Source organism: Lygodium microphyllum, chromosome 16 (assembly GCF_053477565.2).
Source record: "Lygodium microphyllum isolate KBCC chromosome 16, Lygodium_microphyllum_v1.1.10, whole genome shotgun sequence".
NCBI classification, from domain to species: domain Eukaryota; kingdom Viridiplantae; phylum Streptophyta; class Polypodiopsida; order Schizaeales; family Lygodiaceae; genus Lygodium; species Lygodium microphyllum.
In genome coordinates, this window is record NC_141150.1 from 116,686,774 (window position 1) to 116,758,862 (window position 72,089).

Genomic DNA, 72,089 nt, shown 5'->3' on the forward strand with positions numbered 1-72,089 from the left:
ATAAGTCAAGCAGGACCTCATGCTCAAAGGAATGGCACCTAGAATGGATTTCGATACATAAATTGTGTTTCAACAATTATTTGGTGCATTAGAAAGGATGATTTGTATGATTGTGTATTCCAAGCTAAGGTTATATCAATATATATTAAAATTTGGAGATGTACATTAGACCTCCCCCAAGGTTAGCATGGAGCTCTTAACCAAGAAGCTATTTATCTATGTCAAGTGCTATGACCAACATCGGACATGAGAGGTCTCTATATAAGGCCTATGTGTTAGCTAGAAGGCACCAAGGAACTAGGGGGGACTCTAGTTGTTATTCATTGGGTGTGTTAGGACTAGTATAATCCCCCAAGAGTGTGGGATATGTCTCCCAAAAGGCCCTTAGAGCTAGTTGAGAGTGAATAGCTAGTTCTTGCCTTCAAGAGGAGTCCTATAAATGGACTAGAATTGATATTTGTGTGATTTGAATCAACCTTGTTTTAATGGTTCATTAAGAAAGCTATTTGTATATGATAAAAGTAATATGGTAGGTAATTAGAAAACCAATGAAATCCAATTATGAATGGGAAGTGCAAGGATGAATCCTTGATGTGTTTGTCCTGTAGTAGGGTAGTCTTGGTTAGCAATCAAGAGGTTTCCTATAATAATACATTAGATTATAATATCACATTAGATTAGGAGCTACTAGAAAGAGCCAAAGGCTAGCTATCTCTTATCATCATCTTATACCTCAGTCTAGTGTTCTTTTAAGGGGTTGAAGTCAAACTTTACCCTATGGGTATATGGGATCGATGCATCTAGCTCCAACTAAGATTATATTGACCTTCTTTTAAGTACAAAACCTTAGACATTTTTGTGGAGTCTCCAATTCCTAGAACCATTGATGCATTTGAGTTTCATTGATAAGCCTTGTAAAATAAATCCTTACTATGATGTATCACCCTTTTGGCAATTATAAATATAAATAAAAGATGTATTTTTTCCTTCCATTTGTGTAAGAGATTAATATTTATTTCAATCTTACATTAAGGATGTGTAAAGGTTTACATGAGACCTTGAATAATTTGTGTGGAATTCATTTCATGTGTTGTAATCTAGGGTATTGCACCTACTGCTAGTCCTATTGAAACTCAAGAGAAGAAATTTCTCCTTTAGCAAGTCAAGCCACCCCAGTTGAATAGCAAGGGAAAGATGTTGAAATTGATGGAGCCAAAGTGTGGATTGGGATGATGGAGAATTACTTCCTCACAGATAAAACTAGTGCCTCAAACCAAAATATGATAGCCAAGGTTAAGTTGACAAGAGAAGTGTGGCTATGGTGGAAGTAATGGTGTTGAACCAATGGATTCTTAGAGTTAGCCACCTCTTGGGAATAGTTGAAAGAGGCTACAGGCAGAATATACCTACCACCCTCTTATTGTAGCATGAAAATGAATGAGTTTTTTACCTTATGCTAATTGATTTTGAGCTTGGAAGCCTACTATTCTTCATTCATACAACTCCAGAAGTATGCCCCATCCAAGGATTCTCAATAGGTAGGTAGCTTTTTCTAAGGAATGAATCCCCCCATTCAACACCCAATTGGAGGAAATGTGACCCTTAGATCCCCAAGAATAACTGCTATAGAAAAAATATTTTTACCATAGTATTTGATCTAGATTTAGAAGTGGAAGTTGGTGGGGGCAAGGAACTAGTGGAACTAGCTAATGGAAAAGAAGTCATATCTTCACAATACACTAGGAAGGTGGAATTTGATCTAGATGATAAATTTAGCCTAGTGCAAGGTTCCATGTCATCAAGTTGGGTGCCTATATTAGGAATAGATTAGTTAATCCCTAATAATGCCCACATCCATTTTGGGAAAGGCCAAGTTTCATTTTGAAACTTGAAAGAAAATCAAGTAACTCCACAATGTTCAAGTTGGTAAGCCAAAAATTCAAATGTCTAAAACCACATGCATCACATAGTCTAAGGAAATAATTTTCCATATATCTAATTAAGCTTAACAAGTCCAATTAAGATAACGAACTAGAAGAAAAACCTTCTTGGATAAAGGACTACAAAATGTTTTTACTACAAAGTCAAGTGAACTTGCTTCCAAGAGAGAATTTGATCACAAGATTAAGCTTATACAGAAGCTAGACCAATGGCAAAAGGCCTTATTGATTGTCAAGCTTTTCTTAAGGAACACTAAATGCCTATTACTTTTGAATATCATTTGGGTGCTTCATATAAATATGTTGATGCTTAGCATTGGTCTATGCACTCGAATATGCTATGGGATGCTCTTGAGCTTCAATCTTGAGCTTAGCAACATTAATCTTGACTCTGGTTACATGCCTTGGTTGCTCTAGTGGATTATGCAGTTATGGGATTGAAGAATATATTGGGTTTTTATGCTTTTGGATGTACACTATATGGATCTTGGATATATGGATGTCATCACTATGATGTTTTGAGCTTTGCTTGCTCATTTGGCATTCAACTTCTATTTTAGTGGGAGCTGAGCTATTTGGCTTTATGTATTGAGCTACTTACTTGACATTGGATGTTCTATTGCACATTGGATTGTAGCTGAGCTTTAGCTATTTATAGTGAGTCAGTGGGATCTTGACTTCATGTCTATGCTCTCTTTATGTTGTATGTATATAGTGGTGGAGCCCCGAGAGGAACACCAAGGAAAAGGGAATTCTCTTGCAAGAAAATCTATCTTGTAACATCTACAAGCTTGTTTATCATGTTTCATATGATCACAATGAAGAAAAGAACACCAGGCACAACAAATCTTCATGCAGCATCATGTAAATCTCCCACGGATTTTAATAGAACCAACCATATTCTTCAACATCTTCACAAAATCCATCAATAGAACAAAGAAAGAAAAGGAATACACTATCTTTGAATGGAAATACATCACATAGTATTCATCTTCAATATCTTCATAGTCTTCTCTCTCAATCTCTCATATACAATCACTCTGTTTGAGTAAAATTGGCTATCTCTGACTCTCTCTCTCTCTCTCCATCAATAATACATCATATCCTCACTACAATCTCTCAAAATTACTCTCAATAATCACTCTTAGGTCGTGGATACCCCTCCCAAGAGGTATGTCTGATATGAAGGGTCACCAGAGCCACTACAGTGTCTCTTCACATCTCACTACTGTCACTTCACTCTAGTCTTCTCTTGAGTCTTCAGCAGCTACTTCTTCCACTTCTTTCAGCTCTTTTGCACTTGTATTCACCTCTTTCCAAGGCTAGAAAACTTTCCCAAAGTCACACATACATTCCACAGAACACTTACAGAAGCATACAGAACAGTCTACAGAACAGTACCAGAACAGCTATAGTACAGAACAGAACAGAAACAGAACAGAAGCAGAACAGTCTACAGAAGACCTATAGAAGGTTACAGAAGGTTATCAAAACCTCATAACTCACTCTCAAACCATTTCAAACTCTCACAAACCATTCAATAAACTTTCTCAATATCTCATTCTTCATCAATCAATACTTCATCCCTCCTTACAGAAGACAATCAGAACAAAACAGACCAAAACAGAGGACAACAGAAGGTATACAGAACCATTCAGAACCTATCAGAACATCACAGAACCATCAACAAACATCATGATCTTCCAAAACACAATCATTATCATCCAAAACACTCTCAATCCACTTCTAAATCAACCAATCATCCCATAAAATCAACCATTCAGCTCTCAAAAACAACAAAAATCAGCCAAAAAACAAGTCATTTCAACACTCAACATATCCCCACACTTAATAAGGAAGCGTCCTCGCGACCCAGGAAAAAGGGAATACAAGTTCATTTAAAATCGCAACTTTGATCTTCAATATCTTTTCAAAAAGAATCCATCCACCACGACCCCATCTTATAACCTGTTTCTGATATAAAAATACAAAGAAAGGAAAACTCTTTATACATTAACACCTCTTGTCAAACTAAAAATCACCACAAATTTGTAAAGGATATAAGAGTTTGCTTCTTCTTCATCAGCATCAGCTTCAACTCTCCAACCACGACCCCATCTCTACAAATCTCCAAAACATAGCACGAAATCCAATAGGAAACCACCACGTTCGTTTGACATACATGAACTCACAACACAAACACTAATACACAACACAACCATCTGAATGACTTCTTCAAAAAGAAAGTTGTTCATTAAAAAGCTTCCACGATACATTGGAAAGGCATCAATGAAGATGATCCCTCTTAAAAGATTGATGTTGTCGGAATCGATCCATAGATAAGGATTCATCTACAAAGTTTTTAGGAGGATTTTGGAAAAATTGGAGACAGCACATCCTTTCCAACAGGACCAAGTATCTGCTAGGCAAACAGAGGGCATGAAAATACAGTATCTCCAGCTGTTGAGAATCAATGCTAACATTGACATTCATGCACAACTTTGGAATAGGCTTTGAATCAGTATGAGAGTGCCTATGCATATACGCCAGGTACCAAGCAAAGTGAGCAGTTAATCTCACTGAGGGATCTGCAGACTGTGAATACTGCTGGGCAAAATGAACATAGTTCTGATAAGCTTGACTCGAAGCTGTCCATTCTCCTGGAATTACTGGCCAATTAATCTGCGGTCCTGTAAGGCAATCATCCGAACTCCATCCCCTTCTTCTGGAAATCTGAGTATCAAAACCGTCACAGTCACTAACCAACTGAGGTGGTTGAGATATGGAAGTGTGAGGAGAGGGTAATGGAATAAGAGAAAGTGGATGGAGGGAAGGATAGGAAAAATCATAAAAGGAAGAAAAGGTTAAAGAAGGAGTGGCAGAAATTTGTAAGGAATCACTAAGGAACGGTGTTAACTGATAAATAGGAAATGTCGAGGGTACATTGATGAGGGGTGAAGAACAGGGTGGAGAAGGGGAAAATACCCTATCCTCAATAAAGGAACAGTAAGTGAAAATAGGAATTTGAGGGAAATTTGAAGGTTGGAAAAGAAGTGGTAAAATAATTGTGGAATTAGATTGACAAAGGGAAATATATATAGCATAGCGGTGAGCCATTTGTTGATAATAGAGGAGGGTAGGAACAGAAGGTCCTAAAAGAGATCGTCTATGATAGGCATCAAAGAAGGTAGCATCAAATGGATTATGTTTGGAAAGATAGGTTAAGAGATCCATCCTCAGTTGGTTAGTACTCTGGGCAAAGGTAGGAGCTGTGTTTTGTCTTTGATTGAGGACCACCGAATCAATCATGGGATGCCACGAACTATCATGACAATCAGCTACTTTGGAGGAATAACTTTGAAACATATCAGCTATGCGCAACTCCAAATGATTGACATATAAAACAGCCTGTAAGACCACATCCCCCACATACCATGCCATATCTACCTCATTTGGAATTAACAAATCTCCTCGGAGATACATGTATGACATCAACATGGTATCTGGCGTGACAGAATCTTCAAAGACCATTCTGACTACCTCTGTCAACAACTCAGCAGACCAAGCCCCACTCCAGCCATCCTCTGGAAAAGGTAAATCCATCGTGGAAAGCTTCATGTAGAAGACCAACTTCTGTAAGTGGTAGTGGACAAAGAAAGAATGGTCTGGTAAGACATAGTCCTGAAACTGCTCAAAGGTAGACCATAACAAGTCTATTCTGGACTGCAATCTTTCCACTTTATCTTGGAATAGAGGGCACAAAGTAGCCTGTCTCTGTAGGGCAGCCAAGTCCTGCTGTGAAAGAGAAGGAATCAATGAAATAGGAGGGCTTGGAGGAATAGAGCGGGACTTCGCCAGCTGATCTTGCAACTGCTGGATTTGGGAGGCTTGGTTGGCCACTGTGTCATTAGCAGTCTGTAAAGCTGAAAGCTTGTCATCTAAAAGAACTTGGAATTCTTTCGCTTCGCTAGACATCCTCTCCTTCTCTGCTGAAAGGCTAGTAACCTGTGACTGAGCCTCGAATAACTGGGTCTTCAATGAAGAAATCTCATCGCTTTGAGTGGCAACCAGTTGGGTTTGCTGTTCCATTTGCTTAAATAGATCTGCTAGGGTATCCTTAGCAGAAGCTAACTCAGTTGTTGCCTTATGCAACTGGTCTTTGGACTGCATGAGCTCTTCATAGAAAGATGCGTACAGCTGTTGAACACAGGCTGTCACTGACAACTCAATGGAACTTTGAATATCCTTGCAGAGGAAAGGAATGGCATCTCCTAAAACGAGACTGTTCAGGGAAGGAACTGAGATCTCCAAGGATCCTTCTCGATGTGCTCTGAACAGGTTATTGCAAGTGAGATACCCATGGAGTTCACTGCCAGAAGTAGCAGGGATAGGCACTGAGGGAAGTACAGCAGGGGCTTTATCCGCTACCCTCTTCAAGCGTTTGCGCTGTATGACCAGGGGAGGCGGAGAATCATCATCCTCAATGTCAATAGGTGCTGACTCTTTTGAAGGTGGAGGAGGAGGTACTGGATCTGATGGAGGAAGTGGAGGTACAGTCTTTTGTAAACCTGAATAGGTCAAGAAGGCAGACAAATATGATCCATAGGTAACATTGGTAACATTACCCCTCGTGACTTTAACAAAATGCTGATCCATTTTAGTAAGGAGGTATGTGCTCCAATCAATAGCAACTCCTTTCAGCACCATCCTGGAAGCTGTAAAAAGCTCTTTGGACAAATAGTGGGATGGCGTTTTGGCAGGCATGAACCTGTCCTGAAGGAACTGACACATCGTCTTCCATACGGGATCAGTAATCATAGAAAACAAAACTCCTGAAGAGTTTATCACTTTCTTAACATCAAGGACTTCCCGTGTCTGCTTCTGCAACAGCTTCAGAATCTCTTCATTAGAGAAGAGCTGACGAGTGGTCACAAAAGGTTCTCCTTTGAAGGGTAAAGATAGAGCCTTCCCTAAGCCTCGAGATGTCAAAGTCATAGACAGTCCTTGGACTACACCTGTCTTCTTGCTGTAAGAGGCTAGGAACTCATCACATAAGGACGGATCCTCTGGAAGCAATGGAAAAGGAGTGGCCACAAAAGCAGCAAGTCCCGCCTTCGTGAGGGGCTCAAAAGTAAGTAGGGACGAGTAATCCCTACTAACTAGTGGGACGTACTGGATAGGGGGAGGAGCATGAGAAGGCGCCATTCAGATGGTTACACACACACCACAAACACAGACAATCAAGGAGAATGCTTGCAAAGCAACAGACAAAAAACCAAGGATAAGAGAATTACCAATAAAACGTGACTCGACCAACTAACCCCAAGCAAACCACATCCTAAAAAAAATTTGACATGACCTTGAGACAAATGCGACCGAAAGCTTCATGCGATGCATCAGACAAACACCCTGAACCCCGTATCAGGCAACAAAAGAAAAAACTGCATACCGTACCCGTAATCGTAACAAAGACAGGAAACCAAAACAAGACCACATCCGACACATATCAAAACTATATCTGTGATAAACCAAGACTGGACCATGGAAAAGAACTCTAATGACGGCGCATACCCATCCCACGAAACGCTTCATTAAAAAGGGGAATTAAGTGCAGTGAGGGGGGAATTAATGTAATGAAGGGTTGATTTTAATCAATTATTAAAAATGGGTGAATTTTTATTAGGTGATAAACCTTAGCAAGAAAACGACGGTTCCTTATTATAAATTAAATTACCAATTATTAGGTTAAAACGGTGCAGTTATTCGATTCCCGGACTTTGATTCCCGACTGGGTCTCTAAATGCAATTCATTGATTACAAATTAAGGTGATGTGGAGCGCTTTTTTGCCAGCGCGTGCTCAAGTGACGGCTGGTTTATTTAATTAAAAAATTTAAAGTGCCTCTTTAGCGCACGTAGCGCGTGCTAAGTGAACGGCTGGTTGATTTTTAATTAAAAAGTATGTGTGTTTAGCGCAAATGCGCGTGCCATGGTGGTAGTTAGGTTTGATTTAGGTTAAATATTGGTTTGTTTGGTTGTGTGTTTGTTTCTGGTTGTTTTGTTTTTCTTTAGTTCTATATTAATCGTGGGTTTTGGGAGAGCTTGTGTGTATGTTTTATTTTGTTGTATGTTTTAAAAAAAAAAACGAATAAAAGGGAAATACCTGGTAGTGGGTGTATGAAAATGCAAAGAATGCGCTTCTCCGCTATCCAAAAATATCTGGATTTTTTCTTGAGACGGTTAGTTGGTGTGTTGAAGGAAAAAGGTTTGACTGATTATTGTATTGTATTTTTAAGGAATTTAGGGGGGAAATTAAATATTATGATAGCTAAGAAAAAGATACCAAAAATAAATAAAAATGTGAAGGGAAGTGTTAGGAATTTTTCAGAAATTAATTTGAAATTTTGTAGTATTTTAAATGAATTTTTAGCATATTTTTGGGTATTTGGAAAGATTTTGGAATTTTAAAATAGGCAAAAATATTTTTGTTGAAATTTATAGGTTGAGAAAAAGAGGGCCATGGATTGCAAAAATAAAAGGAAAGGTTTCTAGATTTTCTGTAGTGGTTTTTTAATGATTTATTTATATTTTTCAATGTTTTTGTGTGTTTTTTAGTTGTTATTTAAATGGAAAAAAAAGGAGTTACGGGTGTGGTAATGAAAAATGTGGGAAAAATACCCAGCAACAGGCTGCGTGGCAGCTGCGTGGTCAGCAACCAATGATCAAAATCTCGCACTCGCGCACGAACAAACGCACGATCAACCACAAGCGCGTACACACCCGCACGCGTGTCGACAGCTCAAGGGTGGTTGCAGGTGGGACTGGGGTTGATGGAGGGGGTTGCGGTGGTGGGGTTTCGGCGAGGGAATAGGGGTTATGGAGGGGGTACGGTGGTTTTGCGGTTCTGCGATGCTGCAAGGTAGGACAGGGGACTTACAGGGGGGTAGGGTGGTTTTGTGTGGGTAAGCTGCGGGTGTGCGGGATGGGGGGCTTATGGAGGGGTGGGTTTAGGAATGGGGGTGGGGTTATGATGGGTGGGAAGGGGGGTTAGTGGGAAGGGGTGTGGTAGGGTATGGGTTTGCTAGGGGAAAAGAAGGGCTTGTAGAGAGGTGGAGTGGGTAGATATGATGGGGGGCTTGGGTGGGGAAATGGGGGTGGGAGAGTTGGTGTGTGTATTTGGGGGGAAGGGGGGCTAGTGGGGGGGTGTAGAAGAGGGTGGTGGGGGATGTCGGGTAGGAAGGGGGACTAGTGGGGGGGGTTTGAAGTAGGGGAAAAAAGGCGGGAAGGCGGCAGGAGGGGACGTGGCCTGGGCGTGGCAGGAGGCGCGGGCGGCGGGCGCGTTCCACAGGGCGGCCACGGCGGCGGCGGGCGCTGTCGACAGGACCAGGAGGCGCGACGGCGGCGGGCACGGTCGAGGGCGAGGAGGCAAGAGAGGAGGGGAGAAAGAGGAGGAGGAGGGGAAAGAAGGGGAAGATGAGAGGGAGAGGAGCAGAGAAGGAGGAGGGGAGGGTGAAGGAAATGGAGGAGAAGGAGGAGAAGAGGACGGAAGAGGAGGACACGCAGAGGGAGGGAATGGAGGAGGAGGGGAGGGTGATACGCAGGGAGAAGAGGGAGAAGAAGGAAAAGGAAGATGGGGAGGGAGAGGAGGGAGATGGAGGTGAAGAAGGAGGAGAAGAGATGGAGGGAGGGAAAGAACGCAGAGGGAGAGGATGACGGTTGGGGGACGGGGAGAGAGAAAGGAGGGTAGGGGGGAGATAGGGGAGGGTGGACATGGGGAGAGGATGGGCAGGGACAAGGGGGGTAGGCAGGGTGGGCGGGCAGGGGTAGGGGAGGGGGGACATGGTCAAGGGGTTGGGGTGGGCAGGGTGGTTGGGCAGGGGCCAAGGGGTTGGGTAGTGTCAAGAGGGGGCGTATCCCCGTCCCGCGCACGGGCGCGGGGCGGGTTTAAAAAAATTTGCCGTGACGGGATCGAAATGGCACCAGGATGATGGTACGGGTCATCCGGACACGACGGGGGCACGTGGAGATGCGTAAAATCGAAAAAGGGCGCGTTCACGCGCAAAACGGGTGCGTGAATACACGTAAAAAGAAAGAAAAATTAATAACTCCCAATCCGGACATCAAAACGAAATAGCGTAAAAACAAAAAGTGGACAGGACGATAGGGGGAAAACAAGAAAAATATATGACGGAGGTTCCGGGAGGGGTAAAGGGCGGTCACGTGCAAAAAACACAAAAAACGAACCAAAAACGCAATTTAAAAATTAATATCAAAAGATCCGTGCATCGGAATGAGGTGCAAAAAAAAGGAAAACTGTGCAGAAAGATGTGCCCGACAATCCTATCACCTCAAAACATAATTCCGACTGAGATAAGACGCGTTCACATAGGAAAAACCCAAAAAAAACCCGAAAATGGAATCGGAAATTAATATCGGACAACCCATTCACCGGATTGACATGCAGTAAGAAGGAAAAATGTCCGTAGGAAGGGGTGGCACAGGGTTATCATGTTAAACCGCAGTTCCGGTGGAAGTAAGAGGGGTTCACATGTGAAAAACTCCAAAAATACTCCCGAAAACTCATTTAAAATTTAATAAGTAAAAATCCAGAAGTCGAAAAAGGGTGGAGGAAAAAGGAAAAAGGTCAGGGAAGGCACAAGGGACACGGCTGTCAAATCAAATTGGAATTCCGATACAAATAGGGCAGGTTCACATGGAAAAATAGCAAAAATACACACGAAAAAGTCGTGAAAACCCGGAAAATTAATAACGGACAAACCGTGTATCGGAATGATGCGGAATAAAAAGGAAAAATGTCAGGGGAAAAGTGATGGTCAGGGCTAGACATCAGATCACGGTTCCGAAGCAAGAAAAGTGCGTTCACATGGAAAACCGTCTAAATTGCGTAAAATACTTCAAAAATTAATAACTCAAAAACCGTGCACCGGAACAAAGGTAGGTAAAAAGGAAAAATGATCAGTTCAAAGAGAGGAACAGGGCGATAAGGTTGGATGGGGACTTTGGTGAACGTAGGGTGCATTCACATGGCAGGACCTCAAAATCAGGGAATGAAGGAAAACTGCAAGGAAACAGCCCCAAGGGTGGGTGGAACATAACCGGAAGGGTGGAAAGGGATCCCATTAGGGTAAAAGCAAGTCATGATATACATGCATGAGCAAGATAAGGCATATGCAGAAAGGTATGCACGGTAGACGCGCAGGGACGCGTCCCCACACTTAAGACCTTAACGGATAGGGTTAACCGAACAACAGGGACCTAGGACCACGCCATAGACCATCCACTAACGTCCCCTCACTTAAAACATGACCATCACTAAGAAACAGAAGTTGTAGGGTTAGAAAAACTTGGCCCGTTTCGTCAAGAATCAAGGTTGAGTGTCGACGGCACGTCCAATGTTGTTGTCGGTGCTGGAGGGACCAAGGCATCTTCTCGACACACGACCGTCATGGCAGGGACCACGCGGCAGCACCCAGGGAGGTAGCTGATGGAAGGAATCGCAGGAAATTCGTCGATGATGAAGGATACTACACTCAACTCACAATCACTCAATTGAAATGAAAGAACAGTCACTCGCCCCATGACTAATATCACTCGAGGAAGCATGATTAAAATCCATATCTCATACCCGGTTGAGGAATCGACAAGGGGGAATTGGTGCAGAAAGAGTATGCCAGGGTGCACAGTTGATGGTGCAGTAGTGCGTCCAACCCGTCTGGCATAAGTGCAAGGAGGAAGGCAAGGGAGCCTTACAGTACAGTGTACAGAACAGGGTGATGTGTCTTGTGTTGACGGTAAAAACCCATCCCATGGGTGCATAGGGAAACGGAAACATACCTGACTCCAAGTGTCGTAACGTCCCTCAATCTCACCTCTCGGTAAATGATTGAAGAAACTCCAGTCACACTCAACCCACCCTCTGTCTCACGCTCTGTGGATAGATACAGGAGGGCAACCATACTCACTTCCCCATCCAGTTAGGATGAAAGCTCACAGCACTCAAGGGGTTGTCGATGAAGACCGCTTCGTCAATTGTTGAAGAGGCGTACCCAGGGAGGTAGCCATCAAATCGAATATTGTATTGGATAGGAACATGTTGTCTGCTAGAGGACAGGTAGTCACTTTGCAAAGAGACCCAGGACACAGCGTACCAAGGGAGGCAGCTTCGGAATTGGATCCGAGGGATATCAATCAATGAATCCACTTTCTGGACTGTTGGGTGTTACCACCTTTTCCACAGCCAGCTTCCCGCCCAAGGGTGTTTACCACCTTTTCTTGGCACGAGGCCTGCTATGACAGGGAATTGCTTCCTTTTCTCTCATAACAGATTTGTTTTTCTTGTTTGTTTTTTTTTCTTCTTTGTTTTTTTTTTTTTCTTATTTTCCCCTATTCCCGAGGGTGTTTCCACCTTTTCTCGAAGAATAGGTCGGCATGACAGGGACCTAAGTCCTTTTCTCCCATAACCGATATGTTTTTTTTTTCTTTTTTTTTTCTTCAAATTGAGCAAGGGAATGGTAGAAAAACCATTTGTCAGAACCCACCTCACCACTGTCGCTGGTGGAAAATAGAGGATAAGAGATCAAGGCTGAAAAGGGGTTTTGAGGGGACAGAGGGTTGCGTCCAGTTCATCAGGAGTGACTGAAGAACGGCTATCAAAAGTAGCATTATAACAAGTATGGTGCCGCGCCAACGAGGGAAAGGATCAAGTGTCCGTAATTGTCAAGATCCCCAAGGAGGGAAGTACTTCTTCAGGCGATATCCATTGATCAGAAAGGGATCATCAGAGGCATCAACGGTCTGCACTTGGACAGAGCCATTAGGGTTGACTGCAAGTACCTTATAGGGGCCCATCCACCGCTGTTGGAGCTTACCAGGAAACTTGCCAAATCGTGAATCATAGGCTAGGACCAAATCACCTGCTTTGAACTCCTTATGCTTGATGAAACTGTCATGATAAGCCTTACGTCGAGCTTGCGTGGCTTCCATGCACTGTAGAGCCATCCTACGAATTTCGTCCAAACATTCCAAGTGCAGAAGACGGCGTTGCAGTGAATCATCATCCCCCAAACGCTCTTTGATAGACACTCTCAAAGAGGGTAATTCTAGTTCAACAGGAAAAACAGCTTCTGTTCCATACACCAACTGGAAAGGTGTCTGTCCCGTTGCTGCTTTATGGGAGGTTCTGTACGCCCAGAGGGCCTCTGTAAGTCGATCATCCCAATCACGACGATGTGCGGAAATTGTTCTTGTCAGAATCGAGCAGAGGATGCAATTGGTGACTTCGACTTGGCCGTTGGCTCTGGGGTAATAAGGAGTGGACTTGCGATGGCGGATCTTATACAACTCTGTCAACTCTTCCATGACTTTGTTGAGAAAATGCGTGCCTCTGTCACTTACCAGCTCTAAGGGACTACCAAAACGGGTGATGATATTCTCGTACATGAATAGGGCCACGTTGTTACCATCGTCCCGCTTTAGGGCTTTAGCTTCACACCACTTTGTAACATAATCCATACATACGAGGATGTATCGGTTCTGTTTCCTTCTGGTAGGAGGATCGATCGGACCTACGAAGTCAATACCCCACTTCTCAAACGGCTTCAAAGGAAGGATAGGTTGCAGTGGCATGGCACTTGACTTGGTGGGTTTCCCCATTCTTTGACAAGCATCACATCTTTTACAGTAATCATAGGAATCTTTGTGGATGGTAGGCCACCAATATCCCGCTAGCAGAGCCTTCCTGGCTGTAGCTTCTCCTGCAAAGTGACCTCCACATGGCTCGTCGTGGCAAGCCTTCAGAACAATCCCAATCTCATCCCCTGCAACACATCTTCTGAGCATTTCATCTTTGCCTTTCTTGTACAATGCACCGTCTAGCAGGGTGTATGGGGCTGATTCTAGCATGAGCTTCTTCCTTTCCCGACTAGAGATACCAGGAGGGTACTGTTGGGTTGCCAACAGATTGGCAATGTCTGCATACCAGGGAGTTACAGTCTCTACCAAGAATAGGGAAGCATCAGGGAGGTCTAGATCATCTTGCTCCTCGTCTGCAGTTTGTGGGATACGCGACAGATGATCAGCCAGAACATGGGAACGACCAGGCTTAGTAATCACCTCAAAGTCGAACTCCTGGAATAAAAGGAGCCATCTCATCAATCGTCCTTTCACATCTGCTTTGTTCATCAAGAAGGACAGGGCCTCATGATCCACATAAAATTTAAAGTGGGTAGATAGGAGGTAATGGCGAAACTTCTCCAGGGCAAACACCATTGCCAAGCACTCCAGCTCGGTCACTGTATAGTTCCGTTCCCTATCAGTGACTTTTCGGCTTGCATAATAGATCGGTTGATCCAACTTCGAGGAGCCCTTCTGGCAGAGGACAGCACCTAAGCCTTCAATTGATGCATTAGTGTGTACATGGAACTCTTTCGTCCAATCAGGAGGTTGCAGAATGGGTGCCTCTATCAGACACTGCTTCAGAGTGTGGAAGGCTTTGTCACATTCTTCCGTCCAAGTAAGCTCTGCATCTTTCCTCAGAAGCTTGTGCAAGGAAGTTGCCTTTGTTGCAAAATGGGCTATGAACCTTCTGTAGTAACCCACATGGCCTAGGAATCCCCTCAACTGTTTGAGGTTGGTGGGTGCTGTCAGAGCTGCAATCTTTTCGATCTTTGCAGGGTCTGTTGATATCCCTTGTGCTGAGACAATGTGGCCCGACAGAACTCCAGAAGAAACCCCAAAGATGCATTTGTCGGGGTTGAGGGAAATCCCATACTCCCGGCATCGGTCAAAGCATTGTTCCAGGTGTTCCCAATGTTCACGGATCAAACTATAGACACAGAAGTCATCCAAATATACCTCAATGAAGTCGTGCAGATGATTTTGAAATGCAGCCATCATGACTCGTTGGAAAGTAGCAGGGGCATTGCAGAGCCCAAATGGCATCACTCGGTAAGCGTAGGTCCCCCATTCTGTGGTGAAGGTTGTTTTGGATTGGTCTTCTTCTGCGATTTGGACTTGGTTGTATCCGCTGAATCCATCCAGAAGAGAATAAAGTTCATGTCCTGCCACTGTGTCCAACAGTTGGTCTGTGAAAGGGATAGGAAAATGATCCTTCTTCGTCTTGGAATTAAGCTTTCGGAAATCCACACATATTCGCAATTTGCCATTCTTCTTGGGTACAACCACGATGGGTGAAACCCATTCACTATTTGCCACTGGATAAATGAACTCGGCTTCTAGAAGCTTCAGCAGCTCCGCTTTCACCAATGTGGAATAATTCGGGTTCATTCGCCTCTGTCGTTGCCGTACTGGCTTGGCATCAGGCTCCAAGTCAATATGATGTTGACATATTGTGGGATCAATCCCCTGTAGGTCTTTGTAAGACCATGCAAACACGTCCAAATTTTCTTTCAACAAGTTGTACAAGGTTAACAACTCCTCTTCTGGGAGACTGCTACCCACCTTCAAGTGGCGTTCAGTGCCATCTGCATCCACAAAGGTTAACTGCCTTTCACCTTCTACTTCTCGGATGAAGGTCCCACGGACCGCTTCTGGATACAGATCCGACTCCTTCAAGGGAGTGGTGTCCTCGTGTGATGTCCCACTAGAACCAACTTCTTCTTTTGGTGGAGACTCAGGTTGCTCGTTAAGACGTTGGAATGGGATTAGAGTTGTTTCGGGTTTGGTTTCAAAATTAATTACCTCTTGGCTTAAAGACTCATCTTCTGATGATACATCCAGGAACGTCACATAACAAGGACCCTCTGATGCCTGTTGGGTTGGTGGGATCGGTGCTTGTTGGCACGGTGCATCATCATCATCTTTCTTTGGCAAGGATGGGTTAGGACGGCAGGAGCCACTCTTGAAAGACGGCTTGTTCTTCTTAATCCATCCCTTATAAAAGTTTTGCATATGAGAAGATCCATTTACCAGACCAAATGGTACCATCGCCATTCTGTCCCATAGCATGAGCTCATCGGCTTCTGATACTTCTGGAACTTCTTCTTCAAATGTATCCTCTTCAGGTGGGATAGACTCTTCCATTTCACTTTCATAATCTTCTTCGTCCATATCATATCCATCCTCTTCTATCTCTGTTTCTGCTTCTGCTTCTGCTTCTGCTTCTGTAGGAGCTCTGTAACAGAAGAACAGATTCTCTGGTTCCTCTCCTGCCTCTGTCTCTGCTTCTGCTTCTTCTTCTGTCTCTGTAAGAGCTCTGTAACAGAAGAACAGATTCTCTGTTTCCTCTCCTGTCTCTGTCTCTAGCTCTGCTATGGCCATATAACAGGGAGAACAGTACATCCATGATTCTATCTCACTGTCAGAAGTGATTTCAGAAGTCATTCCCGGTTCAGGCAGAAAGTATTCACCCATTGATAATGGCTTTGCATCTTTTGGAAGTCGGCTTACAGTATCCACTGTTAAGGAATGTGCCACTGTTTTCTTGGGAAGGATCTGTTTGACAGCATCTTCGTCTGCTGACGTTCCATCCGTAACCTCATTAGGGGAGTCAGAAGATAATTCCAAGGAGGTGGATCCATGTCCTTTTTGAGAACCATACAGTTTCAGCACCACTTTGTTGGGTCCTCTACCCAAGGTCAAGGTTCCTTTGAACCAATCCGTCCTTGCTCGGGCTTCAAAAAGCCATGGTCTGCCCAGTAACAGGGGATAGGATGTACCATAAGAGTTTGGCTTCACCACCAAATAGGTTAGCCAATAATCTTTTCCAGCCACAGTAGTCTTCACATATGGAAGAATGCCCAAAGGCTTGATTCTACTCTGATCCGCCAGTCTGATGAGCCATTGGGTGGGTTGCACACCTTGTAGGCCTAGATCCTTCATCGTCACATCCGTCATAATGTTCACTGATGAACCACCATCAATCAGTGCATTTGCAATGAAGCAGCCTTCTATCCACGCGCCAGTCTCTGGAGTACCCGGATCTAGGAAAGCATTAGCCACATCCACTTCTTTTACAGGCTCTGGAGCCTTGTTGGACTTTGTTACTGTTGAGGGAGCAATCCTTAAGCCACGTCTTCTTGTCAGTATACTTTTGAACCTTTTCCGGCAACTGGGAGACAACATCAATAATTGTCGGAATGTAAGGTTTGGTTTAAAGGTATCTAGATCTCTGACCAGATCGTATTCCTTAATAGGATCCACTGGCTTCTCTAACCGATTAGGGAATGGGGCAACACCCATTTTCATTTTTCCTCTTTCGTCCAACAGAGGAATTACAGAAACTTCTTCTGCCACTTGTGGCACTTCCTCCTCTTCTGTATCCTGGACCTCTGGTCCTGTCTCTGTAACTGTCTCTGTAACTCTCTGTGGCACTGTAGGGCTCTGTACGGCACTGTTAGGCTCTGTTCTGTTCTGTTCTTCTGGTGGAAGATTGAACTTCACTGTTCTGGCAGGAGGGTTATTTTCTTTCTGGGTAGGCGGTTCCTTCTGCTTTGCACGCGTGATGGCAGCAACTTCCAATTCCACCAAATTGGAGGTAGGCTCTTGGGCCTTGGCTGGACTATCAGTAGCACTGTTTTTTACTGGGGCTGGACTTGGGCAATCTTTTGCAGTGTGGCCTTCTCCTTTGCATCGACTGCATAAGGGCTTGTAATCCACTGACCTTCGAGGATTTGGACAATTTGGTGAGATGTGTCCCTTTTCTCCGCATCTGTAACACTCCACTTCTGATCTCTGACCACCGCCAGACTGTCTGCCTCTGTAACTTTGGGAAGGAAATCTTCTGGGTCCGAAATTAGGACCAAACTCTCTAGGCTTGGGTCCAATATCTTGTGTTGTCATTTTGGATTCCAGCAAGTTAAATCTTGCGTCTTCTTCCTTCATTCTCCTATCATGCATCTCCTTCAGAGAGCAAATGTCCTCTGTATGATTCTTCCGCAAACAGTAGGAACAGAAGGCTCCAGGGATGGTTGGTTTTCGTGTACATTCAGTGGCTAAATGGCCTGCTTGATGACACTTACCACACCAAGTATTTGACCGCATCACATCTCTTCCTGCTCCTACAACATTGGATATGCTTGCGGTATTCACTTTCAGCGTCTGTAGTTGTTCTGTAATCACATCCATCAACTCCTTTTTGATGTTTGCAACTGAGTTAGATAAGTAGTCCTTCAAGATTTCTCCTCCGGACGTACTGGTAGGAGGGTTTTGAGGAGTCTCTGTAATCACTGCATAAACGGGTTGGGCTGGTACAGAGGGGTCTCTGTTCTGGTTCTGATTCAGAGCTCCTGTTTGAACTGTTGGCTGTTGGCTCCAGTTGGTAGGATTCCACTGTTGCTGCTGATTTGGCATTGAGGAAATTGGTTGGGACCATTGTTGTTGTGGTTGAACCATCATTTGAGGCAGGGATTGTGGCCACTGTGGATTTGGTGCACTGTACTGTGATACTGGGGGCATCTGTTGGTAGGGATAGGGAACAGTCCCTGCAACTGCATTTGGTGGGTACATCATTCCTGGCACCAGAGGAGGTAGGACTCCTCTTCCTGTATTCATCGCTAATCGAGCTTCCACTTCATCGTACAGTCTTGCACCTTCTGTTGCAGCTTGTAGTGTGGCTGGTCTTTGCAGCTTCACAAACTTACGGACTTCTGGTTGTAATCCTCTGAGAAACACTCCCTTTTGAATGCCATCATCTAGATTATGGTTAGTCCATCTCTTCAGGATGGATTCCATTCGTGAGACATAAGCTTCTACTCTTTCTCCAGAGGATTGACTTAGGTTCATAAATTCTCTCGCATCCGCTCTTCAAAACCTTCTCGCCTAAATTTAGTGAGGAAGGCCAACTTCAGGTCGTCCCATGTGCCAAAAGTTCCTGCTGCTTGTCTCTCATACCACTGAAACGCCGCGCCCTTGAAAGTGGCGGGGAATATTGCTAACCAATGCTCAGGGGTTCTGGCATTGTTAGCCACACACGCTACCATAAACTCTGCTACATGAAGATCGGGGTCTTCATTGTACTCTCCCTTAAAAACTGGCAATGGGACTACATTCGCTGGTCTGTCATCAATATTTCCAGGACGGATCTGGCTTGGAAGTGGACCTCCAGCAGGAGGAGGAAGGGCTTGATGTGCCATTGGGACTTCTGTAAAGAGTTCCGCAAGGGCGTCAAAGGCGGCTTCTACTGCTAGCTCGTTCTCAGCCTTGATTTTTGCTTTCTCTCGTCTCACGTACCTCTGGACTTGTTCTAACGCTTGCCTCTTTATTGCGTCATTCATCAGGGGGTTGGCTCCACTTATGTTGTTAGTGCTCCACAGAGGGTTAACAGAAGGCTTCAGTCTCTGGAGGACTCTCTTGCCAACATTTCTTCTACTTCTTTCTTTTCAACGTCCCTGAATTCTGCTTTCATGCCACTGCACAGAGGAAGGTATTCGGTTCTGAAGGTGTCAAAATGCATACGTCTGAGCATTGTGGTGGTGCCATCATCATAGTAATGCCAACTTCTGATGGTTTCAACAGTGTATGTTGTGAAAAGCACTCTGTCTACCAACTTCCAGTGGGTTGCTAATTGAACAAACAGAAGATTATCAGTACACCAAGCATCCCATGTATCTTGCTGTTGAGCATCCACGAACAAATTCCAACTCTTTTCCTTCTTATCTTTGTGAACCTCTACAGACCAAGACTCCTGAAGCTTCTTCACAATCTCCCACTTGATGTTGTCTGGAAACTTTTCAATGAATGCCAAATCTTCCATGGATGGTCATCCTCTCTGTTTCTACTCTTCAGTTTGTTCCCAAACAGTTTGCCACCAAGATGCAAGTTTCTGCTGCTTCAACAGGAAGAGGAAACTGTCCACCACATAGAGCATGCATCATAATGGTGATGTGTTTCCGCCATTGTGGGATGAACTTCTTGTGGAAAGTGGCTTTGATTATGAGAAATTCCAACTCTTCATTGGAAGAAGGAACTTTACAAACATCCATTGAATTCTTCTCTTCTTGGCAATGCCATTTCCTTCATTTTCAGCCTCTTTTGGTGCTTGTTGATGGCAAGGTTCCCCGGCTGCGCACCAAAAACATGGAGCCCCGAGAGGAACACCAAGGAAAAGGGAATTCTCTTGCAAGAAAATCTATCTTGTAACATCAACAAGCTTGTTTATCATGTTTCATATGATCACAATGAAGAAAAGAACACCAGGCACAACAAATCTTCATGCAGCATCATGTAAATCTCCCACGGATTTTAATAGAACCAACCATATTCTTCAACATCTTCACAAAATCCATCAATAGAACAAAGAAAGCAAAGGAATACACTATCTTTGAATGGAAATACATCACATAGTATACAATCACTCTGTTTGAGTAAAATTGGCTATCTCTGACTCTCTCTCTCTCTCTCCATCAATAATACATCATATCCTCACTACAATCTCTCAAAATTACTCTCAATAATCACTCTTAGGTCGTGGATACCCCTCCCAAGAGGTGTGTCTGATATGAAGGGTCACCAGATCCACTACAGTGTCTCTTCACAGCTCACTACTGTCACTTCACTCTAGTCTTCTCTTGAGTCTTCAGCAGCTACTTCTTCCACTTCTTTCAGCTCTTTTGCACTTGTATTCACCTCTTTCCAAGGCTAGAAAACTTTCCCAAAGTCACACATACATTCCACAGAACACTTACAGAAGCATATAGAACAGTCTACAGAACAGTACCAGAACAGCTACAGTACAGAACAGAACAGAAACAGAACAGAAGCAGAACAGTCTACAGAAGACCTACAGAAGGTTACAGAAGGTTATCAAAACCTCATAACTCACTCTCAAACCATTTCAAACTCTCACAAACCATTCAATAAACTTTCTCAATATCTCATTCTTCATCAATCAATACTTCATCCCTCCTTACAGAAGACAATCAGAACAAAATAGACCAAAATAGAGCAAAACAGAAGGTATACAGAACCATTCAGAACCTATCAGAACATCACAGAACCATCAACAAACATCATGATATTCCAAAACACAATCATTATCATCCAAAACACTCTCAATCCACTTCTAAATCAACCAATCATCCCATAAAATCAACCATTCAGCTCTCAAAAACAACAAAAATCAGCCAAAAAACAAGTCATTTCAACACTCAACAAGTGGATGCCTAGTGGGCCGGCTTGACATTTGTCTTTGGGCCAATACCTACCTTTGTTAGACTATGGGACCTTCACTTCATGTCTATGCTCTCTTTATGTTGTATGTATGCACTCGATTGTAGCTAAGCTTGAGTTGTTTATGGTGAGACAATGGGATCTTCACTTCATGTCTATGCTCTCTTTATGTTGTATGTATGCCTTGGATGCCTAGTCGGCTAATCTGACATTTGTCTTTGGGACAACACCACCTGCCTTTGTTAGATCATTGTCAGTGATGCTTGCATACACCTGACATGGCTATATAGTGAGTTTCTATTACTATTACTCAATAAATTGTGCCTTTGGTAGCTCTCTTCTATTACATGTGAGACCTACTTCATGCATGATTGTTATGCCATTTGATGTATCCCCCATCTAACACTTTGAGATTAATAGCTTTAGGTACTAGTCACATGTTTGTTGACTACTAGTTGTTCATACATACCCATATCATGTAGGATATTCCTAGCAATTACAATTTACAATTTACCAATGGTAGTTCATACTTGGCTTTGATTTCTTACTATTGTACTCTATTTTCAGCATGTTGTAATTGTAGTTCTTTGTACTATTTATGAGAGTAGTTACCTTATCTTGACAATCTCTTGACTACAATTTGTGGATAGTTTATTATTTTGTCAATAACTCTTGTTTGTTGATTGATTTAGTAGTGGTTTTGGGGCTAATTTGCAAGAAATTATAGCAGGCTATTTTGCCCTTCTATGCAGTTGCTTGGTCTCATTATGGCTAATGGTTCTCATGATAATGCTATCTTCAATATTGAAAAAATGCATGGGACCAACTATAGCTACCTATTTTTCCCTTCTATGTATTCAGATGACCTCATTATTGCTAGTGATTCTCATAAAGTGCTATCTTCAATATTGATAAATTGGATGGGACCAACTATAGCTATTGAAAGACCGAGGTATGGTATGTTCTAGTGCAAAAATTGCAAGTTAGGCCACTCAAAAATGGGGGCGCCAAACACGAAAACATTGCAGATGAGGATTAGGATAAACTGGATGAGCTATGAAAGTTCACAATCATTTTATTACTCTCTAAGAAAGTTCACTACAATGTTGTGACTAAAAATTAGATTGCATATGAGATTTGGACACAAATTAAGAATGCTTATGACAAGCAGATTCTTACATCTCAAATATACTAGATAAAATAGTTGATGAACATTAACATGAAGGAAGGGACTTCTATGTTTGCACACTTGAATGAGTTTCACTCCATCATCAGCCATTTAGCTTCATAAGAGATTGAGTTCAAGTATTTTGCATCCTTTAATTCTGATTGATACTCTACCTGAGTCTTGGGACACTTTTTGTATGGCTCTATGTATTAAGGATGGGCTGAAATTATAGGATGTTGAGAGTTCCCTTTGATAGAAGAGGTGAAAAAAAAGAACTTAGACACTTCTCGTACATCGCATGCATTGACTATGAGAGGTTGGTAGGATGAAAATGGCCATGGTAGAGACTCTCAAAGGTCTTAGTCTAGGATATGTGGACTGTCTCACAATAAGTCTTGTGTCTGTAAGTTTGGTCTTACTTGTCATTATTGTGGGAAAGCAAGTCATATTCAGACACAATGCCATAAAGTGCACAAAGACAAGTGCAAGGAAAAGGGAAAGAGGAAATTGCATGAAAAGAATGATGATTGCATCATTGCGTCTAGCAATTCTAGCATCAAGATAAATGAGATTAATGTGGTACAATATGATGTATTTGATGATCTTATATTAGCAACCTCTTCTTTGGATGCTTCACAGCTGGGTAATGCTCTATTAGGATATATTTAGTATTAATTGATGGATTTAGGGGCTTCCTTTCATGTAACCCCTTATAGAGAGTGGTTTCACTCCTATCGCAATATGATTAGATTTATCTGTTTGGATAATGACCTTGCATTGGAGATAGTTGGTATTGGTGATTTCTAATTGCCTTTTGATTCAGAAAACATATTCATTCTTCATGATGTACATAAACAAAGAGCCTTATCTCTGCTAGCACCTTCAATGATGCAGGTTATGTTGTCTCTTTTAGTGATTCCCCATGGAAGATAATCTTAGGAATCTTGTTATTGCACATTGTGCTAAGTCTAATACTCTCTATCCCTTGCTTATATCTGAATCGGTTGACATATTTTGGATATAGCTGTAGCTTCACATGTATCTCTTTGGCATCATCACCTTGGACACATGTCTTTGAAAGAAATGAAAATGCTTACCAATTGGCAATATCTTCCACCCCTATACTATAAGTGTTTTGAGTCTTGTGATCATTGTTTATATGGCTGGCAAGCACGTAGTACGCACAAGAAGTCTAGCATGCAACACATGGGTAAGCCTTTAGCTCTTGTTTATTTGGATATATGTGGTCCCATGTGTAAAGATTGTGGGAGAGAAGGAAGGAGTCTCACTTGTAGCTTTCTTGCTTGCACAATGGGGGAATACACACAAGGGTGGAGGCTGAAAAAACAGTTTTCCTCTTCTTAGTTGTGTAAGCCAAAAAGAACTCTAGTATATAGAAATAGAAGAACCCTATATATGGGTCTCAAACCAAACTCAACTAACTAAGGTGGCATACTAACTGAGCCACGAACTAGAGTACATAAGGATAGCTATCATCTAGCTATTATTCATGGGCGGTGTACCAACCGCATCTGCAACTGACAAGTCGGTGACATAAATGCACAACGGTCACCCTGGCATATCACGAGTGGAGCTCGATATCTCAACACTCCCCCTCGAGCTCAATCCCAATTCCTGCACACCAAGCAGGTCTCTGAACTTGGGCAGCTTCTCTACGCCCAATGCCTTCATGAATATGTCAGCTACTTGATCCTCTGTGTTGACATAAACTAGATCAATAAGACCTAGTAAAACCCTCTTCCACACATAGTGATAATGCACCTCAATGTGCTTTGTTCTAACATGATAGACTGGGTTATTTGCCAAGTGTATACTACTCATGTTGTCACAATAAATGACAACTGGCCCATCTGTAGGCTGATGCATATCATAAAGTAGCTTATGCAACCAAGGTACCTCACATGCAGCCATTGCTGTACCCCTGTACTCAGCCTCTGTGCTCGACAAGGCAACTGTAGGCTGTTTCTTGGTGCTCCAAGTGACTGCAGCACTCCCCAAAGAGAACACATATCCACTGGTAGATCGTCTATCAGAAATACTACCAATCCAATCAGCATCAGTGTATCCATGCAACTGTATCTAAACCCCAGTCTCATAAAATAGTTCGTACTGCAATGTGGACTTCACATATCTGAGTATGCGTCTAGCCGCATCCAAATGTGGTTTCCTTGGAGCCTGCATAAACTGACTTACCAATCCAACAGCATAGCTCAAATCTGGCCTGGTAATAGTCATATAAAACAAACTTCCTACTATGTGTCTGTACATAGTAGGGTCTTCGAGAAGCTCACATGCATCTGTGCTCAACTTCACATTTTGTTCCAAAGGAACTGAAATAGGCTTACAGCCTGTCATCCCATATTTGGACAGCATGTCCAATCCATACTGCCTCTGCAAGAGCCATATCCCACTTGGTGATCTAATCACCTCAATGCCCAAGAAATAACGCAGCTCTCCCAAATCCTTCATCTCAAACTTTTGCTTTAATAGCATTTTTACATGAAGGATATCTTCATCACTATCACCTGTGATAATCAAATCATCAACATAAATGACAAGCAGCATAATACCTTTCTCTGTTTTTCTCACATAAAGTGAGAAATCTGCCTTGGAAATCTGAAAGCCAATAGTGACAAGATACTGTCCTATCTTGTCAGACCATGCTCTAGGTGCTTGCTTTAAGCCATACAAGGCTTTCTTCAACCTGCAAACAAACTCAGGATGAACAACATGCACATAACCTGGTGGCTTCTCCATATAGACCTCTTCTTGCAAATCACCATGCAAGAAGGCATTCTTTATATCCATCTGATGCAAAGACCATCCCTTTGATGCAGCTAAAGCAATGGCTGCTCTTATGGTTGCCATCCTTGCAACCGGACTGAATGTTTCTTCATAGTCAATGCCATATGTTTGTGCATAGCCCTTGACTACTAATCTTGCCTTGTATCTATTCAGAGAACCATCTGCGTTGTGCTTCACCTTATAAATCCACTTACAGCCAATTGCATTCTTATCTTTAGGCAAAGGTACCAACTCCCATGTAGCATTTGCTTCCAAGGCATCCATTTCTTCATCCATGGCTTTCTCCCATTTTTCTTTTCCCATGGCTTGCTCAAAAGAAGTGGGTTCTAGTTCTTGTATCACTTTGACTATATATGCATAGTGAATGGCTGTAAATCCATCATATTTCAGCCTATCCACAGGATACCTAGCTCTGGTAGACCTACGCAAAGTAGGCTCACTTTCAGGTACTCTCAAAATATCCCTGGTCTTCCTTACTCCAGGTGTAACAATTGAAGGAATACCCAACTCATCATCAATGCTCTGTTCTGAGCCACTGGATTCACCATCCACACAAGAGTGACCTGCATTCACATCAAACATGGGCTGATCTACCTTCTCTTTTCCTTTTCGTGATACCTGCATACCACTATCTACATTGCTTTGAGAAGATTCTCCTGATCTCAATCTGCTTGTCCATGGCGAAGAATGTGAACCACTGCTAGAGGACGCTCCAGGTCCACTAATATCTTGTGACTGCTGTTGTGAATTCTGTGCAGCATTACCATTTTGTGCATCTACATTATCAATCACATTTACTGGTTTATACCAGCTACTCATCTCATCAAAAACAACATCTCTGCTCACTGCAAACTTACGAGTAGAAGGGTTATAGCATCTATACCCTTTCTGCTGCAAAGAGTAACCAATAAAGATGCACTTCTCAGCTTTTGGATCCAACTTGGATCTCAACTCATCTGGCAATCCGTGGTAGATATCTACTATGATGCTGCGTGAAGATTTGTTATTTTCCTTGTTGTGGTCCTCAAAAGAATGAAATAAAAGCTTTTTGATGTTACAAGATAGATTTTCTTGCAGTAGAAACCCCTTTTCCTTGGTGTTCCTCTTAGGACTCCATGTTTTTGGTGCACATCTAGGGAAACTTGCCATCAACAAGCATTAGAAGAGGTTGAAAATCAAGGAAATGGCATTACCAAGAAGAGGAGAATTCAATGGATGCTTGCAAAGTTCCTTATTCCACTGAAGAGTTGGAGATTCTTATTGCCAAAGCCACTTTCTACAAGAAGTTCATCCCACAATGGCAGAAACATATTACCATCATGATGTAGGCTCTATGTGGTGGACTATTTCCCCTTCCTATTGAAGCAACAGAGACGTGCATCTTGGTGGCAAATTGTTTGGAAATAAACTAAGATTTGGCATTCATTGATAAGTTTCCAAACATCATCAAGTGGGAGATCATGAAGAAGCGTCAGGAGTCGTGGTCAGTGGAGGTTCACGAAAATAAGAAGGAAAAAAGTTGGAACCTATTCGTGGATGCTCAATAGCAGGACACATGGGATCCTTGGTGTTCTAACAATCTTCTGTTTGTCCAATTGGCAATCCACTGGAAGTTGGTAGACAGAGTGTTCTTTACAACATACATTGTTGAAACTATTAGAAGCTAGCATTATTATGATGGCGGCACAACAACAATTCTAAGAAGAATAAGTTTTGATACTTTCAGAATGGAATATCTCCCCCTCTGTACTGGTTTGAAAGTTGAATTCAGAGATATTGAAAAGAAGAAAGTAGAAGAGATGTTGGCCAGAGAATCCTCCAGAGACTTAAGCCCCTCTGATTCTATTTTGTTGAGTGCAGACCAACGGGTTGGAGCCAACCCCCTGATGAATGACGCAATCAAGAGGCAAGCACTAGAAAGAGTCTAAAGGTACGTGAGAAGAGAGAAGGAAAGAATCAAGGCTGAGAATGAGCTTGCAGCAGAAGTCTCCTTTGATGCCCTAAAAGCACTCTTTATAGAAGTCCCCATGGCGACTCAAGGTCCCCTTTCTAGTTAGATTCATCCTAGAAATATTGATGATAGGCCAGCAAATGTAGTCCCATTGCTAATTTTTAAGGGAGATTACAATGAAGACCCCGATCTTCATGTAGCAGAGTTTATGGTAGCATGTGTGGCTAACAATGCCAAAACCTCTGAGCATTGGTTAGCAATCTTCCCCGCAACTTTCGGCGTGGCATTTCAATGGTATGAGAGACAAGTAACATGAACTTTTGGCACATGGAATGACCTGAAGTTGGCCTTCCTCACTAAATTTAGGCATGAAGGTTTTGAAGAGAGGATATGAGAGGAGTTAATGAACCTAAGTCAATCCTCTGGAGAAAGAGTAAAAGCTTATGTCTCACAAAGGGAATCCATCCTGAAGAGATGGACCAACCATCATTTGGATGAAGGCATCTAGAAATAAGTGATCCTCAGAGGCCTACAACCAGAAGTTCGCAAGTTCGTGGAATTGAGAAGACCAATCAACCTGCAAGCTCCAGTGGAAGGTGCAAGACTATATGACGAAGTTGAAGCAAGGATGTCAATGACTCCAAGAAGATGAGTCTTACCTCCTCCCATGCTAGGAATGGTATACCCACCAAATGTAGTTCCAGGGACAATTCCCTACCCCTACTCTCAGATGCAAACAGTGCCGCAGTACAGTGCACCTAATCCACAGTGTCCGTCGCAAACGACAATGCCTCGAATGATGGTTCAACCACAACAACACTAGCCTCAAAAAGTTCCTCCAATGGCGACTCAACAACAGTGGAATCCTACCCATTGGAATCAACAACCCCAAGTCTCAACAGGAGCTCTGAATCAGAACTAGAACAGAGGACCCTCTAGATCAACTCAACCCGTGTATGCAGTAATTAAAGAAGCTTCTCAAAATCCTACTACAAGCATTTTAGGAGGTGAAAATCTAAAGGACTACCTATCCAACTCAGTCGTAAGTATTAAGAAAGAGCTTATGGATGTGATTACAGAGCAACTACAAACACTGAAGGTAAATACCACCAATATATCCATATATCCACTCTTACGGGAGGTGGGAGAGATGTGATGCGTTCTAATACATGGTGTGGAAAGTGCCATCAAGCGGGACATTTAGCCACTGAATGTACCCGAAAACCAACCATTCATGGAGCCTTATGTTCATACTATTTGAGGAAAAACCATACAAAGGATATCTACTCTCTAAAAGAGATGCACAAATAAAGACAGAAAGATGAAAACGCAAGAATCAACTTGCTAGAATCCAAAATGACAACACAGGACATTGGACCAAAGCCTAGGGAGTTTGGTCCTAATTTCGGTCCAAGGAGGTTTTCCTCTCAAAGTTACAGAGAACGACAGTCCAGAGATCAGAGGTGGAGTGTTACAGATGTGGAGAAAAGGGTCATATCTCACCAAACTATCCAAACCCTAGAAGGTCTGTGGATTACAAGCCCTTATGCAGTCAATGCAAAGGAGAAGGCCACACTGCAAAAGACTGTCCAAGCCCAGCTCTACTGAAGAACAACGCTGCTGATAACCAGTTCAAGGTCCAAGAGCCTACCTCAATTTGATGGAATTGGAGGTTGCCTTCATCACGCATGCCAAGAAGAAGGAACCACTTGTCCAAAAAGAAAATAATCCTCCTGCCAAAATAGTGAAGCTCAATCTTCTAACAGAAAACTAGAACAGAACAAAACAGAACAGTGCAGTACAGAGCACTACAGAGCCACAGAGAGCTATAGAGACAGCTGCAGAGACAAGACTAGAGGTCCAAGAAATAGAGGATGCAAAAGTACCTCCTCATGAAGAAGAAGCGTAGATGTTGCCACTCCTAGAAGAAAAAGGGAAAATAAAAGTGGGTGTGGCTCCATTTCCCAGTTGATTGGAAAAGCCTGTGTATCTTATCAAAGAGTATGATTTAGTAAAAAACCTAGACACCTTTAAACCAAACCTAACATTTTGATAGTTGCTGATGCTATCTCCCAGTTGCCGAAAAAGATTCAAAAGCATCTTGACAAGAAGATGTGGCCTAAGGATTGCTCCCCCAACAACAACAAAGTCCAACAGAGCCTCAGAACCTGTGAAGGAAGTAGATGTGGGCAACACCTTCCTGGATCCTAGAACCCTAGAGATTGGTGTATGGATATAAGGATGCTTTATTTCAGATGTGTTGATTGATGGAGGCTCATCAGTAAACATAATGACAGATGTGACAATGAAGGATCTAGGGTTGCAAGGAATTCAACCTACACAGTGGCTTATCAGATTGGCAAACCAAAGCAGAATCAAACTGTTGGGCATCCTCCCATACATAAAAACAACCCTTGCGGGAAGAGACTATTGGCTGGCATATTTGGTGGTCAAACCAAATTCCTATGGGGCCTCATACCCCCTACTGTTGGGAAGACCTTGGCTATTTCAAGCAAGAGCAAGGACGGATTGGTTCAAAGGAACCCTAACACTAGGTAGAGGACCCAACGAAGTAGTATTGAAGTTGTATGGATCACAAAAAGGAAATGGATCCACATCCATTGAAGTCATAACCAACTCCTCTAATGAAGTAATAGATGGTACATTAACAGAAGAAGAAGCTGCTAAACAGATCTTTCCCAAGAAAACAGAGGCATAGTCCCTAACAGTGGGCATTGTAAGCCAACTCCCTCAAGATGCAAAGTCCTTGTCAATTGGTGAATACTTCCTGCCTAAACTAGGAACGACTTTCGACATTACCTTTGATAGCGAGATAGAGGCCTGGATGTACTGCTCTCCCTGCTACATGGCCAAAGTAGAGCCAGAGACAGAGGCAAAAGATGAAATAGTGAACTCGTTCTTCTCTTACAGAGCTCCTACAGAGACAGAGATAGAGACAAAGTTCGAAGAGGACAAAGATGATATTGAGGAAGACAGTCATGAAAGTGAACTGGAAGAATCTATCCCACCTGAAGAGGATACATATGAGGAGGACGTTCCAGGAGCACCAGAAGAAGAAGATCTCATGCTGTGGGACAGAATGGCGATGGTACCATTTGGTCTGGTAAATGGACCCTCTCATATACAAAATCGTTATAAGAAATGGATTAAAAAGAATAAGATGTCTTCCAGCAGTGGCTCTTGCCACCCTCACCCAGCCTTCCCATGAAAAAATGATGATGATGCACCTTGCCAACAATCACCAATCCAACAGCCCCAATAGAAATTAGAGGGTCCCTGTTATGTGACATTCTTGGATGCATCATCAAAAGATGAGTCCTCGAGCCAAGAGGTAACTAATTTTGAAACCAAACCTGAAACAATCCTAATCCCATTTCAACATCCCAAGGAGCAACCCAAAGAAGAAGTCGGTTCTAGTGAAACATCAGATGAGGACACCACTCCCTTGAAGGAGTCGGATCTATATCCAGAAGCAGTCCGTGAGACCTTCATCCGTGAAGTAGAGGGTGAAAGACAATTGACTTTTGTGGATGCAGATGGCTCTGAACGCCACCTAAAGGTGGGTAGCAGCTTGCTAGAAGAGGAACTATCAATTCTGCATAACTTAATGAAAGAGAACCTGGACGTGTTTGCGTCGTCTTATAAAGATCTGAAGGGGATTGATCCCACAATATGTTAGCATCACATTGATCTAGAGCCTGATACTAAGCCTGTATGGCAACGACAGAGGCGAATGAACCCAAACTACTCTACCTTGGTAAAAACAGAGCTACTGAAGGTTCTGGAAGCCGAGTTCATTTATCCAGTGGCTAACAGTGAATGGGTTTCACCCATTGTGGTCATACCCAAGAAGAACGGAAAACTTTGAATATGTGTGGACTTCCAAAAGTTGAATTCAAAGACAAAGAAGGATCACTTTCCTGTCCCTTTCACTGACCAACTATTGGACACAGTGGTAGGCCATGAGATGTATTCCCTCTTGGATGGATTCAGTGAAAATAACCAAGTCCAAATTGCAGAAGAGGACCAATCCAAAATAACCTTTACAACAGAGTGGGGGACCTATGCCTACATAATGATGTTTTTTGGGCTCTGCAATGCCCCTGCTACCTTCCAACGAGTCATGATGGCCGCATTTCAAAATCATTTGCACGGCTTCATTAAGGTATACTTGGATGCTTTCTGTGTTTATAGTTTGATCCTTAAACATTGGGGGCATTTAGAGCAATGCTTTGATCAATGTCGGGAGTATGGGATCTCCCCCAACCCTGACAAATGCATATTTGGAGTCTCTTCTAGAGTCCTATTGGGCCACATTGTCTCTGCACAAGGGATAGCAACAGACCTTGCAAAGATTGAGAAGATTGCAACCTTGACATCACCAACCAACCTCAAACAATTGAGGGGATTACTAGGCCATGTGGGCTACTACAAAAGGTTCATAGCCCATTTTGCAACAAAGGCAGCCCCCCTTCATAAGCTTCTAATGAAGGATGTGGAGCTCATTTGGACACATGATTGTGATAAGGCCTTCAACACTCTGAAACAGTTCTTGGTTGAGACACCTATATTGCAACCTCCTGATTGGACGAAGGAGTTCCATGTGCATACTGATGTATTAATTGAAGGCTTAGGTGTAGTCTTATGCCAAAAAGACCCCTCGAAGTTGCATCAGTCCATCTACTATGCAAGTCGAAAAGTCACTAACAGAGAGTGTAACTATACAGTGACAGAGCTGGAATGCTTGTCAATGGTGTTTGCCCTAGAGAAGTTTCACCACTACTTGCTATCAACTCACTTCAAATTTTATGTGGATCATGAGACCCTATCCTTCCTGATGAACAAAGAAGATGTGAAGGGAAGAATGATGAGATGGCTCCTTCTATTCCAAGAGTTTGACTTCGAGATAATCACCAAACGTGGTCGCTCCCATGTTTTGGCTAATCATCTATAGCGTATCTCATAGACTATAGAAGAGGAGCAGGATAATCCAGACCTCTATGATGCGTCCTTATTTTTTGTCAACACTGCCACCTCCTGGTATGTAGACATCGCCAACCTACTTGCAACCCAACAGTATCCTCCAGACATCTCTAGTCGTGACAGGAAGAAGCTTTTGTTAGAATCAGCCCCCTACACCCTGTTAGGTGGCGCACTATACAAGAAAGGAAAAGATGAAGTGCTCAGACGATGTTTTGCAAGAGACGAGATTGGGATTATTCTGAAGGCTTGCCATGACAAGCCATGTGGAGGCCACTTTGCAGGAGAAGCAACAACCAAAAAGGCTCTGCTCGCAGGATACTGGTGGCCAACACTCCACAAGGATGCCTATGACTACTGTAAGCGATGTGATACTTGTCAATGAATGGAGAAACCCACCAAGACTAGTGCCATGCCACTACAACCTATCCTTCCCTTGAAGCCATTCATGAAGTGGGGCATGGACTTCATAAGTCCAATCGATCCCCCCACCAGACGGAAGCAGAGTAGATACATCTTGGTATGTATGGATTATGTCACCAAGTGGTGTGAAGCTAAAGCTCTAAAGTGGGACGATGGTAATAGTGTGGCCTTGTTCCTATACGAGAATATCATCACCCATTTTGGCAGTCCCCTAGAGCTTGTTAGTGTCAGAGGCACCCACTTCCTTTAAAAAATCATGGAAGAGTTGACAGAGCTATACAAGATCCGCCATCGCAAGTCCACCCCCTATTACCCTAGAGCCAACAGCTAAGTTGAAGTCACTAATCACATCCTCTGCTCGATCCTAACAAGGACGATTGTCGCACATCGCCGTGATTGGGATGATCAACTTATAGAGGCCCTCTAGGCATATAGAACCTCCCATAAGGTAGCAACGCTGCCTGTTGCACTTGGAGTGTCTTGATGGGATCCACAGGATGGCCCTACAGTGCATGGAAACCACACAAGCTCACAAAAAGGTCTATCATGACAGCTTCATCAAGTACAAGGAGTTCAAAGAAGGTGATCTTTTCCTAGCCTATGACTCAAGTTTTGGAAAGTTTCCTAGCAAGCCTCAACAACGTTGGAAGGGTCCTTATAAGGTACTTGCCTTCAATCCGAATGGCTCAGTCCAAGTCCAGACAATTGATGCCTCTGATGATCCCTTCCTGATCAATGGCTATGGCCTGAAGAAGTACTTCCCTCCCTAGGGATCTTGACAATCACAGTCGACCCACCCTTCCCCTTTTGGGCGTCGCATTGTCCTTCTCCTTGTGCTACTGATAGCCATTATGCTCTTCTTTATGAGGCGGCATCCTTTTGCTTGCCCCTCCCCGACACCTCCCATCCCTACTCTGTTTTCCTCTCGTCTGATCTAGCAGTGGTGGTGAGGATGGGCCTGACACATGGTATTTCTACCATTCTCTTTATTAAAGAAAAAAAAACGAGAAAAAGAAAACATATACCGGTCATGGGAGAAAAGGACTTAGGTACCTGTCATGCCGACCTATTCTTCGAGAAAAGGTGGAAACCCCCTTGGGAGTAGAATAAATAAATAAATAAACAAACAAACAAACAAATTGCTATGGGAGAAAAGAAAGCAATTCCCTGTCATAGCAGGCCTCATTCCAAGAAAAGGTGGAAAACACCCTTGGATGGGAAGCTGGCTGTGGAAAAGGTGAAAACACCCCGTTGTCCAGAACAGTTGAATCACTAGACGAACCTTTTCAGACGTAACTTTCCAGAGCCACCTCCCTTGGTGCGCTATATCAGCAGTCTCATTTGAAGGACTAATTACCTACAACATACTACCTTTTCCAAAGACGACATGCTCTACAAATAAAATCAAGTACTAGATCTGTTGGCTACCTCCCTGGGTATGCCTTTTCATCGGCCCCTTGTCAACAACCAACCAACGATCTTCATCGACAACCCGTTGAGTGATGCAAGATTGTATCCTAACCGGATGGGGATGTGAGTATGGTTTTCCCTCTGTATCTATCTGTGAGCATGAGATAGAGGGTGGGTTGAGTAACCAATCTTTTCCCTTCAATTCAAATGAGAGGTGTGATGTGTGAATAGAGTGTTGCACACACAGATTGGGTTTCTCAATGCACAAAGCACAATTTGTTCCTGTGTACTGCATTATAAGGCTCCCTGGCCTTCCTTCTTGCAACGTATGTCGGCACAAAAGGTGGGATGCACAGTTGCATCATCAAATGTGCACAAGGCATACAACCTCTGCACAAGTGACTGTGAGGCTAACATCAATGGGTTTTAGGAATGGGTTTCCTTCTGGTATCTATCAATAGAGAGTGAGATAGAGGGGGGGTTGAGTGTGACTATTGTGTCCTCACAACAATCATCGAGAGGTGAGACTGAGGGACGTTATGACACTTGGCGCAAGGTACGTTTTCCTTTCCCTATGCACCCACAGGATTGGTCTCTGCGATCACCATAGGACACATCATCCTCTTTTGTATACTGCACAATAAGGCTCCCTGGCCTTCCTACTTGCACCTATGTTAGACGGGGTTGGACGTACTAATGCACCATTAACTGTGCACCCTGGCATAATCCCTCTGCATCATCCCCCTTATTGATTCCTAAACCGAGTGTGAGATTTGGGTTTCCATCAATATTACTTTGAGTGATGTAAGTTATAGGACAAGTGACCGTTCTCTCATCCCATCTGAGTGCCCGTGAGCTGAGTGACTATCCTTCATCAACGACACCTACCCCGACGGGCTTTATTAACCAGCTACCTCCCTGGGTGCTACTGCATGGTCCCAACCATGGTGACTAAATGCTGGAGCAAGCCATGGTACCTCCTGCAGAGCCGACTTCCACCCTTCTGTAGTAGTGACGATTCCTTCGACCATACGCAAAACGGGCCAAGTTTTTCTAACCTAATCCTTATGATTGCAAGTGTATGTTATGTGTTAAGTGTGGGGATTTCAGAGTCCAGTCGGTTGACGAGTTCTAGGCTGTGTTGATGCATCTAACCCTGTCCCTTTAGGTTTTAAGTGTGGAGACGTGTCCCTTCAGGCTTTAAGTGTGGGGACGCGTCCCTGCACGTCTATGATGTATACCCTCTACATATGCCTCAATTTGATCATGCATATATGCCATGACTTGATCTTACCCTGATGGGGTCCCTTTCCCACCCACCCGTCCACTTTCAACCCACCCTTGGGGCCATTCCTTCTCTATTTCCCTTTATCCCTTGTTTTGAAGTTTTTTATGTGAACACACCCTACATTAACCGGAATCCAAATCCCACCTTATAGCCCTGTTTGTCCCGTTGAACTGAACATTTTTCCTTTTTAGCAACCCATGTTCTACTCGACGGTTCTTGAGTTATTAATTTTTGATCCATTTTCCATCAATTGGATGTGTTTTCATGTGAACACCTCAATTTTGCTTCAAAACAACAATCTGACATGACAGCCCTACCCTAAACCTTTCCCTTGCACTTTTTCCCTTTTACCGCTCATCATTCCGATGCACAGTTCATCAATTATTTATTTTTGCAGATTTTTGGGATATTTTCGTGCGTATTTTTATATTTTTCCATGTGAACATGCCCTATTTTCACCAGCATTCCAGTTCAATTTGAAAAACGTGTCCAGCCAACCTTTCCCCACATTTTTTCTTTTTTTTTCTCTGCCCTATTTTGCTCGATTGATTTTTAGTTATTACTTTTTCTATGTGTTTTTGGGCGTCTTTTTTGTGTTTTTTGCATGTGCACCCCTCCTCATTCCCCCGGACATGCATTTTGATATGGCAGTCCTATGAATCCCCTTCCCTTGGATATTTTTCCTTTTTACTGCCCTTCATTCTGGTACTCAGTTATTCCCATATTAATTTTCGAGTTCGAGTCTTTTTTTTTGGGTTTTTCCCATGTGAGTGCATCCTATCTCGGTCGGAACTGTGTTTTGTCATGAAAGGTATGTTGGACACGTTATTTTTCACCTCTTTCCTTCTTTTTGCTCTGTGTTTCGACGAGCGAATTTTTTGATATTAATCCCTGTATGTATTTTTGGAGTCGTTTTTTACATTTTTCCCACTTGAACGGCTTGATTTTGCCGTGGACACCCTGTTGCATTTTTCCATCATCTTCCTCTCATCGACCACCCATTTTTCATTTTTTTGGAATTTTGTTTTGATGCATGGTTTGCGTGTTATTAATTTTTCTTTATTTTGTCGTGTTCCCGCATGCCTCACCTCGCGTGTGAACGCACACGTTTTCGATTTCACGTGCCTCAAGATGCCTCAGTTGCGTCTGGGAATCTCCCACCACCATCCTTGCACCATTTGCTACCGCTGACGCAAATTTTTTTACCCTTGCCCCTAGCACGCACGTGGAATGGGGGCGCACCACCCTTTTAAGGGTTTTCTTTTATTTATTTATTTAAAAAAAACCACCCCCCTTCCCTCCCGATTCCCACGACCCCCCCACCCCCAACTACCTTCTCTTTATTATTATTATTATTCGTCTTCCTCCTCCTCCTCCTTCCTCCCTTCTTCTTCTTCTTCTTCTTCTTCTTCTTCTTCTTCTTCTTCTTCTTCTTCTTCCTCCTCCTCCTCTTTCTTCTTTCTCCTCTTCCTCCTACTTCTCCTCCTCCTCCTCCTCCTTCCTCCCCATCTTTTTCTTTTTCTTCTTCTTCTTCTTCTTCTCTCGCTTCTTCTTCCTCCTCCTCCTCTTTCTTCTTCTTCTTCTTCTTCTTCTTCTTCTCGCCACCGCCGCCTCAACCACCGCGGCCACCGCCACCTTGCCCATTGTTGCTGCCGCAAGCAACTCTGCCGCCTCCACCGCGTGCTCTGCCGCCGCCACCTCCTTGGGTCTCCTCTCCTCCACCTTCCACCCCCCTCCTAAGTCTCCCCCCCAACTAAGCCCCCCTTCTCCCCACTCCCCCTTCCTAAGCCCCCTCCCCTCCCATAGACCCACCTTCTCCTAAGCCCCCCCTTCCCACCTTTCCCCCGTTCACCCTCCTAGGCACCCCCCCTCTCTCAATACCTCCATTCCAATCACTCGTGTGTGTTAGTGTGGTTCATGTGGGATTACGCATGGTTTTCCGTGGGTGGTCAATGTGATCGTGGTCTTTGCGGATGGCCACGTGCGAGGACGCGCGTCAATCTTATTCATGGGTGTGCGAGGTCGTTGTTGTTCACATGCGCGTACTCGGGTATTCATTTTTTAATCCCGAAAATCCTTTCAAAATCATTAAATCCATTTTAAAAACATTTCAAATTTTGAAAAAATCATTAAAATTTTCCAAAAAATTACAAAAAACTGTTGAAACTTTTCCCACATTTTGAAAAATTTTCTTGATGAAAAATTCAATTAAATAATTTTTGAAAAATTAAAATTGACCAAAATCATTCAAAAACTTACCGAAATTCATAAAAATTCCAAAAAAAACATAAAAATCAGAAAAAAAATCCAAAAAATCACATTTATATTATTTCAAATTTTGGACAAATTTTTTGCATGGAAAATATCAAAATAATTTTTGGGACATAATGCTTTCATGGGAAAATCTTTTAACAATGCACTTATCATGGAAAATCCTTTGAAAATTCCAACACATGATTGAAAATTTTCTACAAATCTGAAATAAAATGGTGTTGAGCCGTCATGTTGGGAAAATATTGTTCTTGGTTTTTTTTAAATTTGAAAAAACACACACACACAAAAAATAACAAAAACAAAAAACAAAACAAATCAAACAAAAACACATAACCATCCCATCATACTTTCCCAAATTCTTTCCATTTAAAAAAAAACCAAACAAATCACAACATACAAAACAAAATCCAAAACATCCATATTTTCATTTATTTTGGTCATGGTATCATTTTGTTTGGTCCGGGTGTCAGTTGGATTTCGTTTTTTCTATATGGCAAGATGACTATTGTTAGTAACACCATATTGGGAAATATGGAAATTTCCAATAATTTTGGGGCACGTCAAATATTTGGATTTATCATAACTTGAACACTATAACTCCAAATCAAGCGCTCTACAGCTCAATAGATTCCATTTTTCAAGTGCTTTCTAATGATATGTCACATCATATGGTTTTGAGAAACTTATGGGCATGTTATTTGGGTGCCACCTTTTTGGTATTCAAAAAATGGGAATTGGGAGATTCCTAAACTCACTAATATTGTGTTTAGTCGACCTTTTGTCCATTTTTTGTGGATTTTCATAGATTGCGCATTCCATCTTTGAGCACGTGGTATATTAGACTTTGCAAATAGACCCACACATCACCATGTTTTCTCTTTTTATTCTTGGTTTTGTGTGTGTGTGGGTTTTTGATATAGTCTAAATGACACATTTTTCTACCCCTCTGATTGTGGTACAGCATGCTCCCCTCGCAGTCCATGATTATTCCCTCGTTTTAGAGGCAGATTGCATATGACGTGCAGGTCTTCGTCCATTTGTTGCCCTCACATTGCCGCCTGTGGATGAGAAGCTTTGTTACTCCTTCTTGGCTTCTTATAAAAACCAGTCTAGTCTGGTTTATAGCCGCACCTTCTGTTTATCTACAACTAATATCAATGAAACATTGTGCTTGCCCATTTCTACTTCATTTGTGCCCAGTGGTAACCATTTACTTACTGCTAAAGAGATTGTCACGCTCTTGAAGAAGGAAACTTCTACCCCCTTGCTTCTCAACCAACTTAATAATAGTTTAGGGGTATTTGTTGCCCAAATCTCTTCTCCCGTACGGCAGAAGCTATGTCAATTCCTCCTCCAGGACCGATTTATGTCTCTCTTGTACCAATTTATTTGTAGCACAAAGGGAAGGATAGCTAGATTCACAGAAGCTATGTCAGTTTCTCCTCCAGGACCGGTTTATGTCTCTCTTATACCAATTTATTTGCAGCACAAAGGGAAGGATAGCTAGATTCGCAGATCCCTTCATCTTTACAAACCATATTATCTGGACCCATGCTTCCACAGATGGTTTCAAGTGTCCAGTCTACTTTGGAAACCTCTCTCACTTCTTGTCTTCAGACATTGTACACAAGTGTTTACACTTCCATGCAAGACAAGGTGGATTCCTTAACCAGCCAGTTGAGTAAGGCACTAGAGGTTCTCTCTTCAGAAAGGGCTACACTCAGTGATATCCATAAACAAATGGCTGTTGCCACAGCCTTAATGGATTCACAGAAGGCAACCATTAAAGAGCTGGAATCTAAGGTCACTAAATTGGGGGAGGAGAATGCATCTCTAATGCTTGAGAAAAATTCTGCCCTTGAGGAAATGGTTACTTTGGCTAGTAAACTTGGTTATTAGTGAGGGTCAAATGCAGCACTCTCAAGAAACTGTAGAGTCCCAAAAGAAACTTATTGAAAAACTTCACCAAAAGGTGGCTATTCTTTCTATTCCTCCTCTAGCTCCTGTATCTTCTGTTTTGTCTTCCAAAGAGGAGCCTGATCAGTTGCAACATAAAGCTAAACTATGTGATGGGTTTTCTGCTAAAGTGGACTGCCTTCAACATTGTATGGATTGCATACAACAAGATTTTATTCACTATACTGACTTGGTGTCACCTCCTCCATCCTTTTAGATCAAATATAATCAACAGAGGTTTGCCTTGTATATTTCTTTAAGCAATGTGGATTTGGAACCTCCAGAGGATGGATGGTCAAATCTATGGTCCATGGATCTCTTGAGGGCGGTATTTGATAGATTTGTGAATGAGCTGGTTTCCCATGAGGTCTAGTTGTTATCTTTCATGTATCTTATATAGGCCATTTACAAATCCCTGATGAGGAGGACTTGAATGTTTATGTGGGGGATGTGATCTTGCAAGCTATCATGTATGTGCATTCAGTTGAGCTTCTACTAGCAGAGAGATTGAAGACTTATCATGAGCAGACGTCTTGGTGTAGAGGACATGCTTGGCACCCACCTTTGGAGGCTGGTGCTTTGGAACCTCGCCATCTCAGGAGTGTATTTTATAAATCCGATATCCAACCATTACAAACTCAGTTATTGAGCTTTATTGCTGACCATCCATTATTTACTAAGTCCTTTTTTCAGAATCATCACCAAACCCCTTAAAGTGCTAGTTTTGGGTGAAGTATGGTTGTATTTTAGGGTACATTGTGTCAAAAAATGGAATAGCCACAGACTCCTTGAAATTCAAGGTAATTATAGACCTTCCTTCTCCGACCAACTTCAAGGGAGTTAAATTCTTCTTAGGCCACACAGGGTACTATCAGAGGTTTGTGCTAAACTATGCATTGATTGCTAGACCTTTGTATAAGCTATTGATAGTATTCAAGTGGACCAAAGAATTTCCCACAAATGAGATTTTTTAAGAGTAGATCTCACACCATATTGGGCAAATGATGGAGCCCACATCCTAGAGAATGGAGAGCGTAAATGACCCATAGGAAAAGCTAGGTTAAGGAGACTAATCTTGAAGATCCAACCCTATCAATTGATTGTGCTTGGAGCCCCAAGAGGAACACCAAGAAAATAGTGAATCTACTGTAAGAAAATATATCTTGTATCATCAAAAAACATCTTTTTCATATTTTATGTGACCACAACAAGGAAAAGAACAGTAATCTTCTCAAATCTTCACGTAGCTTATTCTCCCACAGTCTTAACTTGAAGAAAATCAATTATGCTGTTCATATTCTTCATAGAATTCATCAAGAGATCACAAAAAATAAGAGAATATACCACTTTGAATGGAAATCATCACATAGAATTCTTCTTCAAAGGTTCCATAGCTTTCTCTCACAATCTCTCATGCATAGATACATTCTTTTGCATAAATTTAGCAATTGCACACACACACATTATCTCTCTCTCATACATGCTCTCTCTAAATAGTACAATGGAAGAATCAAGAATAATCATTCATAACCCATCTTTGGTCATAGATACCCCTCCCAAGAGCTAAATAGTACAATGGAAGAATCAAGAATAATCATTCATAACCCATCTTTGGTCATAGATACCCCACCCAAGAGGTATGTTTTATGTGAAAGGTCACCAGAGCCACTATAGTGTCCCTTCGTAGCTCAATAGTGTCATTATCACTTCAGTCTTTACTTGACTCTTTAGCAATTGCATTTTCCACTTCTTTGAGCTATTTTGAAATTGTATTCATGTCTTCCCAAGGTTGGAAAACTTCCCCAATCTACACATCCATCCCACATAACACTTATAGAGGCCTACATAATAGAAATAGAACAAAGATAAAGGCTCTACAAAAGCTCAATAGAGGGTCTACAATACCATACAGAAGGTTATCAGAAAGCCTTTAGCTCAACTAAAACCATTCAAAACCATCAAAAATCAATCAATAAGCTTACAAACACTCTCAAAATTCATTGATCATTATTCCAACCTCTCATACAAAAAGAAAACATAGCAAAATAGAATCTCAACAAACTCAATCAGAACCAATCAGACACTAATAGAGCATCAAAGAGAACATTGTATCTCAACTATAAAACATCATGAGCTTCTCAAACTTGATCAACATCATCCAAAAAACTCTCAAACATTCCAAACCAACTACTCATCATATAAAAGCAATCAAAAATCAACCATTCAACCCTCAAAAACAACAAAAATTAGCCAAAAAATCAAATCATTTCAACCCTTGACAGTGCTCCGACGCTCAATTGTATCGATTAGAATAGGATGGAATCTTAAGGAGATATGTCTACAAACATGAAATGCACAATGTGCTCATGGAAGCACATGGTGGGATTGCTAGAGGATATTTCACTGAAGACACCACAAGTACACAAGGTGCTCCAATCTCAATTGTGGTGGCCAATGCTATTCCGTGATGCACCTAAGTTTGTGAAGTACTGTGATGAGTCCTAATAGATCAAAGTACCTATTTGTAAGGACAAAATGGAGTTCACCACAATGATCACATGCCAACCATTTGAGAAATGGAGAATTCACTTCATTGGTCCAATCAACCTTATGGCACGGTATTCACAAGCCAAGTATATCATTGTTGCCACATATTATCTCACCAAGTGGACAAAAGCTTGAGCAACTAGCAAAAATGATGCTAGGACCACGGTCAAGTCCCTTTGGGAGCAAGTAATCTCATGATTCGCTTGTCCCATAGAGTTGGTCAGTGACCTAGGCACACACTTCATAAATGAAGTGATTACTCACGTGTTATCCACCTTTTTGATAATCCACAAGAAGTCCTCACTATATTATCCTCAAGCTAACAGTCAAGATGAATCCACAAACAAGATCTTGGTGAATATCCTAGCAAAGGTAGTCTCTATTTCCTGCAGTGAGACTCAATAACAAACTCATGGCAACTTTGTGGGCATATAGAACAGACCCCGTTCAAATTTACCTACAAAATTGAAGTAGAGATTTCTTTGTTCCAAGCTTAAGAATAGCAGTCTAAGAGAGATGGGAGGGGAAGGAAGCACGAAAAAATTGATTGGTAGAGCTAGAACACCTAATTTGAGACTCATCTCATTGCAACCCATGCCCTACTATGTGAGAAAGTGTGACACAAGATTTGGTTTGACAAACACGTCAAACAATGAGACTTCAAGCAAGGAGACCTAGTCTTGTTGTAATCTGTTTAAGGGACACAAGCAGAAGATGAAATTTAGCGGATTGGGATCTTTCAAGATTTGCACAATATCAGTAGAATCTGCAATGTGGAACTTGAAACCCTAGAGGGGGAGGGCATACGCTTTTTCAATGGAAGTCACATAAAAAGGTATTACCCTCTGTCACATCCCCTCCATGAACCTCCAATGATAGAACCACCAATGAATGTGAGTGTTGTAACCATCAGAAGTAGAGGTCGAGGATGAGGAAGCAATAGCACCAACCTACCTGCATATAACAGTGAGACTGCTCAAAAGGCATACACCTTAGATGTGCTAATTGATGAAGGAGTTGACTCTAACGTCTTAATGTATGGCCACTAGACTGCTATGGGTCAACCCCAATCGCAACCAACCAATGCATAACTTAGTCTATTTGCAGGGCAGTCCTATCGAGCCTTAGGGAAGTGTAAACTAATGTTTTCTATCGAGGTTGAGAGACTACCCATCATCTTTTATATGCTACTGACAAACAAAGTGTTGGCAAGCAATCATTGTTGGGTCACGTATCCAAAAACAAGTTCACTGTAATGTTGGCTACGACTCGCAGCACATCCACCTTGCCATAGGTAATGTTAGAATAATAACATCTTTTAGTAAGAGCACCACCGCCATCCAAGAGCCTATAGTACCACTAGTAGTTAAACCTAGTGCCAACCCTTGGGAGGGGGGAGGGAGTGCACCTCAACATACACCCATGGTGAAGTCCCACCAACACCTAGAAATCACAACCAAAGCTAAACTAGGGCAGGAGTATGAGGCACCATTCATATGGATCACACACACCACACACATACAGACAATCACAAGGAATGCATGTAAAACATCATAATAGAAACGAATAAGATATCGACAAAAAAAATGACTCACATAGACACGACCGATTGACCACCACAATCAATCCACATCCTTAAAAAATGTTGGCATGACCTCTCCACTTATGCAACTGAAAGCTTCGTGAAGTGCAGACATACAAGCACCCAATTCCCCATAATCAAGCAATCAAAATAAAATATAATCAAGTCACATCGTCTCCTAGACTTGAATCGACATCACCAAAGAAAACTAGACTAAACAAAACCACAACACAATGATAACCAAACCACACCTGACTAAGACAATCAACAAGGACTAAGACTAACAACCACGTCACCCACCCCATGTACCACTTCATTTAGAAGGAAAATTGTGCAATGTGAGGGGAAGAAAAATTTTAATTGAGTGTAAATTTTAATAATTAATTAAAAATTGATTAGTTTTATTAAGTGATAAACATTAGTAAGAAAGCAACTATTCATTTTATCCATTAATGAAAAATGATTAAGTTTCACGGTATTTTAATGTTTCTTGAACATCATTTCCAACTCGAGGTCTCTAAATGTAGGTTCATTTTTAGAATTTTAATGTGTGTTGAGTACTTTCTTGTTAGCATGTGCATTTGTGATGACGGGGTCATTTTATTATAAATTTAAAAAATGTCTAGCACATGAAGCGTATACTACGTAAATAGCTAGTTTATTTTGATTAAATTATATGTTTGTAGTGTAGATGCGCATGAAAAATGTGGTTAACTAGTTCCTTTTAGCAATTAGTTGTGATGTGTGGTGCAACAAAAAAGAAAATAAGGAAAAGAAATGGGGTACCTAGATGGGGTGTGAATGCAAGTATATTTGAATATACACACAAAAAAAATCAACTGATATGATGAGTAGGATCACAACCATAATACAATCCAAAATGCACTCCAGCTAGCTGAAAAATTCTACAACGTAGGGAAAATACCACAATACCACGTGTATTTTCTTCGATTTTTTTGTTTTTTCTAGCTTTTTTAATTTTTATTTGGGTATGTTGGGTTTCGGTTTTTTTAAATATATAGGTTATTCAATAAGTAAGACAAAGATTGAAAATTGATCATGTGAATTTTTTGAAAATTTTAAATTTTAAGGCACTTTTTGGCTATTTTTTAAATTTTTATGATTTTTTAATAGGATTCTTTGAGTTTTGTGATATTTTTAATTTTTAAAATTTTATTTCTATTTTTTAGCTAATATACATTATTATACTTTTTAGAGAATTTTTAGATTTTGTATGCTATTTTTAATCATTTTTCTCATTTTATTTGAATTTTTATGATTTTTTGTTTAAAAGTTTCAATGTTTTTAGTGTTTTTCACAATTTAAAATTACGAGAATGTGTGTTTTTAGTGTTTTTTGCAATTTTAAATTACGAGAATGCGTGTTCACATGGGACTACAATCCCACTACATGGACACAAGACCACATGCGCATCCGCTCGCATGAAGAAACACTTAAACGACACACATGTGTACCAAAAAAATTCGCAAGTGGACAACCACAGAGTCCCAAACACGCAAGAAAGGCACTATAGTTCTGTGTGAACAACACCTTCTTTGGAGGCGAAAAATGGCACATGCACGCGATGACAACACCGTGGTGCATGACCAGGGACCTACAAGGGAAAAGTGTGTGTGTGTGTGTTGGGGGGGGGGGGGGGGGGGGGGAGGAGACAAAGGTTTGGGGGGAGGACAAGGGAGAGCTCCTTGACATATTCATCGTACTCTGTAGGTAGCCTCTCCGTTGTGGGGATGGAGGTTGTCACCTTTTGCCTCTTCGGGTCTTGTCTAGACTCAGTGTCTGCTGTTGCCAACCTTTTGGTTCCTGCCAGAGGGGTCCCTTTTGGTTCCTGCCAAAGGGGTCCCTTCTCCTACTCCTTGGCTCTTTTTCTTATTCACAAAGTATTGGACCCAGGCCATTAGGTTGCTGGCATCCACCTGGGTCATAGAACTAGGCATGGATATGGTGGTGATAGTGGCAAGAACTAAGAGAGTAGGAATGGAAGTGATTGGGGCATTTCCCCTGCCTTCTTGCACTGCAGGTGGCAGAGTTGTGGTATGTGGGTACTTAATCTCAGTCCTTCATCCCTAAGCGGACTCATGGGCTCCGATTCATCTTGCCTGGACTTGCACATTACAAGGGCTATGTCTTCCTCCTCCTTTCTTCTCAACTCCTTCTCCTCCTCTTCCTACTTTCTCTTTCTTTCCTCCTCGGCCTTTTTGGAATCCTTGCGAGCCTTTTGTAAGTCCACTTTCTCTTTTTTCTTCCTCTCCTCTTCTTGCTTTTCCTGTGCAATTTTCTTCTTTGTCTTCTTAGCCTCCCCTTGGCTAGACTACTCTTCATGTTCCTTGTTTTCTTCATCCTCGCTCAACATCCTTTCGTTGGATTGTGCCTCTTCTTCCTGGTGAGGTGGCCACCTGCTTAGTGTCTCATCAACTCCTTCTCCTCCTCCTTGCCCTTGCCCCAAGGATTCTTTGATGATGGTGGTAAGGACCCCACCGAATTCAATGGTTGAGGCCTTTGAAGATGAATCTTTGCTTTTAGCCTTGGTGGTAGGGGACTCTCCTCCGGTGGGCTATCCTCCTATTGCCAAAGCCTTTATCAAGGTCTCGATGGTCTTCCTCACAAAACCGTTGAGGTTCACCTCATCTAGTAACCATGCTGCAATGCTCTTTAGCAAGGGGACATTAATGTGGCTTATGACTATGTTGTACCTTTAGCTAGAGAACAATGTGTGCACCGTCTTGGCTTGGACTTGGACTTTGAGATCCGGAATATCTACCAAGCTGATGCCGTCATTGGTGTGAACCTTCACCTTGTCCATTCCCAACATGGCATATATGTCTCTCTTCGGCTTTCTCCCTACTTTGTTTACTAAGCCCAATGCTCTTTCTACCAACTCCGAGGTCAATTCAACCTACAACCAGTGAGTTTCTTCTCCCTCTTACACGGTCACGGTGCCGCGGTTCTTATGAGATGTTCGTAAGAATTCTATGCAATGGATCTAATCCACCCCTTGGCTCATTTCTTCCATGTATTTTTGCAGATTGCACTGCTCAATAATTTGCCTCACGGCCCATTCTTCGATGGCTACATCCTCTAGGTTGAAGGTATGCCAAGATTTAAACTAATTGAAAGCCCTCGTCTCCACCGAGAGGCCGTATTTTGCCTGTTCTTCTTTTGAGAAAGGCAATCTGCCAGTCTTTTCTTGGCATGCCATGATGGTTGCATGTCATGAAGCCATATTTGCCATTAGTACTTTTCAAAAGAATTACTTGCAGAAGGAAAGACTTTATGCTTGCTAACTTGAGATGCTTAAGCACATTAGTAGACTTTTCATTCAAGCAATCCCTTCATTCTAAGATTTCATGACATTTTTTCTCGATTTACAAATTAAATCTTTCATCTATTTTGGCCATTGACTAAGGCTTTCTAGTTTACCTTGCATTTTATTCATATTACTTATTTGATTTCAGCTTACCCCCCTCCCCCCTTGAGAATGAGAAGGATCCTTCCTAGGATTAGATGTTAAAGGGTTAAGGGTGTTCAACACCTGTGCATAGTGCTTCACTTCCACATGAGCCAAGCATAGAAGTTTGGATTAAATTCAATTTTATCGTAGTGGTCCATGTCTATAGGGCGAATGCCTACATGAGTGATGTAGGTAAGGATGCCCATTAGGAAGTCACCGAAGCTAATTCCGCTAGCAATGTGCAACTCCTCCTCAATTAGAATATGATCCAAAGATGGATGGGTCAAGAGGTGCTCTTCTAGGGGTCTATTACGAATTGTTGTCAAAAACCTATAGGAGGTTGGAGCAACATAAGTGGGGTTATACTCCGAGGTTTTGATAGCATGTCTCGATTCGACATTAGTCATGATTTGATAGCCCTCCAATTCCCATTGAAGTTAGAGAGTGAACAATTTCCTCAAGAAAGAAGAGTCGTTGTTAGCAAGCTACTTCAACTCTTCAATTTCTTGGTCGATGGCATAGGCAGTGCGCTTGTCATATGATGTGATGAGGTATCATTTATGTGCTTGTTCACAAGAAATCTTGGTGGCAATAAACTCCTCAACTACTTCGGCAGCCTTAACGAATACAAATTCGGATTCTTCCCATGAGCAAGGTAGTGTACGCACCTCCATTTCTAAAGGCTCTTCCAAAAGGTCTAAGTCCAAGCGGTCATAGCTTTTAGCAAGCGATCAAAAAGTGGCATCTAAGCATTTAAGGCAAGCAACCAAATCATACCCCGTGTTCTCAGTGAAGTCCAAGGCCAAGGTTAGAATTGATCTATGTTCATAAGAGGGTAGAAGGCCTGTAGGTGGCTAGGACTTGACTAATGAACTAGAGAGTTCAGTTGTTGATTGTTTTGACTCCAATTACTTTTGCGGTTGTGGCTTGGCCTCTTGCTCAATAGGTTGGGTTGTAGTTATTAAGGGTGCTTCTAAGGTTTGAGGGGAAGTGGTAGGTCTGTTAGTAGCAGGCTTCCATTTAGGCCTATAGATTGTTTTAGATTCTGTGGGGCTGGGCTTCAGAGGTTCTATGGATTTAGCAGCCCGAGTCTCTTGTGGCCTGAGGTTCTATGGATTTAGCAGCCTAAGTCTCTTGTGGCCTGAGTGCCTGATCTGTCCCAATGTTTTGTGTGGTCAAGCTTGAATATTGCTGCTTTATGCCATGCTCCTTCAGGAACCTTGCAAACTCATTTGAGAGGTACTCTCCCCCTCCATTTGACCTTAGGCATTTTATTGCAGGCTTGTTTCTTTTTCAACCATAGCTTTAAGAGTTTTGAAATGCCCAAAAACTTCACTTTTCTTTTTCATAAAATACACCCAAACTTTTCTGCTATAGTCATCAATAAAAGTGACAAAATAATGACAGCCTCCAAGAGATGCAGCTTTAGTTGTCCACACATCAGAGTGGATTAATTCCAATGGCTTCTTACTCTCTTGAACATGTCTAGGAAATGGTTTCCTTGCCTGTTTTCCAAATTGGCAGGCTTCACATACCTTATGCATTTCTGCAACCTTGAATTTAGGCAATCCTGCAACAATATATTGGGCCTGCATTGATTTAAGTCGATGTACATTAACATAACCAATGCGACCTTGGGAACCCATCATAGCTTGATTGTACATCAATGTCTATGGTTTTGTCTTGGCCTCCTACGTTTCGAGTGTGGGTTCTTAACCTTGTGGGTTGGGGATGTGTGCTCCTAGGGGACGGGTTTTGATGTTTAGGCATCCATTGAAGCCTTGTTTGTAGGCCTCAACTTTGGCTCTAGTGATTCGCTCATCTTGAGGTTTGGCGAGTTGTGACAAGTCACAACCCCCTCCTTATACTTGATGGTGGGTTTCTCTATTGGTGGTTTTGTGGACTTTGAAGGAGTTGCATAGCCCTTGCTAAAAAGTGGTGAATATACGCATGTTGCCTATGGTGAGGTGGATGCGCTAGGACTCGTAGTTAACATTGCAATGAGCTTTCTTTTTAAACGTGCATCCTAACAGCGATTCAGTACCGGCATCTTTAGTGTTTGACAACACATAAAAGATCATGGGTATGCTCTTAGACTCGATAGAGATTGCTAGTTTGCACTTTCCCAAGAGTGCATATGATCGGCCCCCAAATGGGTTAAGTTTGGAATTAGTAGGCTATAACTACGGTTTGCCAATTTGGGTCAAATGCTCATGAATAAGGATATTAAAGTCAGCTCCCTCATCAATCAGTGCATTGAGGGTGGTCGTGTGTTTGGCATTGACTGTTATACTTAGGTAAGTTGGTTCCACTGTTTCCTCGTTCTCATCTTCAACCTTCGTAATTGTGGCCACTTGTATGTTGACAAGCAACTCCAACATTGGAGGCTCATGCAATTGGTGTGTGGGAAGGTAGTACTTCTTGATGCGACTGCCATTGAAGAAACCTATGCCGTCTCTTTCCAGGATTTCGAGTTCCACATTACCAATTTTGCTAATGATGCAGACTCTGAAAGGCACTAGCCCTCTGAATTTCATATTCTGTTTATGACCCTTGATAGAGTACAAGAGTACGAAGTCTCCCTATTCGAAATCTCACTACTTGACATGCTTGTCAAACCAGCTTTTGCATCTTGCCTTCTCGCATATTAGCACATGGTAAGTGGTGGATTTTTTCCCCTTAAAAGTGCTCAAAATTTGCCAAAAAATCCGAATGTCAAGGGAATTTTGAATCTCGTCGAAGGCTGCAGAGGCAGTTGGGTTGATTTTAAGCAGCAAGCAACAAACAGGTTTCGCAAGTGCTTTAAAGACCCACCAAGCAACAGTTGTGGAATTTTCCTAAATTTTTCAAGTGTTAGATTAGACTTCTGGAAGTGGTTGGCAATGGGGGACCCTGAGAATGTCTGGCAAAAATTTCCAAATCATCAATTGGACGCCGGATGCAGTGTTCGCAATAGAGGCCAAAGAGAAGTAATGTGAATGGACCTTAAAGAGGAAAAAGGGTGTGACCCTTGGAGGCTCCCACTCCCCCAAAATGAAATGCGATGGGGTAGGTGGGCCATTTTTTTTCACAAAAAAAAAGAGGGGGCCGTGCATGCGACGATTTGAGATGGAGAGGGAGAGAGGGCCCATGGCACCTCAATACAATCCTATGAATTGATCATAGCAACAAGATGAAGCATTTCTTTGCTTCCCAATGCCTGGCTTTGTGCAAGAATTGGCTGCCCATATGGCATGGTTGAAATTCAATCTTTCTCTCTCCTCCCTCTCTCTCTTCCAAATGGTAGTTCATGCATATGAAATCAAGAAGAAGAGGGACTGAAGGATGCTTGTCCAACAATGATCAAATTGCTCCAAGATCAGAGGAGACTGAGGGAAGGTGTTTGTATTAGCACTAAAAAATAATCATTGGTTGGTCCATTGGCAGTCCGTATTAATTATAAAAAAAAACTGCAACACACGCACAAGCTATATGCCTCATTTTTACAAAGGAATTTTGCTTCTTTTTTATGATTGATGGTCTAAATGAAACTCATATGGAACAAAAATTTGTTTGTTTTTTTTTGCATCATGATTGAGGCCTACACATAAAAGAAATGCAGAACCATAATGATACATAGTTGTAATAATAGAATTACAACCCGAAAAGCGTCTTTTTAAAAGGGAAAATGAAGTTTTTGTTGGTTTCGAGTAGGGAAAAGAGATGCGCATGGAATAAAATTTTGATAAAAAACATCTTTCAACTGTCATAATTAGTCAATAATCATAGACCAAAAAATAAACTATTTTTATGAATAAATAAATGGAGGAAAATAGAAAAAATGAGATAAAAGGGGATTTTGTGCTTTAAAATTTGAGAAAAAACATGATTAATATTCGTGAATGTTTACCAAGGTTGAGGCATAAGGATTAAGACTCAGCTCATCCTTGTTTGTATGTTTTAGTGTGTTTTTATTGCTTTATACATTAAAAATGGAAAAAAATAAAACCCTACACCTATGCAACGATGCAACACACAAATAGTAGGGGAAAAAGAGGGGTTGTGGAAGCGTTTAAGTGTTAAAAATAAAGTAAAGTTTGATCTTTTATTTGTGCATGTCATATAGGACGATTGATTACTTAAGTTAAAGAGACTAGTAGCACGATTAAGTTTGGTGCTAGTCTCTAGCAATGTAGCAACAATGCATAGATTGAAAATCATTGAAGGGCTGATTTTTTCACTCCACTTTGCTTATTTTTAATGATAAATATTTGAGCACAAGGGTTATTCACCCATGCATTAAGCATAGCATGCTATAACCTCCTAGATGCATAGCACCTATATGCCAAACATTGACCAACATTGAGAGTGTGAGGAAGCCCTTGCTTTAGGTTAGATGAGAGGTTCCTTGGGGTAAGTCTAGTGAGGAAATATTAACTCTTGGATCATTCGATATACAAGAGAGTGGAGCCTGTATGCTTTTTCTTTATGTTGAGGCAGTGCATCAAGGGGCTAATCCCCAACATGTAGGAGAGATGCAGTAAGGCCACTGTGTTTCAACTGAGAGGTGCCTCCCTATGTGAGTGATATGTGGTATATTATACCAATGTGTATGGGATCTCCCTCTAAGGAGTAGGGGAAGGAAAACATTGGACCGTGTCCTAGTACAAATGCAAGATCAATATTAGAGTTTAGTAGCCTGTGCCTTAGATGCTCCTGGCCACGAGGCCGTGTGGGGTGTCTTGTGTGTCTAAGAGGTCCGACTAGTGCTAGAGAGAGCATGTGGCCCATTTTAGATCCTGACAGGTGGTGCATTTTTCGGGAGCTACCTACAAGTGGTGAGTTCTGTGCCTTGGTCGATTGGGACCTATTCCCTAGTGTATGCCAAAGATTAGTGAGCTAGACTCACAAGACCATCAAGCAAAGATCCAAAAGCAAGAGAGGGCTAAATGAGGTAGATGACATGCTGATATAAACCAAAGATACTCTCTACAAAGGAGGGCCCAATAGCTTTGCAAGGGTGTGGTTTTAATAACCCTATCTTGGCACATAGTCCATTAGGGGGAGCAAGCTCTAGTTTTCCCCCCCCTTCAATCAGTCTCTCCAGTTTGAGTGGAGCTCTAGTTGCAGTTGTTCAAACCCCCACAATAGTAGCAAATATGGTTGTTACCATGGCCGCACAACCTATTGCCATACCTACTGGAACAACGGATTTGCCAACTCTAGGTTTCCCCCTATCCATCTTCAATGGGTTAGTGGAGGAGGATGCGGAACTGCACCTTAATGAGTTCCAAAAGTTGATGTTCAATTGTCGCATCCAGGATGCAGGACATATAATGATGTTCTTTAATATGACTCTCAAAGGAAGATCTGCCATATGGTATCACGGCCTAGAGGTGGGAACCATAACAACCATTGATTTATTTTTTGAAGCTTTTTGAAGGGAGTTTGCCCCTGAAAGGAGAGGTCAATATTGACTGTGTTATTAAACGTAACACGTCAAGACCCACATGAGTATATTCGAGCATATGCCAGGAAGTTAAAAGAGGTCTTTCGCAAATTGCAAGCCTCTATCCCTATTCTAGTAGCTGCAATTGCAATATTTTTTGCATGGTCTAGATTTCAATATTCATGTGCAATTGAGTAGTGTCACTTTGCCGAATATAGACATTGCCATTAGATGAGCACAAGAAGTAGAATCTAGACTACAAGCGGCTTACGCTTCTCGAACCAATCTTAATATGGATTTGGTTTCATGAAACAATTTGGCATTGACCAATGGCAATGGAAATCAAGGGATAGCTATGACCAACCCGAATATAAGAGGAAGCATGGTTCAAAGTGTGCCTTTATTGCCAGCTCCTCCCAGTGTGACAATGCCTATGGCTAGTCAAATGGCTCCACCGAATGTTGGAATCCAAGCAACAAACCCTAATGTTGTTCCTGCAAGTCAGCAACAACCAATGCCCAATCAAATGGTTAGGCCAATGGAACAACGGATAGATGATCAAGGCTATGAGTCGAGTGCCTCTAATGTCCTTGGGGAAGTTAAGGACATGATGAAACACTACACTGACATGATTTCTAAGCAATATATACAAATAGCCATTGATGTTAATTTCCTTAAAAAACAACAAAACCTGATAAGGAGTCGACTCCTTGAAGAGAGTGGTCCATCGAGATTGAGTTGTAAATGGTGTGGTGGCCACTACAAGGATATAGGAGTATAGCGACGGCCATTTCCGACGTAAATTAGCAGTGTCACTATTTGTGACGCAAATAGCGATGGTACTTAGGTGAAAAAAAGCGGTTTGAAACTCGAGCGCAGCATTTTGCACAAAAGAGTGAAAGAGGGAGCGAAAGGGAGAGCGAACTGCATCTTGCATTTGAGAGGGAGAGGGAGAGAAAGAGAAAAAGAGAGAGAATGAGAGCTTCTCACTGCCACCGTTTGCAAAGAAGAGGAGGAAGTGCATGGAGGGTAAAGAGGAGCCACCATCGCGAAGAGGAGCTACCGAATCCATCCTTGGGCCTTTGTGGTGAGTGCATTGTTCCCTCTTGGTTTGTTTTTGTTTTTTCTCCTTTTCTTTTGCTTGTTTTTGTTAAAAATGATGTGTACTGAGAGAGAAAGAGAGGAAATGAGAGAGGGAGAGGAAGAGAGAGAAAAAAAGAAGGAACAAGAGAGAGGGGAAAAACATGAAACATAATAAAGAAAGAGAGAAAGACAGAGAGAGAGGGAGGGAAAGAGGAGAATGAATGGATAAAAAACAAAGAGAGAGTAAGATCTTGTTCTTTAATTTCTTCTTTTCTTGTTTGTGGTAGTAGTAAGAGTAGTAGTTCTTTAATTCCCTCTTTTCTTGTTTGTAGTGGTAGTGGTAGTGGTAGTGGTAGTGGTAGTGGTAGTGGTAGTTTTCTTGTTAGTAGTAGTAGTAGTAGTAGTAGTAGTAGTAGTAGTAGTAGTAGTAGTAGTAGTAGTAGTAGTAGTAGTAGTAGTAGTAGTAGTAGTAGTAGTAGTAGTAGTAGTAGTAGTAGTAGTAGTAGTAGTAGTAGTAGTAGTAGTAGTAGTAGTAGTAGTAGTAGTAGTAGTAGTAGTAGTAGTAGTAGTAGAGAGAGAGAGAGAGAGAGAGGCTTTGTTTAGGGTGCATCTTGAGTGGTGGTGGTAGTGGTAGTAGTACAAAGAGAGAGAGAAAGAGAGAGAGAGGTTTTGTTAAAGGTGCACCTTTGGTGTGTTCGAGAAGGTGAGTACTAGTAGTAATAGTAGTAATAGTAGAGAGAGAGAGATTTTGTTTAGGGTGCATCTTAGCTGTGTTCAATGCTTCGGGAAGGTGAGTAGTAGTAGTAGTAGTAGTAGTAGTAGTAGTAGTAGTAGTAGTAGTAGTAGTAGTAGTAGTAGTAGTAGTAGTAGTAGTAGTAGTAGTAGTAGTAGTAGTAGTAGTAGTAGTAGTAGTAGTAGTAGTAGTAGTAGTAGTAGTAGTAGTAGTAGTAGTAGTAGTAGTAGTAGTAGTAGTAGTAGTAGTAGTAGTAGTAGTAGTAGTAGTAGTAGTAGTAGTAGTAGTAGTAGTAGTAGAGAGAGAGAGAGAGAGAGGTTTTGTCAAAGGTGCACACAAAGGAAAAAGGGTGGTAAGGTTTGGTGCAATACCACAGGAGTAGTAGTAGTAGTAGTAGTAGTAGTAGTAGTAGTAGTAGTAGTAGTAGTAGTAGTAGTAGTAGTAGTAGTAGTAGTAGTAGTAGTAGTAGTAGTAGTAGTAGTAGTAGTAGTAGTAGTAGTAGTAGTAGTAGTAGTAGTAGTAGTAGTAGTAGTAGTAGTAGTAGTAGTAGTAGTAGTAGTAGTAGTAGTAGTAGTAGTAGTAGTAGTAGTAGTAGTAGTAGTAGTAGTAGTAGTAGTAGTAGTAGTAGTAGTAGTAGTAGTAGTAGTAGTAGTAGTAGTAGAGAGAGAGAGAGAGAGGTTTTGTCAAAGGTGCACACAAAGGAAAAAGGGTGGTAAGGTTTGGTGCAATACCACAGGACAGTTAACACTCCGATATATGGTAGCTACTCCCTCATCCCCATGCATAGCATATTAGACTTTACATACTTGTAGGCTTGTCCGTAGGTGTGTGGAAACTTTACATATGTTAATTTTGTTGAATTACAAGAGAAGAAATCCCTTCTCAAACAATTTAAGAAAGAAAAAAAGAATGATAACAGAAACAAATTGTTTTTCGTAACGTAGACCAAATGGAAAACGATGAAGGTCATGATGTTCAAGATTGCGAGGCGTATCTTAATCAACGTGTCCCATGTCCTTGCTCTCAATGTAAGTTGGCAATTAGATGAAAATGTTGATGCTATAGAACACATACGATGCTTCGATGAGTTTCAATCAGAGATAATTGATCAAGCGATCTCAGATTTTGAGCAAACGGTAAGAAAAATGTATATCAATCATGCATTGTATTCGCAAACTAGGAAAGAATATCATATACAAAAACATTCGATGTGGACGGTAAATTTATTATAGGGAGGTGATGTCTCATCCCAAGGAGGAATGCACCCTTTGCAGCCAATTAGAAGAGTTCGTGGGCGTGTGATGGATGGAGTGCTTGAGCCAATCCACCACTTAAAAGGTACTACCCAATCTATATAATCAATATCAGAGGAGACTGACAGCCTTCCAGACTTTCCTACAATCTTGTAGCCTGATATGGATGTCGAGACATCTAATCCACTTAGAGAGGAAGAATCCATACCATTATATGATGGGTACCGAGTATCTCTCTTGAAGACATTGCTTGCACTCCTAAGTGTGCAAGCAAAATACGAGTGGAGCGATGTGAGTGTGACCGAGTTGTTCAGGTACCTTATACACTTCGTTGATTTCTTTTCGGCACTATCATAAAAAATAATTGTATTTTTTCAAGGTGTTTTATGATTTTATTTCAGGTTACTGAAGTATCATATATTACTACTTGCAAATACCATGCTTGAGTCTCATGATGATGCGCAACATGTTTTACGAAAGCTTGGCATGGACTACAACAGCATCCATGCATGTATCAACGATTGTATACTTTTTCAAGGAGAATACGAGACTATGGAGACATGTCCAAAGTGTGGTGCTTATAGGTATCAACAAGACTTGCAAGGGCAAACCATCCCTCAAAAATTTCTTAGACACTTTCCACTTATCCCTCACATAAATCACATGTTTTGTACGTCCAGCATGGCGAGCTTGACAACGTGGCATGCGTAGAATAGATCCATAGATGGAGTTCAACGAATATCAGTGGATTCACGCGCATGGAGCCACATTGACTCTACCTTTCTAGGCTTTTCTCGAGAGCCAAGGAATCTTTGGCTCGGTCTTCTATGGATGGCATAGATCCATTCATCAATCTGTGCTCAACTTCTTACAATGTGTGGCCTGGAGTCCTTGTTAACTACAACATCCCTCTATGGCTTTCTACGAAGAAAGGATACCTCATCCTTATCTTGCTTGTTCTTGATCACTAGAAAGTCAAAAATATGGACGTGTATCTTCGTCCATTAGTCGATGAGCTTAAGATTTTGTGGGAGGAGGGGGTCACCATGGAAGATATGAGCAAGCGCGATGGTTGACGGGTCCACCAATATTCGAGCCATTCTCATGTGGACCATGCATGACTTTTCGGGATTTGGGGAGTGCTCAGGTAAGTAGACTTTTGCTCTCATTGTTAATATCTATCATAGCTCATTCGAGTTTGTATTCACTAGATAGAGATGTTGGGACATGTCTGGCTCAGGTTATCATGCATGTCCATTGTGAGGGTCACAATTAGACTCCCAAAGGTCATGAACCATGAAGAAGATGGTATATCAAGAACACGCCGCTTTCTTGCCAAATAATCATGAACTGAGGGAAGGTTTTCTTGGACAACCTCCAGCACGTATGAACTCTCAAATCTAGTACGAGCTGAAAATGGTCCACACGGAGTCACATCCAAACGGAATATGACGGTTCTTAGTTTTCTAAGAGTTGCCATGTTGTTGGATCCACTTATAGATACCACTTGTGTTGGATTCCATGCATATTTTCAAGAATCTGGGTAGCTCACTATGGGACCACATCACAAGAAAGAGAGACACTACAGGGGCACAAATGGATTTGAAGGAGGTGGGCAAGATGGAGGTGCTTTGCCACAGTCGAGTGCTGATGGCCGCTTGCAACTACCTCGCGCTCCTTGGGTTTTGTCCACTAAAGAAAAGCACATTGTGAAGCAAATTATCAAGTCTATTTGCACTCCGATAAGATATGTCAGGTTTGTACTACAAATAGATTGTAAGTGACATGCGTATTTTGCTATTTAGAGTGTAGTCATTGTTCATAATGCTTCTTCATTTGTGGTAGTTTGTACTACCAATCGCGATTGCAAGATGCCTTACTCCAGATATACATGGGGCGATTTACAGATTGTCAACTTTAGTGCAATGGATCTCACAGAAGGAGATCAAGACATCCTCTATTGAATCCGCAAGGTGGGGATCAGTAAAGATGGTTTGTCTGTTTGAGAAATACCTACCCACTAGCATGCCTACGATACAAATCCAGCTTCTTGTGCATCTTGTAGATGAAGTGGAGATTGCTGGACCTGTCCATATGCGATGAATGTTCCTAAGGCGTTAATGCATATTTCACAGTGGCTACCAACGGTGGATTCAGACAGGTCACTGAAGGACAATGTAGACTGATTGGAGATGTGGTGGTTGGAAATGGGGTAGAAAAAGGAATGGATGCTACAATGGAGGAGAAAGTTAATTGCTTTTGTATGTTGCACCATGCCTCCATGGAGACGTGGCTCACTAGGTACGAGCAAGCTAGGAAAGATCGGGAAGAAGTGCAATCTGAATTTTGACATAGTACGCACCATCAACCGATTCGATATCCCAAGGGCATGGAGGATATGCAGCGGTTTATGTCAATGCGATGGTTGCGTGGAGCTTTGACTGCATCGTCTTGGAAAGGGGCGGAGGTCTCAATTGAGGAGTGGGAATTCTGGAGGGGATGTAGTCCAAAGGTGACAACGTGTTTAGGGTTTGTCGTATCTACATTTTATATAAGACAACTAATTGACTGTTTCAATGTACAATATAAAATATACAATGTGGCATGGTCGCATGAACGGCATTTCCACGTGGAGTGTATCGACAAAATAAGCTCCACAACAGATTGTGGTATCATGGCAAAGTTTGAGCAAGAGAGCCGACGACGAGCAACAGATCCAAACACCACTATAGATGAGATGGAGTATTTTGGGAACTTGCAAAGTATTATCATGGTGGATTACCATAGCTTCTCCATGATTCTATTCAATGTGCAGTGGTTCAAAGTGGTACTTGAAGGAGATGGAGCAACAGTTTGACGAGGTCCATCTAGATTTCTCAAAATAGATTCTGAAAAAAGATGGACGGATTTATGCAACACGTTTGTATTGCCGACGGATGTTTCCTTCTTTTCTCCTTTAACCTTCAATGCCTTAGGTGAATGGGTAGGTCCCCCTTAATGCATCTAGTCTTAGAAGGCCAGGGTATTTTGGGATCACTATCTGAGCTTACTTTTGATTCGAAATCAAACTCTCCTTCTTTGCTAGAAGAGGGAGTCTCTCTTGGTAGTCGTAGCTCCGATAGCAAAGCTGTCCTCATGTTTTTTACAGCTCAAACCCTAAGCTTTCCACTCCAATTTCTTGATCCTAACCTACTCTAAATGCAACAAAAATCAAAAGTAGAGTATTGAAATGATTTCTTCCACACAAATAATCATCAAAAACTATAAATACTTACTTGTAGCATGGATTAAAAGCCAAAATCTTCTATATAACTCAAGATTCGGTTCAGGGATGAAACCCTTACTTCGATGCTCGATTTGAGGCGTGCAAGCGCTCAAGCTGGAATCCATTGGTCCCACGGAACCAAAATGTAATGGGAGCTCACGCTCAACCACCAAGACCCACAAACCACTTATTATTCAAGTGTTTCAAGCGAGCACTAATGGCTACCTCTCACGTAGCTAACACACTATCCCTCTCTATGAGTATAGTGAGCTTACCTTGATGCCCAAGTGAGTTGCTTCCTCTCTCAAGAACTCCGATAGCTCCACGATTCGTGATGCAAGCTCAAGCATCCTCAAGCCTCTTCCTCCAAGATTCATCCTCCATAGCCATGCATGAGACGAGAGAAGAGAAGAGAAGAGAAGAAGAAGAGAGGAGATGGTGGAGGGCTTCACCTCCAAGATCCCTCACCCTCACACACTCACTCCCTCACTCACTCACTCACACTCCCTTCCTCAAGCACTCACAAGCAAGCAAGAGAAGAGAAGGAGAGAAGAAGAAGCGTCCACTTTGGCACACACCAAAGAATAAGCTCTTCATTCACTTTTCAACTTTATATACAAAACCCTAAATCCCCTTATCCCCTTTTTACATGGCCGTGGTCATAGCATAGGCCCTCTTTCCCATAGTCCTTTTATCTTTCTAGCTTCCTTTCCACCACCCATCTATCTTTACAATTTGCATAGGAGGGAGACTGGAGCTCTTAGGGCACCTTGTATTTAGAAATGTTCTTTTGCCTTTGACTCGATTATTCAAGCTGCCCTTGCACTTTTAGTCATTCTCCTTCTTGCCTCTTCCATTGTGTTTGATTTCCTCCTGGGCCACCTCTCTTAGGTCTCGAATTGTGCTTTTCCACTTTTTCACTTTCTTCTTGTGTCGAGGTTAACAAGAGAGCATGGCTAGGGTAGGGGAGGTGTAGGACAACAGGGGGTCGCGGGGGGTAGGGAGGGAGGGTAGGCGGTGGGGAGGGCAAGGTAGAGAGGCTAGCATTGGAAAAGAAGGGAAGGAACCGAGGAGGAAGAAGGGGATGGGAGATGGAGAGAAAGAAGGGAGGAGAGGGAGGAAGAAGGAGGAAAGGGACAAGGAAAAGGAGGCGGTAGAGGAGGACATGGTTGGGAGAGGAAGATGGTGGAAGAGGGGAAGGAGAAGAAAAACCGCAGGGAGGGTAGGAGAGAGAAAGAGGGAGAGAAGAGAGAGAAGGAGAGGGGGGTAGGAGGGATAGTTGGGGAGAAGATAATTGTTTTTTAATTTTTTTAAAATAAAGTTTTTGGTGTTTTTGTTTATGTTTCTTATTTAATCATTAAAAATAAGCGTGCCCCCTGTCCCGTGCACCAATGCATCGGATGAGAGTGGAAAAAGCATGCAGGTTTGTCAAATCCGACGTAGTGGACGTGCCAACACACATCATGAGACAAAAACCAGCCATTTGCATGGCACCTAGGGGCGACGAAAAAGATAAAATTCACGAAAAAAATAATTCTAGAAGATCCGAACATTAGATGAACATTTTTGTAAAAAGTAAAACGAGGCAAGGCAACTAGGGAAAGGAACTAGAACACAATGTCAATACGTCCGGTGATAAAAGAGGTGTTCACATGGAAAAATATCCAAAATCCAACATGAGAAGACATCAAAAATTAATTCAAGAAAATCCATCATTTGGAATGAAGTGCAAAAAGAAGGAAAAATGTATGAGTTGAGGTGTCAAATAGGTCTATCATGTCATATCATAGTTTTGATGCAAAGAGGATCCATTTTCATGAAAAAATGCCAAAAATGTGATTAAAAATGAAAATAGAAATTAATTCAAAAAATTTTGAGAAGTGAAACCAAGGGGACTGAAAATAAAAAATGTCTAGAGTAAAGCGTCAGACAGGATGGGATGGATAAGTGAAAATGCAATTTTGGGGATAATGGGGCATATTCACATGGAAAAAATAACAAAAAGACACACATAAATGGAATCAAAAATTAATTCAATAGAATCCATTTATTAGAACAAAAGGAAAAAAATAAAAAATATCAAGGTAAAATTATTTGATAGGCATTTCAAGTCAGAACGCGCTTTCGATGGTGAGAGGACATGTTCACATGGAAAAAGTGGCAAAAACACAATTAAAAAGTAATAACAAAAAAGCGAGAGATCGAAATGATGAGAAAAAAGAACAAATGTCCAAGGGGACTAATAGCTCGAGGCAATCCAAATAACAGAATGCCATTCTGACGAGAAAAGGGTGTGTTCACATGGAAAAAATGTAAAAATCGTGTGAAATGAACCCACAACCACGCAAAAATAAATAACAACCAATCCGTGCATCAGAAATATGGGTTTAAAAAGGAAAAGTGTCTAAAAAAGGGGGAAACAACAAGGCTATAATATCCAACTATAGTTCCGTTGCAAAAACGACACATTCACATGGAACAACATTCGATTTGCATAAAATTCTTTAAAAAGTAATAGCAGATGAACCGTTGCTCGAAATAGAGGTCTATAAAAAGGAAAAGTGGCCAATTCAAAGGAACAAGTAGGGAGATAGGGTCAAATTGCAATTTTGGTGAATGTAAGATGTGTTCACATGGAGGATAAGCCAAATGATGAAACAACTGAAAGGGCAAGAGAAGACCATGAGAACATGTTAGAATAAGGCGGATGGGGGAGGAAGGGACCTCAAAAAGGCCTAAAGAAAATAAAATAAGACCAGTTGGCAAGATGTTCATGAATATATACAAACGAGATGCCCAGAGCGTCCCCCACTTAAAACGTGAACAGATCGGTTTGACTAACCAACAAGGGCCTAACACTTGATCATAACCCATACCCATACATCTCCACACTTAAGACATGAAATACACATAAATGAACATAAGAGGTAGGGTTAGAAACACTTGGCTCATTCAATTGATATTTGGGATGAACCGTCATCGTCATGCAAGGTATCGAAGCCATCTATAGAAGGTACCACAGCTCACCTCAACACACTTCTAGCATGGCAAGGACCATGCAATAGTACCTAGGGAGATAGCCTTGTTGATGAAGCTCATCAATTAAGATGTTGAAGATGAAAATACAACACTCAACTCAACAGTCGCTCGTGGGAGGATGATAGATTAGGCACTCACCCCATAGCTCACATCACTCTAGGAGAATAATTGGAACCCGTATCTCACACACAGTTCAAAATCAATGAGAGGGATGGTTCAGAAGGAGTATGCGAGCATGCACAGTTGGTGATGCATTAGCGCATCCCAACCCATCTGGCATAGGTGCAAGAAGGAAGGCCAAGGAGCCTTCTAGTGCAGTGCACTGAACATAATGATATGTGTGTAGTGATGGTGGCTCTCGTCTCATGTGTGTATACAAAAATAAAAACCTACATGATACCAATTGTCATAACGTCTCTCAATCCTCACCTCTCACTTGATGAAAGAGAAATCAATCACGCTCAAACCCCCTCTGTCTCACGCTCTGTTGATAAATATAGGAGGGAAACTGAGTTTCTCACACCTGTAGATGTAATCCTCACTACCACTTGTGTATAGGTTGTATGGCTTGTGTGCACTTGATGGTGCAACAATATGTATCCCACCCTATGCCAACATATGATGCAAGAAGGAAGGCTAGGGAGCCTTACAGTGCCATGAACAAGAACAGATCATGCTTTGTACATTGAGAGGCCAAACCCATGCGTACAATGCTCCATCCATACATCTCACCTCTCAATTGGATTTGAAGGGCAATGACTGGTCATTCAACCCACCCTCTGTCTCACACTAGTCTCAATAATACAAAGGGCAACTCATACTCATATCCCCATCCTATTAGGATGAAAGCTTACATCACTCAGGGATTATCAATGAAAATCATCTTTATCTGGTTGATGATGTCCCGTAGAGTCAGTCAATGAAGAGATGTATCTAGGGAGGTAGCCAACAAATTTGGAACTTTAATTGCAAGTGAGAGATGTCGTCTACTATAGGAGTTAAAAGCACTGATAGAGTTGAAGGATACAATGTACCAAGCAAGGTGGCTTCAAAACTGCATCCCGGGAAGTTTGACTAATGGTTCAACTAATCTATATTGCAGGATGTTACCACCTTTTCCATAGATAGCTTCTCATCCAAGGGTGTTTGCCACCTTTTCTTAGAACGAGACCTATTATGACAGGGAATTTCTTCCTTTCTCCCATATCATTTTTTTTCTTCCTTTTTTTCCTACTTCCAAGGATGTTTCCACCTTTTCTCGAAGAGTAGGTTGGCATGGTAGGGACCATAGTCCTTTTCTCCCATAACTAATTTTTGTTATTTAATTTTTTTCTTTTTCTTTCTTTGTGTTCATCAGGTTAGAACATTACTCATCAAAACCATTCACACCATCTCTGCGGGATTAGACAAGAAGGTAGTAGAGTAGGGGTGAGAAGTGGAATTGAGGGAGCAAAAGGCGTCATCCACCTCAACAATATCAGAAGGAAGACAATCAATAATAGCATTAGAGGCAAGAGTGAGTGGCATCTCAATGGGAGAATGAGTGTCAATTGTGATTGTCAAGATCCCTAAGGAGGGAAGTAATTCTTTAGGTGATAGAAGCCATTGGTAAGGAAGAGATCTTCAAAGGCATTCATGGCCTACACTTGGACAAAGCCATTAGGGTTGACAACAAGTACCTTACAGGGCCCATCCAACTTTGTTGTAGTTTTTTTAGAAACTTGCCAAATTTGGAATCATAGATGAGGACAAGGTCATCTTCCTTGAATTCCTTATGCTTGATGAAACTATGATGGTAAGCCTTCCATCAAGCTTGTGTGGATTCCATACATTATAAAGCCATTCGATATATTTTGTCTAAACATTCCAAGTATAGAAGGCAACATTGTAGTGATTCATCATCTCCCAAGCATTCAATAATAGCCAAGTGTAAAGAGGGTAGCTCTAACTTGAAAAGAGAGTCCACTTTTGTGCCATACACCAAGTGAAAAGGTGTATGTCCTATAGCAGCCTTATAAGAGGTTCTTTATATCTAGAGAGCATCTATAAGTCAATCATCTCAATTGTGGTGATGTGCAGTGATTGTCCTTGTCAGGATTGAATAGAGTATGTCATTGGTAACTTTGACTTGGCCATTGGCTCTTGGGTAGTAGGGTGTGGACTTGTAATGGTGGATCTTATATAACTCTATCAATTCTTCCATAATCTTGTTGAGAATGGGAGTGCCTCGATCACTGACTAGCTTTAAGGGACTGCCAAAGTGAGTGCTGATATTCTTGTATAGAAACAAGGCCATGTTGTTGTCGTCATCTCATTTGAGAGCTTTGGCTTCACACCACTTTGTCACATAGTCTATATAGACCAAAATGTATATGTTCCGATTCCTTCTGGTTGGTGGATTGATGGGGCCAATGAAGTCAATGCCCACTTTTTGAATGGCTAGGGAAGAATGATAGGTTGTAGTGGCATAATGCTAGTTTTGGTGGGCTTCCCCATACATTGATACACATCGCAGTAGTCATAGGAGGCATCTTTGTGGAGGGCCAATCACTAGTATCCTATGAGCAAATCCTTCCTAGTTGTTGCTTCTTCTGCAAAGTGTCCTCCACATGGCTTATCATGGCATGCTTTTAGAACTATCCTGATCTTGTCTCCTACAACACATCTATGCAATACTTCATCATTGCCTTTCCTTGTACAAAGTGCCACCTAGCAAGGTGTAGGGGGCTAATTCCAATATAAGCTTCTTTTTCTCACAACTGAAGATGCCATGAGGATACCGTTGAGTGGCCAAGAGGTTGGCTATATCTGTGCACCATAGGGTTACAATCTCAATCATGAAGAGAGAAGCATCAGGGACGTTTGGGTCATCCTACTCGTCTTCGTCGCTCTGAGGGATTCGCAATTAATGATGAACCACCAGGACATGGGAGTGACCAAGGTTGGTGACCACTTTAAAATCAAACTCCTAGAATAGAAGGAGCCATTTCATCATTCGACCCTTCGCATCTGCTTTATTCATCAAGAAGGATAATGCCTCATGGTCCACGTAAAATTGGAAATGCATCGATAGCAAGTAGTGTCAGAATTTCTCCGAGGCAAATACCATTGCGAGGCATTCGAGCTCTGTCACTGTGTAGTTCCTTTCTCAATCAGTTACTTTTTGGCTTGCATAATAGATAGGTTGATCTATCTTTGAGGAGCTTTTTTGACATAAGACTACACCTAACCCTTTGACAAATGCATCACTATGCACATGGAATTCCTTTGTCCAATCAAGTGGTTGCAAGATGGGTGTTTCAATCAGACATTACTTCAAAGTGTTGAAGGCCTTGTCACAATCAACAATCCACATAAACTTTGCATTTTTCCTTAGGAGCTTATGCTCGGGGAAATTACTATATGTATATCCTCTACATCACATGCTTTCAATACCTATTTATAAATATCCTTATCTATGAATTTTCCTCAATAAAACATAACCCTTTTCTATTCAATTTGTAAATAACCCCTTTATATTACACCCTTGTATATGTAAAAAATGTATAAAAATGATATTTTAAAAATACTTTATTTTGAACCCACGTGATGCACACATATATTCATGAGTAACTTACTGAGAGCTTATGCAAGGGGGTTGCCTTTGTTGCAAAGTGTACAATGAACTGTCTTTATTAATCCACATGGCCAAGAAATCCCCTCAACTATTTGAGGTTGGTTGGTGTGTTTAAGGCTGTAATCTTCTCAATCTTTGCACGGTCTATTGGTATCCCTCATGCAAAGACAATGTGGCCTAGAAGAACTCATCAAGAGACTCTGAATATGCATTTGTTGGGGTTGAGAGAAATTTCATACTCTCAACATTTATCAAAGCATTGCTCTAGGTGTCCCCAATGCTCACAAATTAGGCTATAGACACAAAAGTCATCTAGACATATCTCAATGAAATCATGCAAATGATTTTAGAATGCGACCATAATCACTCTTTAAAAGGTAGAAAGAGTGTTATAGAGTCCAAATGCCATCACTCTATAAGCATAGGTCCCCATTCTGTTGTGAAGATTATTTTGGATTGATCTTCTTCTATGATCTAAACTTGATTCTATCCACTAAATCCCTCTAGTAGAGGGAGTAAAGCTCATGGCTTGCCACTGTGTCCAATAGTTGGTCTATGAAAGGGATAAGGAAATGATTCCTCTTTGTCTTGGAGTTCAACTTTTGGGATTCCACACATATTTGCAACTTTCCATTCTTCTTGGGTACTAAGACAATGGGCGAAAACCATTCACTATTGGCCATTGGTGGATACATAAACTCTACTTCAATGAGCTTCAGTAATTCAGCTTTTACCCGGGTGAAGTAATTTGGATTTATATGCCTCTATCTTTGCCTCACATGTTTGGAATCAGAGGCTTGAGGTTGATGTGATACTAACATACCATGGGCTCAATCCCCTTTAGATCTTTATACAACCATACAAGCATGTCCAAGTTCTCCTTCAATAGATCATGGAAGACCAACAACTCCTCTTCTAGAAGACTAATACCCACCTTCACATGTGATGTTCAGTACCATCTGTATCCATGCAAGATAATTACTTTTCACCTTCCACTTTGCGGATGAAGATCCCATAGATTGCTTCAAGGTATAGATCTGACTCTTTTAAGGGAGTCGCCTCCTTGTTTGACACTCCAATGGAAGTAACTTCTTCTTTCCATGGGATTTTTGCTGACCCATTGGGATACTGAAATGGTATCATGGATGTTTCAAATTTTATGGGAGAGTTACTTATCTTTTAAATCGAGGAATCATCTTCTGAGGATGCATCTAGGAATTTCACATAACAACAAAAGATCTGAGTTTTATATGGGCTATAGGATTGGTGTCAGTCCAAAGGATCCCATTGTGGTTCTATCCAATAGCATGGGATCTTCAACTTTTGTAGCCTATGGAATTTCCTCCTCATTTTTATCCTCTTCAAGCCAGATAGATTCTTCCAATTCACTTTCATAATCTTCTTCTGCACTGTCATCTTCATTCTCTTTAGACTCTGTCTCTACCTCTATAGGGGCTCTATAAGAGAAGAATAGATTCTCTATGTTGTCTTCTGCCTCTATCTCTGGCTCAACTATGGCCATGTAACAAGGAGAGTAGTACATCCATGCCTCTATCTGACTCTGTCAGAGGTAATTTCAAAAGTCATTTTTGATTCAAGCAAGAGGTATTCACAAGGACTTTGTATCTTTTGGGAGTTGGTTTACAGTGCCTATTGTCAAGGATTGTGCCTCTATTTTCTTGGAAAAGATCTATTTGATAGCTTCTTCATCTATTGATATGCTATCTGTTACTTTGTTTGAGGAATCTATTAATACTTTGATAAAAGTGGATCCGTTACCTTTTTGCGAGCCATACAACTTGACTATCACTTTATTGGGTCCTCTAGCTAGTGTTACAATTCCCTTTAACTAACTTGTTTGCACTCCTGCTTCAAAAAGCCATGGCCTTCCCAAAATCAGAGAGTATGAGGTCCCGTAAGAATTTGGTTTTACCACCAAATACATATACCAATAGTCTCATCCTGTGAGAGTTATCTTCACATATGGGAGAATGTCCAAAGGCTTAATTCTTCTTTGGTTTGCAAGTCTAATAAGCCATTGTGTAGGTTGCATACTTGTAGGTCTAGATCCTTCATTATCACATCTGTCATTATGTTCATTGATGAGCCTCCATCAATTAATTCATCCACAATGAGCCTCCATCAATTAATGTGTCTGCAATAAATTAATCTTTAATCCACACATTGATCTCTGGGTACCGGGATCTAGGAAGTGTTAGCCACATCTACTCCTCTTATAGGCTTTGGGGCCTTATTAGACATGGTGGCAGCTGTGAGAGCAATCCTTCAACCATGACTTCTTTTCAATATAATTTTGAATTTCTTTCAACAACTGGTGGGAGACAGCATTAGCAACTATCAGAATGTTAGGTTTGGTTTAAAGGCATCTAGGTCTTTGACCAAGTCGTACTCTTTAAATAAGATCCACAGGCTTCTCCAATCGACTAGGAATGAGGCAACACCCACTTTTATCTTTTATTTTTCCTCCAATTGTGCTAACATTTTACTTCTTCTATCATTGGGGATCCTTGATCTCTTGGACCTCTAGTCCTATCTCTATAACTGTCTCTATATCCTTCTATAGTAGTAGACTGCTTTGTACTATATTGTTCTATTATGTACTATTCTGTTTTTCTTTTGAAAGATTGAAATTCACCATTTTGGTAAAGGGAACATTATCTTTTGGAGCTATGGGTTCTCTTTTCTTAGCACGCATTATTGCAGCAACTTCCAATTCCACCAAAGTTGGAGGTAGGTTCTTGGGTCTTCTGTTGATTCTCAATGGTAGCTTTCACAGGAGCTGGACTTGGATAGTCTTTTGCAGTGTGGCCTTCTCCTTTGCATCAGCTATATAAGGGTTTGTAGCCCATGGACCTTCTAGGGTTTGGGCAATTTGGTGAGATATGTTCATTTTTTCCACATCTCTGACACTCCAATTCTGATCTTTGGTCACCACCTGACTGTCATCCTTTGTAACTTTAAGAGGGGAGACCTCCTTGGGCAAAAATTAGGACCAAACTCTCTAGGCTTTGGTTTGATATTTGGGTTTTCATCTTGGATTCCAAAATGTTGGATCTTGATTTTTCATCTTTCTTCCTTCTTTCATGTATCTCCTTCATCAGAGCATAGATATCTTCTATATGGTTCTTCCTTAAACAATACAAACAGAAGGATCTAGGAATAGTTTATTTTTGGGTACATTCAGTGGCTAAATGTCCTACCTAATCACAATTTCCACACCATGTATTAGATTGCATCATATCTCTTCCACCTCCTGCAAGATTAGATATGTTGGCGATATTCACCTTCAACATCTGCAACTATTTTATAATCACATTCATAAACTCTTTCTTGATGCTTGCAACTGAATTGGATAGATAGTCCTTCAAATTTTCTCCTCATGGAGTACTTGTAGTAGGGTTTTGTGAAGTCTTCGTAATCACTGCATAGAGTGGTTTGGTTGGTCCAAAAAATGGTCCTTTGGTTCTAATTCTGATTCAAAGCCTCTATTGAAACTAGTGGTTGCTGGTTCCAATTGGTAGGATTCCACTATTGTTGTTGTTGAGTTGCCACTAACAAAACTATTTGAGGCCACAATTATTGTGGTTAAACCATCATTTGAGGTACTATTGTATGTGGCTGTCACTATGGATTCAATGCACTATACCGCAGCAATGTTTGCATCTAAGAGTAGGGGTAGGAAACAACCCTTTTGGGACTATATTTGGTGGGTGTACCATTCCTAGCATGGAAAGAGGTAAGGCTCCTCTTCCTCAGGTCATTGATAGCCTTGCTTCAACTCTTCAACTTCATCATATAGTCTTACACCTTCTGCTGCAACTTGCAAGTTGACTAGTCTTCTCAACTCCAAAAACTTACGAACTTCTTGTTGTAGGCCTCTAAGAAAAACTCCCTTATGGATGCCTTCATCCAAGTGATGGTGGTTGGTCCATCTAATCAATATGGATTCCATTCTAGAGACATATGCTTCCACCCATTCACCAAAGAATTGACTTAAGTTCATGAACTCTCACATCCGCTCTTCAAAACCTTCACACCTGAATTTAGTAAGGAATGAAAACTTCAAGTTGTCCCATGTGCCAAAGGTTTGTGCTAGTTGCCTCTCATACCACTAAAACACCACGCCTTTGAAAGTGGTGGGGAATATCACCAACCAATGCTCGAGGGTTCTAGCATTATTGGTGGCTATATGTGCTACCATGAACTCGGCTATATGAAGATCAGGATCTTCATTGTACTCTCCCTTAAATATGGGAAATGAAACTACATTCACTGGCATGTCATCAATATTTTCTAGACGGGTCTGACTAGAAAGAAGACATTGAGTCACCATGGGGACTTCTGTAAAAAGTGCCACAAGGGCATCAAAGGAGGCTTCTGCACTAACTTCTTCTTGGATTTGATTTTTTCCTTCTCTATTCTCACATATCTTTGGACTTGTTCTGATGCTTGCCTCTTGATCATGTTATTCATCAGGGAGTTAGCTCCACCCAATTTTTCTATACTCAACAAAACAGAATCAAAAGGGCTTTATTCTTTAGAGGATTCTCTTGCCAACATTTCTTTTGCTTCCTTGTTTTCAACGTCTCTGAATTTAGCTTTCATTCTACTATAGAGGGGAAGATATTCAGTTCTCAAGGTATCAAAATTCATTCTTCTAAGGATCGCCATAGTACCATTGTCTTCATTAGGGGAGTTTTAAGGTCTCGAAAATGTCAGAGAGAGAACCAGGGAGAGAGAAAGAGGAGAGAGAAGACTGCAGAGGAGAGAGAAATACTGCAAAAAAAGAGAGAATAAGAGTGACGAGGAGAGAGAAAGACTAGATTTAGAGAGAGAAAGACAAGAAAGAAGGGGAAGCCATAGAAGCTGTGAGCAAGAAGGGAGAGAAAGACTGTAATTGTATTAATGTGTCAAAAAGATGTGAAAATTTACATCTTCTCTCCTTTTATACCAATGTCAGTGTGACATGGCATAATATCAACATTATTAACACTTATTTGTTATTCCCAGCTTCTTACAATCCATCCCTTCCCAGAAGTTTTTGTCCTAAAAAACAAACCTAGAAACAACTAGAAAGGAGATGGATAGAACAGAGTACTACTCTGTTTTACAGCTTTACAAATGGGAAATGAATGAAGAATGACCATTACAAGAGCTGAATTTGAAGAATTGAAGTAAGGCCCAACTATTTACATGATTTGAAATACTTCAGAAGCAAATGGAGTCATAAAGTCTTCAACAAATAGTCCCAGAACAAAGTAGACTGCTTGCTGAATAAACAGTCCCTGCTGGACCAAATCTGCCATAACTTTTGATAGAAGTGTCCAAATGAGATGTACCATATATCAAAACGAAGCTCTTGAAGAGTACTTTAAGCCCATATAGATAGCTTAATTCTGAAAATTAGGTACGATAAAAATTGTTCTAAAACAGTGTGCTGTCCTGAACCAGTCTGCATCAATACTAGCTCCATAAGCAATAGGCTTCAGCCACCAATGTCTCCCTCAAGTATGGATACTCATCCAATATAGGATGAGGTCTCCAAGAAGCCTCTTCAGATGGTAAACCTCTCCATTTAATCAAATATTCCACAATAGAACGTGATCGAAGCTTCTTTTCACGCTGACCTATAACAACCTCTGGGATGTACTGAACAAGACCATCTTCATCAATAGGTGGCAGCTCATCAACTATATCCACTAGATCACCATAATAGGGCTTGAGCTGACTAACATGGAAGACGTTATGAATCTTTGTAGAAGAGGGAAGCTCTAGTTTGTATGCCAAATCTCCAATCCGCTTAAGGATCCTGTAAGGGCCATAAAACCTGTGGGCAAGCTTATTACTGGATCCATCTTTTAACGTAGAGTACTTGGATTTGGACACCTTCAACAAAACCAACTCTCCTTCTTGGAACTCTAAAGGCCTCCTCTTCTCATCAGCATACATCTTCATTTGATCTTGAGCCTTCCTTAGATTCACCTTACATTGCTGAAGAAGGGTCTGCATTCTTTCCAACTCCTCCTTCCCATGAGGATTGATCTTTTCATTAAATATGACTATGGGTAAGGGCACCTTGTAACCATACAAAGCCTCAAAGGGTGAAACTCCTATGCTCGCATGAGTGGAATTGTTGTAAGCAAACTCAGCCAGGTGTAACCAAAAATCCCATGAGGTTTGGACATCATAGCAAAAATGGCGAAGATAAGTCTCCAACCATTTATTAACTCTCTCTATCTGTCCATCAGTTTGAGGATGATAAGCTGTAGATGGAGCCAACTTAGTGCCCATAGATGTAAATACCGCTTGCCAGAAGTTACTTATAAACTTTGAGTCCCTATCATGGACAATCACCTACGGTAATCCATGTAGTCTAAAAATATGCTCCATAAACTGATTGGCCACTTGAGAAGCAGTAAACTGAATTTTTGTTGGGATAAAATGAGCTGCTTTGGTGAGTCTGTCAACCACCACATAAATACTATTCCACCCCTTCTTAGTAGTAGGTAAGCCAGTGATAAAGTCCATAGTAATATGAGTCCATTTACCCGTAGGAATAGGCAATGGCTGTAACAAACCTCCTGGCTTATGGGTGCTATCCTTATTTTGCTGACAAGGCATACACTTCATAACGAAGTCCTTGACATCTTTCCACAGTCCTTTCCAATA